The 60064-nt window shown below is 42.8% G+C and overlaps 1 protein-coding gene, 1 long non-coding RNA gene and 1 pseudogene across 3 annotated transcripts; 2 read left to right on the forward strand and 1 right to left on the reverse strand.

Annotated features, from left to right (window-relative positions):
- On the forward strand, positions 22250 to 23201 carry Gm5896 (predicted gene 5896; annotated as a pseudogene).
- On the reverse strand, positions 34330 to 41140 carry Gm34811. Of its 2 annotated transcripts, none has more exons than XR_391399.3 (4): positions 40753 to 41140; positions 40446 to 40551; positions 39131 to 39168; positions 34330 to 35184 (listed from the first exon to the last, which is right to left on the reverse strand). It is a non-coding gene; the product is annotated as a predicted gene, 34811 (long non-coding RNA). The 2 variants fall into 2 exon arrangements; XR_882047.2 differs by having other exon boundaries at positions 40510 to 40551; positions 40753 to 41138.
- Positions 41141 to 41163: 23 nt separating this feature from the next.
- Positions 41164 to 50584, forward strand: Gm6866 (predicted gene 6866). Its single transcript, XM_001002281.3, has 3 exons — positions 41164 to 41314; positions 46647 to 47402; positions 48598 to 50584. The coding sequence occupies exons 1-3, from the start codon at positions 41308 to 41310 to the stop codon at positions 50400 to 50402; spliced, it is 2568 nt and encodes an 855-aa protein (XP_001002281.1). The 5' UTR covers positions 41164 to 41307; the 3' UTR covers positions 50403 to 50584.
- Positions 50585 to 60064: the final 9480 nt, after the last annotated feature.

Raw genomic sequence — 60064 nt, forward strand, 5'->3', positions numbered from 1 at the left:
ATCTTCTTTGAAGGTCTGATAGAACTCTGCACTAAACCCATCTGGTCCTGGGATTTTTTTGGTTGGGAGACTATTAATAACTGCTTCTATTTCTTTAGGTGATATGGGACTGTTTAGATGGTCAACTTGATCCTGATTCAACTTTGGTACCTGGTATCTGCCCAGAAATTTGTCCATTTCGTCCAGGTTTTCCAGTTTTGTTGAGTATAGCCTTTTGTAGAAGGATCTGATGGTGTTTTGGATTTCTTCAGGATCTGTTGTTATGTCTCCCTTTTCATTTCTGATTTTGTTAATTAGGATTTTGTCCCTGTGCCCTTTAGTGAGTCTAGCTAAGGGTTTATCTATCTTGTTGATTTTCTCAAAGAACCAACTCCTCGTTTGGTTAATTCTTTGAATAGTTCTTCTTGTTTCCACTTGGTTGATTTCACCCCTGAGTTTGATTATTTCCTGCCGTCTACTCCTCTTGGGTGAATTTGCTTCCTTTTTTTCTAGGGCTTTTAGATGTGTTGTCAAGCTGCTAGTATGTGCTGTCTCCCGTTTCTTCTTGGAGGCACTCAGCGCTATGAGTTTCCCTCTTAGAAATGCTTTCATTGTGTCCCATAGGTTTGGGTACGTTGTGGCTTCATTTTCATTAAACTCTAAAAAGTCTTTAATTTCTTTCTTTATTCCTTCCTTGACCAAGGTATCATTGAGAAGAGTGTTATTCAGTTTCCACGTGAATGTTGGCTTTCCATTATTTATGTTGTTATTGAAGATCAGTCTTAGGCCATGGTGGTCTGATAGGATACATGGGACAATTTCAATATTTTTGTATCTATTGAGGCCTGTTTTGTGACCAATTATATGGTCAATTTTGGAGAAGGTCCCGTGAGGTGCTGAGAAGAAGGTATATCCTTTTGTTTTAGGATAAAATGTTCTGTAGATATCTGTCAGGTCCATTTGTTTCATAACTTCTGTTAGTTTCACTGTGTCCCTGTTTAGTTTCTGTTTCCACGATCTGTCCTTTGAAGAAAGTGGTGTGTTGAAGTCTCCCACTATTATTGTGTGAGGTGCAATGTATGCTTTGAGCTTTACTAAAGTGTCTCTAATGAATGTGGCTGCCCTTGCATTTGGTGCGTAGATATTCAGAATTGAGAGTTCCTCTTGGAGGATTTTACCTTTGATGAGTATGAAGTGTCCCTCCTTGTCTTTTTTGATAACTTTGGGTTGGAAGTCGATTTTATCCGATATTAAAATGGCTACTCCAGCTTGTTTCTTCAGTCCATTTGCTTGGAAAATTGTTTTCCAGCCTTTCACTCTGAGGTAGTGTCTGTCTTTTTCCCTGAGATGGGTTTCCTGTAAGCAGCAGAATGTTGGGTCCTGTTTGTGTAGCCAGTCTGTTAGTCTATGTCTTTTTATTGGGGAATTGAGTCCATTGATATTAAGAGATATTAAGGAAAAGTAATTGTTGCTCCCTTTTATTTTTGTTGTTAGAGTTGGCATTCTGTTCTTGTGGCTGTCTTCTTTTTGGTTTGTTGAATGATTACTTTCTTGGTTGTTCTAGGGCGTGATTTCCGTCCTTGTATTGCTTCTTTTCTGTTATTATCCTTTGAAGGGCTGGATTCGTGGAAAGATATTGTGTGAACTTGGTTTTGTCGTGGAATACTTTGGTTTCTCCATCTATGGTAATTGAGAGTTTGGCCGGGTATAGTAGCCTGGGCTGGCATTTGTGTTCTCTTAGTGTCTGTATAACATCTGTCCAGGCTCTTCTGGCTTTCATAGTCTCTGGTGAAAAGTCTGGTGTAATTCTGATAGGCCTTCCTTTATATGTTACTTGACCTTTCTCCCTTACTGCTTTTAATATTCTATCTTTATTTAGTGCATTTGTTGTTCTGATTATTATGTGTCGGGAGGAATTTCTTTTCTGGTCCAGTCTATTTGGAGTTCTGTAGGCTTCTTGTATGATCATGGGCATCTCTTTTTTTATGTTTGGGAAGTTTTCTTCTATTATTTTGTTGAAGATATTAGCTGGCCCTTTAAGTTGAAAATCTTCATTCTCATCAATTCCTATTATCCGTAGGTTTGGTCTTCTCATTGTGTCCTGGATTACCTGGATGTTTTGAGTTAGGATCTTTTTGCATTTTGTATTTTCTTTGACTGTTGTGTCGATGTTCTCTATGGAATCTTCTGCACCTGAGATTCTCTCTTCCATTTCTTGTATTCTGTTGATGATGCTCGCATCTATGGTTCCAGATCTCTTTCCTAGGGTTTCTATCTCCACCGTTGCCTCGCTTTGGGTTTTCTTTATTGTGTCTACTTCCCCTTTTAGTTCTAGTATGGTTTTGTTCATTTCCATCACCTGTTTGGCTGTGTTTTCCTGCTTTTCTTTGAGAGCCTGTAACTCTTTAGCAGTGCTCTCCTGTAAATCTTTAAGTGACTTATGAAAGTCCTTCTTGATGTCCTCTATCATCATCATGAGAAATGTTTTTAAATCTGGGTCTAGATTTTCGGTTGTGTTGGGGTGCCCAGGACTAGGTGGGGTGGGAGTGCTGCGTTCTGATGATGGTGAGTGGTCTTGATTTCTGTTAGTAGGATTCTTACGTTTGCCTTTCGCCATCTGGTAATCTCTGAAGCTAGCTGTTTTAGTTGTCACTGTTAAGAGCTTGTTCTTCAGGTGACTCTGTTAGCCTCTATGAGCAGACCTGGAGGGTAGCACTCTCCTTAGTTTCAGTGGGCAGAGTATTCTCTGCAGGCAAGCTCTCTTCTTGCAAGGCAGGTACCCAGATATCTGGTGTTCGAACCAGACTCCTGGCAGAAGTTGTGTTCCACTCACTAGAGGTCTTAGGATCACGTGTGGAATCCTGTGTGGGCCCTTGCGGGTGTCAGGCGACTCAGCTGGCAAGGTAGCCCGGGGCTCGAGTCACGAGTCGAGCGGAAGGGACTTGTGCCCCAGATCAGGCCCGGGTAGCCTGCTTCCCTATGTACCGCAGTCTCAAGTTCCGCGCGATTGGATTGGGGCAGGCACTGTGATCCACTCACCAGAGGTCTTAGGGTCCCGTGGGGAGTCCCGTGTGGACCCTTGCGGGTGTTGGGCAAGACTCTGTTGGCAAGGTAGCCCGGGGCTCGAGTCTCGAGTCGAGCAGAAGGGACTTGTGCCCCAGATCAGGCCCGGGTAGCCTGCTTCCCTATGTACCGCAGTCTCAAGTTCCGCGCGATTGGATTGGGGCAGGCACTGTGATCCACTCACCAGAGGTCTTAGGGTCCCGTGGGGAGTCCCGTGTGGACCCTTGCGGGTGTTGGGCAAGACTCTGCTGGCAAGGTAGCCCGGGGCTCGAGTCTCGAGTCGAGCGGAAGGGACTTGTGCCCCAGATCAGGCCCGGGTAGCCTGCTTCCCTATGTACCGCAGTCTCAAGTTCCGCGCGATTGGATTGGGGCAGGCACTGTGATCCACTCACCAGAGGTCTTAGGGTCCCGTGGGGAGTCCCGTGTGGACCCTTGCGGGTGTTGGGCAAGACTCTGCTGGCAAGGTAGCCCGGGGCTCGAGTCACGAGTGGAGCGGAAGGGACTTGTGCCCCAGATCAGGCCCGGGTAGCCTGCTTCCCTATGTACCGCAGTCTCAAGTTCCGCGCGATTGGATTGGGGCAGGCACTGTGATCCACTCACCAGAGGTCTTAGGGTCCCGTGGGGAGTCCCGTGTGGACCCTTGCGGGTGTTGGGCAAGACTCTGCTGGCAAGGTAGCCCGGGGCTCGAGTCACGAGTGGAGCGGAAGGGACTTGTGCCCCAGATCAGGCCCGGGTAGCCTGCTTCCCTATGTACCGCAGTCTCAAGTTCCGCGCGATTGGATTGGGGCAGGCACTGTGGTCCACTCACCAGAGGTCTTAGGGTCCCGTGGGGAGTCCCGTGTGGACCCTTGCGGGTGTTGGGCAAGACTCTGCTGGCAAGGTAGCCCGGGGCTCGAGTCACGAGTGGAGCGGAAGGGACTTGTGCCCCAGATCAGGCCCGGGTAGCCTGCTTCCCTATGTACCGCAGTCTCAAGTTCCGCGCGATTGGATTGGGGCAGGCACTGTGATCCACTCACCAGAGGTCTTAGGGTCCCGTGGGGAGTCCCGTGTGGACCCTTGCGGGTGTTGGGCAAGACTCTGCTGGCAAGGTAGCCCGGGGCTCGAGTCACGAGTGGAGCGGAAGGGACTTGTGCCCCAGATCAGGCCCGGGTAGCCTGCTTCCCTATGTACCGCAGTCTCAAGTTCCGCGCGATTGGATTGGGGCAGGCACTGTGATCCACTCACCAGAGGTCTTAGGGTCCCGTGGGGAGTCCCGTGTGGACCCTTGCGGGTGTTGGGCAAGACTCTGCTGTCAAGGTAGCCCGGGGCTCGAGTCTCGAGTCGAGCGGAAGGGACTTGTGCCCCAGATCAGGCCCGGGTAGCCTGCTTCCCTATGTACCGCAGTCTCGAGTTCCGCGCGATTGGATTGGGGCAGGCACTGTGATCCACTCACCAGAGGTCTTAGGGTCCCGTGGGGAGTCCTGTGTGGACCCTTGCGGGTGTTGGGCAAGACTCTGCTGGCAAGGTAGCCCGGGGCTCGAGTCACGAGTGGAGCGGAAGGGACTTGTGCCCCAGATCAGGCCCGGGTAGCCTGCTTCCCTATGTACCGCAGTCTCAAGTTCCGCGCGATTGGATTGGGGCAGGCACTGTGATCCACTCACCAGAGGTCTTAGGGTCCCGTGGGGAGTCCCGTGTGGACCCTTGCGGGTGTTGGGCAAGACTCTGTTGGCAAGGTAGCCCGGGGCTCGAGTCTCGAGTCGAGCAGAAGGGACTTGTGCCCCAGATCAGGCCCGGGTAGCCTGCTTCCCTATGTACCGCAGTCTCAAGTTCCGCGCGATTGGATTGGGGCAGGCACTGTGATCCACTCACCAGAGGTCTTAGGGTCCCGTGGGGAGTCCCGTGTGGACCCTTGCGGGTGTTGGGCAAGACTCTGCTGGCAAGGTAGCCCGGGGCTCGAGTCTCGAGTCGAGTGGAAGGGACTTGTGCCCCAGATCAGGCCCGGGTAGCCTGCTTCCCTATGTACCGCAGTCTCAAGTTCCGCGCAATTGGATTGGGGCAGGCACTGTGGTCCACTCACCAGAGGTCTTAGGGTCCCGTGGGGAGTCCCGTGTGGGCCCTTGTGGGTGTTGGGCAAGACTCTGCTGGCAAGGTAGCCCGGGGCTCGAGTCACGAGTGGAGCGGAAGGGACTTGTGCCCCAGATCAGGCCCGGGTAGCCTGCTTCCCTATGTACCGCAGTCTCAAGTTCCGCGCGATTGGATTGGGGCAGGCACTGTGGTCCACTCACCAGAGGTCTTAGGGTCCCGTGGGGAGTCCCGTGTGGACCCTTGCGGGTGTTGGGCAAGACTCTGCTGGCAAGGTAGCCCGGGGCTCGAGTCACGAGTGGAGCGGAAGGGACTTGTGCCCCAGATCAGGCCCGGGTAGCCTGCTTCCCTATGTACCGCAGTCTCAAGTTCCGCGCGATTGGATTGGGGCAGGCACTGTGATCCACTCACCAGAGGTCTTAGGGTCCCGTGGGGAGTCCCGTGTGGACCTTTGCGGGTGTTGGGCAAGACTCTGCTGGCAAGGTAGCCCGGGGCTCGAGTCACGAGTGGAGCGGAAGGGACTTGTGCCCCAGATCAGGCCCGGGTAGCCTGCTTCCCTATGTACCGCAGTCTCGAGTTCCGCGCGATTGGATTGGGGCAGGCACTGTGATCCACTCACCAGAGGTCTTAGGGTCCCGTGGGGAGTCCTGTGTGGACCCTTGCGGGTGTTGGGCAAGACTCTGCTGGCAAGGTAGCCCGGGGCTCGAGTCACGAGTCGAGCGGAAGGGACTTGTGCCCCAGATCAGGCCCGGGTAGCCTGCTTCCCTATGTACCGCAGTCTCAAGTTCCGCGCGATTGGATTGGGGCAGGCACTGTGATCCACTCACCAGAGGTCTTAGGGTCCCGTGGGGAGTCCCGTGTGGACCCTTGCGGGTGTTGGGCAAGACTCTGTTGGCAAGGTAGCCCGGGGCTCGAGTCTCGAGTCGAGCAGAAGGGACTTGTGCCCCAGATCAGGCCCGGGTAGCCTGCTTCCCTATGTACCGCAGTCTCAAGTTCCGCGCGATTGGATTGGGGCAGGCACTGTGATCCACTCACCAGAGGTCTTAGGGTCCCGTGGGGAGTCCCGTGTGGACCCTTGCGGGTGTTGGGCAAGACTCTGCTGGCAAGGTAGCCCGGGGCTCGAGTCTCGAGTCGAGCGGAAGGGACTTGTGCCCCAGATCAGGCCCGGGTAGCCTGCTTCCCTATGTACCGCAGTCTCGAGTTCCGCGCGATTGGATTGGGGCAGGCACTGTGATCCACTCACCAGAGGTCTTAGGGTCCCGTGGGGAGTCCTGTGTGGACCCTTGCGGGTGTTGGGCAAGACTCTGCTGGCAAGGTAGCCCGGGGCTCGAGTCACGAGTCGAGCGGAAGGGACTTGTGCCCCAGATCAGGCCCGGGTAGCCTGCTTCCCTATGTACCGCAGTCTCAAGTTCCGCGCGATTGGATTGGGGCAGGCACTGTGATCCACTCACCAGAGGTCTTAGGGTCCCGTGGGGAGTCCCGTGTGGACCCTTGCGGGTGTTGGGCAAGACTCTGTTGGCAAGGTAGCCCGGGGCTCGAGTCTCGAGTCGAGCAGAAGGGACTTGTGTCTTAACCTCTTTTTAACAGAGAGTTTAACAATGAAGCTCGGGCTCTAATCTTAAAAGATGTAGATATGTAAATGTGTGTATGTATAAACTTTTATCATTTACAAAATTTTGGCATTAAAACTTTAAGAGAGATAAAGAATAAAAAATAGAAACTCAAAAAAAATACAGGTTCTGGGTTTAGGGAGATGTTTCAGGGATCAAGAGCACTGGTTGCTTTTCCAGAGGTTCCAGCTCCCACACTGGGTGGCTCCAAACCTGTAACTTCAGATCCAATGGAGTTCTCTTCCGCCCTCTATGGATACACACACACACACACACACACACACACACACACACACACACACAAACACATACACTTACACACTTTTAAAATCTTTTTTAAAAAACATGTAGATTCCTAGAGCTGGAGATATGATTCAGTGAATAAAGACCTCTGGCTCCTCTTTCAGAGAACAAAAGTTAATTTCCCAGCACCCACATGACAATTCACATCTATCTGTTAATCAAGGTCTAGGGCTTGTGACATCTTACACATGCATCACACATGAAGCCAGAACATCAATGAACATGAAAATAAATTAATATGTAGATTCTGGGGAACCTTCTCCAAGATAACTCTCTTAACAGATGCCAAAAATCAAAAAATTTGAACCTTTTCTTTGTCAGCTTTTCCAGATAGGGTCTTGATGTGTATGCTAAGAGGGCCTCAGGCTTTCTATCCTCCTGAGTGCTGAGGTTATACTATGCATTCTATTGTCCATGTGATAAACTTAATTTACCAAATGCAACAACATATACTTCATTTGCTAAGTCCCTCTGTGCCAAATATTGTTCTCAGTACTTTTCTAGCAAACAAGAATCACAATTCATACACTGCTTTCTGAAGCTGACAAACTGAGTGTATCCTCCATAAAAAGCAAGATTTCAGTTATCAGGCAACTGTCGTATCACTGTTGCTCTGAGGAACCCACCATCATACTGTAATCTGAGAATCACAGGAAACACTGGCAGATAACCAAGGTCATGCTACATATTTGAAGAGAGACAATTAAGAGACTCCTAATAAGTGAAATAGACTTAACTTCTGACTGGGCTGGGCCTTTCTCTCCCAGACCTTCAGGCACAGAAATCATTTTTATTTCTTTTATCACAGTGATAGAACCCAATGTTCCAAATCCCTAGAGTGCTTTCTCGATTGGATGCAATAAGAGAGACTATAAACTCCAATGCTCCAGAAGCTCAGACAGGAATGTTACATTTTCAAGCTCACCCTAGACTTCATAGCAAGTATCTGGGAGACATAGGGAGACTGTCTTCAGAGTGAAAAAATAAATAAAAAATCAAAAAAAACAAAAAGCAAAACAAAACAAACAAACAAAAAACCCCAAAGACTCCAAGACCATCAGAGTCAGCTGTAATGAACATAGTTTTAAAAAATTTTAAAAAACGTAGAACAGTTTAGTCAAGGAAATCCACAACACCCAAGGCTACATCTGATAACCAGAACTCAGAAACATCACTGGAGATAACCAGATACATCCTAGACCTCCAGGATGCCCACTGGACAGTTTATAACTAAAGACCAAAATGTGCTCTTCCCTGCAAAGCTGGAAAGATATGCCACCTTGATCTGCACTGCATCTGGAGTGTCTTCCCCCAAGATTAAAATCCTTCTATTAGAGACTGGACCTGACCTTCAGCTAAGCTAAATCACATGGGTTAGTATCCTTCAGGAGGTACAACTAGTACTGCAGTTAGGAATTTAGGGTAGGAACCTTGTGTAATGATCTTCAGCATAATAAAATAAAATTTTTAAAAGTTACTATACTAATTACCCATACCTAGATTTTTGCTTCAATGCCAGCTAAACCTATATATATATGTTTTACTTATAAGAAAGAAAGCCTTAAATGAGGTCATAAAAGTACTTAGTAGCAGAAATAGAAGTAAATCCTGGTCCATCATAAAGGATTTGACTAATAAACTGGGGAAGGAATTCTAGGCCACACAAGGCCACCCAGTGAGCCCCTTATGCAAAAACAAAAACAACACAAAATAAATAAACAAACCCAGAATGCAAAAGGAATCCTACAGCCATTACTGCCAATATCACTGGCCCACTTGTACCCTCCCTAGTCCCCAAATTCCCTGTTGTCCTCTCTATGCCACCTTGCCTCCTCCCTATACTTCATTAATCCTGACCTGCAAAGTAAAGGGGCCTCAGAAAAAAGTTGCCACTCGACAGAGTACAGGCCTGCATAGCCTGCTCTCCTTCAGGTCTGAAGCTAACCCTAAGGTGCATGTGCTGTCAGAAACACACACAATGACGGTGTCTGGATAGCATGACTCCCAGGTACCATATTTGAAATTTGGTTGTGTTCCATTGAGGCTGGCAAGTGTAAATCTATGTACTATGTTTATGTTGTTTCTTGAGCATAAGAGATTTTCCCCGAGTGGAAATTTAAATAAGAAAAAGTTCTTGTGGGTGAAAGCTGCCAAACAAGGCTAAGAAAGGGAAAAGAATGAGTGAGTCCTGGAGGAAACATCATCAGATTTCTCCAGAAGCTGGCCGACAATGAAGGGTAACTGGGATGAGAGACGCCAGAATTTAGCCAAAATGAAAGTACAGAGGAAACGGGCCTGGAAGCTGGTTTGTGAAATGAATCAGGGATCCCAAGACAACTTTCAGGGAACTGACTCAGTACACAAAAGAAATCAAGGCCCAGAGTCTGAATTGGCCGACTCAGTGTCTTAGTCAGTCAAAATGGCTAAGATAAAAACCTCAGGTGACAGCAGATGCTGGAGAGGATGTGGAGAAAGAAGAACACTCCTCTATTGCTGGTGGGATTCCAAGCTGGTAAAACCAGTCTGGAAATTAGTCTGGTGGTTTCTCAGAAAATTGGACATAGTACTACCTGAGGACCCAACTATATCACTCCTAGGCATACACCCAGAAGATGCTGCAATGTGTAATAAGGAAACATGCTCCACTATGTTCATAGAAGCCTTATTTATAATAGCCAGAAGCTGGAAAGAACCCAGATGTCTCTCAACAGAGGAATGGATACAAAAAATATGGTACATTTACACAATGGAGTTCTACTCAGCTATTAAAAACGACCAATTGGTGAAGTTCTCAGGCAAGTGAATGGAACTAGAAAACACCATCCTGAGTGAGGTAACCCAATCACAAAAGAACACAAATAGTGTGTACTTACTGATAAATGGTATTAGCCCAGAAGCTCAGAATACCCAAGATACAATTCAAAGACCACATGAAGCTCAAGAAGAAAAAAGACCAAAATCTGGATGCTTCAGTCCTTCTTAGAAGAGGTGAACAAAATACCCATGGGAAGAGATAAACAGACAAAGTGTAGAGCAGAAACTGAAGGAAAGACCATCCATGGACTGCCCCCCACCTGGGGATCCATCCCATAGAGTGTCACCAAACTCAGACACTATTGTGGATGCCAACAAGTGCTTGCAGAAAGGAGCTTAAAATCACACCAGCATACATTAATATGAGGGACTTCAACACCCCACTCTTAACAATTAACAGGTTATTATGAAAACAAAGTCAACAAAGAATAATGAAGGTAAGAGGTTATGATCATGTGAACCTAACAGATATTTATAGAACATTTTACCTGAGTACAAAACAATATACCTTATTCTCAGCACCTCATGGATCCTTCTCCAAGACTGACAACATAGTTATTCATAAAGCAAGCCTTTGTCAACAGATAAAGAAGATTGAAATAATCCCTTATATCATATTAGATCACCATGGATTAAAGTTGGACTTCAACAAGAAAAGAAACAGCAGAAAGCCTACAAACTCATGGAAACTGAACAACTTTCTACTCGGTGACCACTGGGACAGGAAGAAGTAAAGAAAACATTAAAGAGTTCCTAAAATTCAATGAGTATGAAGGCACAACATAACCAAGAGGAAAGCTATAGCACCAAGTGCTCTCAAAGTGAAAAAGACTTGTAGCAGGGAGGACTACCTGTGAAAGGACAATCATACCAACCCACTGACAAAACATCTGACCCAAAATTTTTCCTGCATACAGAAAGTATAGGGACAAAAATGGAGCAGAGAGTGCAGTAATGGCCAGTCTATGATTGGCCCAACTTGCAATCCATGTTATGAGGAACAACCAGTCCCCAATGCAGAGAGAAAGAGAGAAGGGACTGAAGGAGTTGAAGACTTTTGAAACCCCACAGGAAAAACAACAACATCAACCAACCAGACCCCCTGAAATCCCAGGGACTAAGCCATCAACAAAGGAGGATGCCGGGGCCTAGCATACACAGAAGTGGATGATCACAGTCAGCTATTGGATGGGTCACACGGCCCCCAATGAGGAGCTAGAGAAATTACTCAAGGAGCTAAAGGGAACTGCAACCCTATAGGTGGAACAACATTATGAACTAAGCAATACCCCAGAGCTCTTGACTCTAGCTACATATGTATCAAAAGATGGCCTAGTCGGCCATCACTGCAAAGAGAGACCCGTTGGACTTGCAAACTGTATATGCCCTAGTACAGGGGAACCCCAGGGCTAAAACGGGGGAGTGGGTGGGTAGTGGATTGGGGGGAGGGTATGGTGGACTTTTGAGATAGCATTGAAAATGTAAAGGAGGAAAATACCTAATAAAAATAAAATTAAAAAATAAAATAAAAAGACCAACAAAGTCAATTACTTGGACCCTTTGGGGCTCCCAGGGACTGACCTAGTGGTTCAAAAGGCATACAAGAGCTGGAGCTGGAAAAAAATAAACTGCAGAGATCTCATAATAGCAAATCTGAATGCCATAGAACAAAAGGAATCAAGCACAGGCAAGAGGAGTAGATAGCACAAAATAATCAAACTCAGGGCTTAAATCAATATATTAGAAACAAAAACAACAATTCAAAGAAGCAACAAAACCAACAGCTGGATCCTTGAGAAAAACAGCAAATGAACAAACCATTAGCCAAACTAGCTAAAAGGCAGAGAGACAATAACCAAATTAACAAAATCCAAAAGGCAAAACATATCAACAGAGACTTAGGAAATTCAAAGTATCACTATGTCTTTCTCAAAACCTGTACTCCACAAAACTGGAAAATCTAAATGAAATGGACAATTTTCTGGAATGATTCTACTTACCAAAGTTAAATTAAGACCAGGTAAATAATCTGAACAGTTTTATAAACCCTACAATAATAGAAGCAGTCAATAAAAGTCTCCTAATCAAAAAAAGTCAAGACCCTGATGGTTTTGGTGCAGAATTACCCCAGACTTTCAAGAAAGACCTAACATTAATACTCATCACCTATTTCAGAAAATAGAACCAGAAGAAACATTGCAAAACCCTTTCTATGGGGCCACGGTCAGCCTGATACTAAATCACACAAGGATTCAACAAAGAAAAATAATTTCAGGTCAATTTCTCTTATGAACATTGATGCAAATATACTTAATAAAATATGAGCAAACCAAATCCGAGCACACACAAAAACATCATCCAACATGTTCAAGTTGGCTTCAACTCAGGAATATAGGGATTGTTCAATATACATAAGACCATCAATATAACCTACTATATAAACAAAAAGAAAGAAATACAAGTGTTTGCGCACCTTAGTGATGCTGACACAACCTTTGATTTATGACTCCTTTCCTGTCATCAGTTAAGCATGTTCAACTTGGAAATATCAGATTTGCTTCATCTCAGTATATATTTTTTGAAGCCAAGGAGCATTTACAGTAAATTCCAGAACAACTTGAGCTACAGAGGCAAATGAAAGAAGTGGCAAATGAAAAAAAGAAAGAAAGAAAAAAGAAAGAAAAAAAGAAAAAAGAAAAAAGAAAGAAAGAGGCAAATGAAAGAAGAGGGTAAAATTCCAGAGGTAATAGAATATTGACAGGAGAACAGCAACAAATGCTGAAAGAGGGGATGCATGCAGACCTTCTGTTGTTTACTTGTAAGGGCAGAACACACTTTACACACATGTGCTTAATGAAATGAAGACTACACTTTGTGGATGTTCACAGTGATATCACCCACTAGTGTAAGTGTGCAGGGTCAAGTTGGTTCAAGGATCAAAGACTAGAAAAAGTGGATAAAAATAAGAGAGATGGACGGTCCAATATGATCCAGAACAGTGGAAAAAAGGACCTCTGGAGAAGAAACCAGAAAAGAAGAGATGGCATTCATAATTTCTCACAAGGGGCATTTAATGCCCTCAGTCCTATATTTCAACACAGTCACAATGTTGGTCCTTTATTCCTTCCTATGGGCGTCGTTTGTATTCACAGCAGTAAAACTGTAAGACAGTGAGCACTGATGCGGTGCAATCTGTTGGAATGTGATACATGATACACACATCATAAATAGCCTCATCAATGACCCTTATAAAAGTCACTGTCATGATCTCCTGGGCTAAAGTTCCTGGAAAGGGGGTCAGATATGCCAAGATTACTTTTCTTCATTAGCACATACACGGGCTTTCATGGCTGCTGTTGGTCTTCTGGTATCTTGTTCATCCACTATTATCAGATTCTTATGTAGCTCATAATCTGACCTTAAAATTGGCTATTGCTTGATTGATTACATTACTCTTCCAATCACCCTATCACCACCTGAGAATCCTGGGGTTTCCATGGTTCTGCCAAAAAAAAAATTCATATCATTCGTTACCAGTGACCAGTGAGCATTGTCTGATATTGAACACACTGCATGGTTTGGTCAGCAGATCAGACAAAGGTGACCATCTACCTGCTCCATTCTCCTGTGGATTATTGTTACTCCCACAACCACCAACTGTGCCAGGTAGGAACCAAACTTTAAAACATTTGTTTTGATCACATCTTTCCTTAGTTTTAGTATGTTTAAATCTTGGCTATCTGTGGAACACAGCTATGTGCTCTCAAAAAACACTTCCCAGAAGATTTTACCTCAGTGATGCTGGTCTCTTCTTAATCACTGCTAATTTCTTAGCTCCAGCTAACCAGCATCAATTGTCCCAGTACTCTCCTTTCTCCCAAAAGCTGCCAGAAATGACCAAAGCTGCTGAATTCTGCTGCTTCCTGGGGCTGTAGCTTGCCCCCTCTTGGGATATTACATTATCACCAGCTTTCTATTTTCAGACTCTTTCTGTCCTGGAACTTTCTCTGTAGACTTTCTTTGAACTCAGAGATCTGCATGCCTGTCTCATGGGATTAAAGGTGTGTGCCACCACACCTGGATATAAACTTAGCTGAGCATACTGCAAAGTCCCACTCTCTTAATCTGCTATCTCCTAGAACACAGGATAAGGCTCCATCTCACTTCCTTGTGCCCGTTTAATACTTGAACCATAAATTTTGTATTTTTCCTTCCTCAGCTTGCTACACTTGTTTAAAATGCACTCCACAGGACTTAATCCAAAAACAAAGTCTATGATGGGCATTTCTGAGACTTGCTTTGTCAATGAAATTAATCTGAGTCTTTTCTCCTTAGCCTCAGGTACACTTTTCAGACAAGTTACAAAAAGTAGCCACATTCTTTACCAAAATATTATAGAGCAGTCTCTAGGCTGAAACCTCTTGGGCCAGGTCTGCAAAATTCAAGTTATTCTCTGTAACAAAGTATTCCATATTCCTACTAGGATAGCCCACTAAACCCCATAAAAACATTCTACTGCTTCCCAAATCCAGGTACCAAAATCCACAGTCTTCCAAACAAAAGCATGGTCAAGCCTATAAAAGCAATATCCCACTCCTGATACCAACTTCTGGCTTAGTTAGGGTTCTACTGCTGTGAATAGACACCATGACTAGTGCAACTCTTCTAAAGACAACATTTAATTGGGGCTGGTTTATAGGTTCAGAGGTTCAGTCTATTATTATCAAGGTGGGAGCAGGACAGCATCTAGGCAGGCATGATGCAGGTAGAGCCGAGAGTTCTACATCGTCACCTGAAGGCTCCTAGTGGAATACAGCCTTCCAAGCAGCTAGGGTGAGGGTCTTAAGCCCAAACCCACAGTGACACACCTACTCCAACAAGGTCATACCTCCTAATAATGCCAGTCCCTGGGCCAATCATATACAAACCATCATGAGTGGCTAGAAAACTGAAAAACAGTCTTAGACAATCCCAGACAGTACAAACTGGAGATAGCACTACTCCCCACAGGAAGCTAGAAAGCATCAATCTCACCATTTCCTACTGCCCTCTTCCTGCCTATAGAGAATTTCCAAAGCACAGCTTTCTTTGGAATAGCAAGTGCCATGCAATCCCCCATGCCTGTGCTGAGCAACTCCATGCACACAGCAGGAAAGTGTGAATCTTCACCAGGGTCTCCATCCCAGTTTTGATTTCAGCATGGCTCCTGCCATCAGCCACAAGCACTCTTCTCCCACTGCTCACTGACAGTGCCTACCTCATTCTACATGTTGGCACAACCATTAAACAATGCTGACTGACTATGGACAGAACTCCATCTTAGCACTCTCCTATCTAGGCACTCCCAAGTGGGATCTTACAAGAAGCACAGACATGAGAAAATACACTTCTGGAATTCAATGTGACAATCATTGACCAGGACACTGTACTCTCCTCCCTGTCTGTGACATCCCAGTGTGATAAAATGTTAGGTCACTATATCATATCCCCTTTCTATCAAATGCTGTGAGCCAGCTTCATCCAGGCCACACCATGACAGGTGCAAAGTACACTGACTGGCACCTTCCTAACAGGAGGGAAGCCAGGTTTATTACTATGAGCACAATGGGCCCTCTGAGAGCTGCAGAACTCAGACAGTGCCAGTGCCTGCTGGTCTGTGGCTCTGTCCCCTACCCTGTGAGTCAGACCTCTGCTCCCCAACCAGAGATGGTGATGGTGCTAAAGGTGATTAACCCAAGGAATATCCAAATGCCACTCCTCACATCTGTCTTCTCCTATTCTGCATCTGCTTAAGCTATGTCAGACACCAGTCTTCCCAGTAAGTACAGAGCCAGGAAGAAAGGAGTGGGATAAGCATTTTAACGAGACTGAAGACTTTCAATAGTAGACACAAGGGTAGAATGAGAGTCTTGACTGGTTAGGTCCAGCTCTGGCTTTACATCACTACCTTCAGACTCTGTCATGAGAAAGTTTAATGTGAGTGGTATCCATCCTGAATTAAATGATATCCATGGAGGACACAACAGACATGCATGTAATTAATTACCCAAGATAATCAGTTATGTGCACCAACACACTGGATTAATTGCTCTTGGGTATAGAAGACAATAATGACTTTTTGTTTTAGTTAACACTGGATTTTCCAAGAGGTAAAATCTTTCTCCAGAGCAATGCAACTCTTAATCTGTCCTGGAAGAAGTACTTTTCCCAGATCCCCAGTGCCTATTCTAGAATCTTCTTAATCTTAAAACTTTACAAGGGGAGTCTGGTGCAGTCCAGGTACCATTGTTATGTTGGCTAAAGCTGCTCATCTTTTTTTATTCTTTCATTTGTTTTGGTACTTCAGAGATAACCAAGGACATAAGATCATATAGACATGGTTTTTACTACTGATTCACACCTGAGTCAAAATATTTTGATTTCTTAAATCAGTTTTCATATCACTTATAAGGAATCTGTGAAACATGGGCTAGAGAAAAGCCTCAGTTGTTGAAAAGCCTGCCTTGCAGGAGAACCAAACTGTGGATGCCTAAACCCACATAAAACGCCAGGCATCCAGACCTTGTGAGTAATGCCTTAAACTGAAAGAAGTTGGCAGTGGCAGGTAAGCTCCTGGAAATTATGGACCAGACAACCTGCCTAAGAGAAAACTTTCTTGGAAATGAGAGGTACTGTATCAAAGACAAACAGTAAGGCAATGAAGAGAAGACATAGAGAAAATTCTGTAACTTAACCATGGAGGCTATGCCCCCACGCACCACACAAACCCAAAGAACACAAAAGTATCTGAGAAAACATCACATAGCATGGCCAGCAGAAATAGGGCAGTCACCATCTGTCTGCCAACAGAGGTGCTTCCGTGTTGCTCAAGCAGGGTTCATACGAATGCCCTCCAACTGATGCAGGAGCTGACTGCTGTGGTGCTATAAGAATTGTGGTAGGGGAGCATCTCACAGTGCAGGTGCTGACTGCCTTAACTGTCCTTGACTCTGAGATGTGGAAATGGAGAAGTCCCTGGGATTGCCACCTTCAAGCCAGACACAGTTGTCTGCTGCAGAGTTTAGAACAGTCCAACATCCTTTTCCAGGTTTACCAGATGAAGACTTAACCTGTCGATGGGGACTGATTATTAACAGCCCCTACCCACTGTCCTTCAGAAATCTTGACCTTGCCTTAAGCTCCAGGACTGGAACAAAGAGAGAATGAAAACATGCTTGTGATGAAAGCTGAGCTGTCAATGCCTTGGGATGCCTATGAGGGCACTTAAAAAAAAAACAAGACCCATCACTTCTCCCTTTAGCACACTGTGCCATGCTGAAGGTTCTTCACCTCACTGATACTGGGAGCCTAAGGTAGAAGTCAGCTTCTCGAAATGCCAGTTTGGGAACCATCGGGCTGCATCTAGAAGAGGTAGGGAAGATAGAGAACAAGATGGGATTCAGCATCGTTTTGAGGACATCACTACAGTGGAGGCAGATATTCACATTTCCCAACTTGTCAATACCCTCACAGTCATAGAACAGAATCAGTGCCATGATAACTGGAGACTCATTAGTGGTCACTCTGGCAAAGTGAGGAAGAATGACCTTAAAGCCTCTAAGCTGCTTGATGGAGTCCCTCAGCTCAAAATCCATTACGAGGATTGGGGAATGGAGAAGGAGCTGTGGGATTTAGGGCAGGTGATATGGCTATCAACAACATCACAATGCACCTGAAAGGTAAAGTTCCCAAAGAAACACCCAGAAGACACAGTAGACTTAGAGGAAAGGGGCAAGAAAGACCAAGTGGACCAGAGAACAACTCCAAGAAAACAAATAAATGTAAGCAGTCAAGGAACAGAGTCAAAACAGAAGAGAAGCCCACTATCCCCAAGACCAACATCGACCTGAGCTCAGCCACAACAACTGTAAAAAGCCTCAAATCCCCCTTGGCAAGCATATGCTGGATTCCATGAAGGGCTTTCACTCACTGGGAAAGAAGAGTGAGAAGAAAACGGGTATTTCCTCTTTCAGGGGTCTCTGAACGTTCATTAGTCACAAAGATCCTAGGCCAGGCCCAGCCACTCCAGCCTTAATGGCTGCACACTACAGAACATCATCTCATACTTCATTCCAGAGGGAGCTTGTTTCTGCTACCAAAATCAAGGTGTCATCACCTTCCAGTCCTCAAACCTAATAATCTGCTCTAAGACTTTAGATGTCAACCCATTCCATGGAGGAAAGTTGACATTCTGAGACCAGTCACCACATAGCTCATCACAGGAGAGCAGAAGCCAGAGAGGGAGGTCATGAAGAGGCAGGCTCAATAGGAGCGAGAGAATGCCACCATGTGTACCTCTCCTAGAAAACTGCAGCTTTCCCTTCAGGAGGAGAAGGATATGGAAATCTCTCAATATTATGGCTATGTAAGGTAAGAGCTGGCTACATCTTTGCAAGAAAGTGCTGTCAGTGTGAACAAGGAAAGAAATAATCACTGATGTATGCAAATCTATATAAAAATATGCATATACATAAGTACAAGTGTAGGAATATAGAAGATTAAAGTATTTATAGAATGATAGACAAAATATATCCACATATAGTTGAATAGTTAGTAAACTACCTAAAAACTGTTAAGTTGGTTATTTTATTTGTGGCTAATATAATTGTATTCTGATGTTTCTGTTAACATTGATAATCTAATTTTATCCTATTATATATGATATAGAACTTGAGAAATATACTTAATAGTAAATCAATTGAAAATATGCTACACTTGTATTGAAATAATTGTTAAGTTTTTCATTCACTGGACAGGATATATCTTGAAGTACATACTGAATATTGGGCACACTTTCCCTCCATTTTCATAGATCTGCATATTTCTTATCACTCATCACAGCCCTTATCAATCATTTTTCTGCTACAAAGATTTCTGTTCAAGTTCACAAAACACATACAACCAGGATTCCATTTTTCAAGTATAATCTAGGACCCACTTAATAAGGAAAATGTACTTAACTTGAGCCAACTTAATTCATATGCTAATCTCCACTGTTTTGTTTTCCTGCAAACAGCATAGTTTTATTTTTATGAATAAATAATTTCCCATTATGTTTACACATCCCATTTTCTTTCTCCCCTTCTATGTTGTTGACACACATGCTATTTCCCTAATGTAGCTGCAGTGAACTGTTGCAATGACTATTTTTGGTGTCAACCAGGCTACACCTGGAATTAACTAAAATCTAATTTATTGGGTACACCAGTGAGGGATTTTTTAAAATTAAAATATATTAAATTATTTGAAGTAGAAATAGCCAACATTAATCTGGGTCTTTTCAGGTAGGAAGGTCTGCTTTTAATTTGGGCTAACCCATCTGGTGGTAGCCTATATAAAGAATGTGGAAGAAGAGAGCACTATGCTCTTTGGTTGCTTGCCCTTGCTCTTGCTGGCAAGTCCATGCCTTCACTGATATTAGAGACCATTTCTTTTGGAATCTAGACAGACTACATCAGAGAACAGCTGACACAGCCTGATGGATTAAACAATTACTGGACTCTTGGAATGCCTGGTGCTAGACAGCCATTTTTGGACAAGCTAAGCCATAGCCTGGTAGTACAATCTAATCATCCTCCTTTATATAGACAGAGAGACACACAGTCAGATTCATTCTATCAGTTCTATTCCTCTAGAAAACCCTGAATAGATTCTGGTTATGCAATATGAGAGTCAAGTACAGGTGTGCTACAATCAACACTGACAGGCAAATAAGTCTCTAATATAGTGAATTAAAATACTTTTTGTAAATAAATACCCAGGAATGGTATTACCTAGGTCAAATGGTAGATTCAATTTTAGTTGTTTGAAGGACCACGATTATGATTCTACCGTGTGGTAATTCTAGCAATGAAAACACATGGTCTCTCTTAAAGGTGAATAAAAACTATACTACTAACCAGCTGCTGCATGGGGAACTTGTGCAAATGGTGCAGCCCTGAATCTCACCGTCTTTAGACTTTCAAGTACAACAGCTATATCATGAATGACACTGCAGTTAGCTAGAATAGTTATCAAGAAGCAGACCTATAGAAGCCGAAAGGCAAGGCTGGCACATTCAGGTACTTTCCTGGATCCTGGAACTGTGGACTGGGTGTTTAATAGGTTAGGTCTTTGCTGCCATTTTGCAGGTGTTGGGGCGGGGTGGCTACCTGCTGGGTTCTAAGGTTCGCATGGGGTCCAGCATGGTATCAGGTATGTAAATGTCTGAGGTTTGTTTGAACTTCTATACATGATGAAAAAGCTTATATCCTCAGCAGTGATGCAGGAGGTTTTTCTTCAGTTTATTTTTTTGACAGAGTTTGTCATGTCTTAATTTAAGTAGTGCCATTCTGACTTGGGAAAAATGAATCTCCATTTAGCCTTTATTTGTACTTCTTTGATGAAAAGTGAGGTTGAACATGCTTTTCATTTTATTTTGGTCAGGTGATTTTCATCTTTCTTGAACAAGCTTTTAATTGATGATGCCAGTTACTAATTAGGTTCTTGTTGGTTATTTTTTAGTTCCCTCCACTCTAGATATTAATCCTCTCTATCAGATGTAACAGTATATAGACTTTCTTCGATTCTGTGGCCAGCCACTTCACTGATATTTCTCTTGCTTGGCAGAAGCTTTTTGAGTTCATGAGATTGCATTTGTTAATGGCTGGCATCATCTCCTGAATGCAGGAGGTCCTTTCAGTCTTTGCTTTGCTCTGTGTTTGAAGAGCTTCCTTTGATTTTTTCTTCAACAGTTTCAAGTATTATATTAAAATCTTAGGTGCATTTGTATTTGAGTATTATACTCGGTGAGGGACAGAAATCTACTTTATAATATTTAGACATTCATTTTCTAGCTTAATATTCTGAAGGTTCTATTTCCAGGTGACATGGCCCTGCACTTTGAGTTTATGATAGGTGTGCCGAGTGGCAGAGACAGAAGGCACTGCTTACCTCATAGGTCATTTCCCCCAGCAGTGCCCTCCCAACAAGCCTTTAACATGGGGCTTAGAGGGCCATTTAAGACCAGGTCATTGCACCTGAACATTCAGCATTCCCACCCACTTCCCAACCAGCTGTCAAAACATTGCTCGTATCCCTTCAACCTATAAGGATTTCTCATGAAAGTGACAATTCCTCCAGCCTCTCTTAGACAAGAGAGAGAGAGAGAGAGAGAGAGAGAGAGAGAGAGAGAGAGAGAGAGAGAGAGAGAGAACCACAATTGGTCAGCACTCAGACTAAAACCCTGTTGCTACCTTTAATGTTGAAATTTTTCTGACTTTGCATACTTGATACTTCAATTGTCACCTCTCAACTTTTTTTTCCTCACAATGAGGACAAAATGTAGGGCTTGAGAAAGAAAAGGCACACTGGGTGTTGGGAGGGGTGGCTTCCTTCTGAAACAGAAGGGGCAGTGGCTGCTGTCAGCTTTGCTGTCATTTTCTTGTCACTACAGCCCAAAGAACATAAATGGGCATTCATGTGTCATCGGGGAATGTCAGGTATGGCACGGTTGCAAATGCGACTGCTTGGCACAGTGTTAGCTGCTGGAGCACCGTCAACCTGAATAATGCATCTCTGTCTTTCTGGTGAAAGACGGTGTTGCTCTGTCTTGTATGCTTGCTTCTTTTGCCTTTTTCTTTACCACATTTCTCCTCAAATACAACTCTGGCAAAAATGTCTGGGAAAGGGATTGAGGGTGTTCCGAGAAAGGAAATGGCTCTGACATCTATAAAGAACAGACTTATTTGGTGCTGGCCATTCAAGCAGTCAACCCAGGCATATCGGGACAAGCAGCCCTGGATGCTGAGGCTGAGTGTGTTAACTGTTCTCTGTGAATCTTCAGCCAACTCATGATGATTGCATAGTTTCCAGGAAATATCTGAAGCAGGAAATGTTTTTTTAAGAAATCTGAAGCTTTAGTAGTTTAGAAAACTGAACATCCAAAATGAAAGAAAATGAACATTGGGCCTTGTCACTAAGGACAGGGATGTCCATAGAAATTGCAAGGCATAAGATAAAAGAAGGAATATCTGGGTCTCCTGAATTAGTGAGCAATGGTGAGAACCCTGACAAGGAGTGATCTCTAATAACAGAAAGTTTGATGCTGAAATATTGGGGAAAATGGGAAGATATATGTATGATAGATGGACACAAGGGTTTAGACCCTGCATGGGAGCTGTTGGATTAGGGAACTGACCTTCCTGGAAAGACCAGAACACACTGATTTGAATCCCTGGCATCCCCTGCCTAAGGAAATTAGGGTACAAGTTCTAAGAGATTGAATTCAGTTTTGTGAGGAACCCTGGGGGAAGCTGCCAGAGGAATTAACATTGAACATGGAAAAGAGTTTGAAAAGCTGGGCTCCATATTGAACTCGAGTTGGAAGAGGCGAGTCTGGTCTCAAAATGGAGGGCCATGATCCAATGGAAGCAGAGCAGCTGAGGAAGCTGTTTATTGGTGGTCTGAGCTTTGAAAAAACAGATGATAGCTTAAGAGAACATTTTGAGAAATAGGGCACACTTACAGACTGTGTGGTAATGAGAGATCCCCAAACAAAACATTCCAGAGGCTTTGGTTTTGTGACCTACTCTTGTGTTGAAGAGGTGGCTGCTGCAATGTGTGCTTGGCCACACAAGGTTGATGGGCGTGTGGTGGAACAGAAGAGAGCTGTTTCTAGAGGATTCTGTAAAGTCTGGTGCCCATTTAACGGTGAAGAAAATTTTCGTTGGTGGTATTAAAGAGGATACGGAAGAATATAACCTGAGAGACTACTTTGAAAAATATGGCAAGATTGAAACCATAGAGGTTATGGAAGACAGGCAGAGTGGGAAAAAGAGAGGATTTGCTTTTGTAACTTTTGATGATCATGACACAGCTGATAAAATTGTTGTTCAGAAATACCACACTATTAATGGGCATAATTGTGAAGTGAAAAAGGCCCTTTCTAAACAAGAGATGCAGCCTGCTGGATCACAGAGAGGTCACGGAGGAGGATCTGGTAACTTTATAGGTCATGGAGGAAACTTTGGTGGAAGAGGTGGCTATGGTGGTGGAGGTGGTGGCAGCAGAGGTAGTTATGGAGGTGGTGATGGTGGATATAATGGATTTGGAGGTGATATTGGCAACTATGGTGGTGGTCCTGGTTACAGTAGTAGAGGAGGTTATGGAGGTGGTGGACCAGGATATGGAAACCAGGGTGGTGGATATGGTGGTGGAGGAGGAGGCTATGATGGTTACAATGAAGGAGGATATTTTGGTGGAGGTAACTATAGTGGTGGTGGAAACTATAATGACTTTGGAAACTATACTGGACAGCAACAATCAAATTATGGACCCATGAAGGGGCACAGTTTTGGTGGAAGAAGCTCAGACAGTCCCCATGGTGGATCTGGAAGTGGAAATGGTGGATATGGTAGCAGAAGGTTTTAAAATAAAACAGAAACGGCTACAGTTCTTAGCAGGAGAGCCAGGAGTTGTCAGGAAAGCTGCAGGTTACATTGAGACAGTCGTCCCAAATGCATTAGAGGAACTGTAAAAATCTGCCACAGACAACATTATGAACTAACCAGTACCCCAGAGCTCTTGACTCTAGCTGCATATGTATCAAAAGACGGCATAGTCAGCCATCACTGGAAAGAGAGGCCCATTGGACTTGCAAACTTTATATGCCCCAGTACAGGGGAACGCCAGGGCCAAAAAGTGGGAGTGGGTGGGTAGGGGAGTTGGGGGGGGGAGTGTATTGGGGACTTTTTGGATAGCATTGGAAATGTAAATGAGGAAAATACCTAATAAAAAATTAATTCAAAAAAAAAAATCTACCACAGAAGGAACGATGATCCATAGTCAGAAAAGTTACTGCAGCTTAAACAGGAAACCCTTCTTGTTCAGGACTGTCATAGCCACAGTTTGTAAAAAGTGCAGCTACTGATTAATGCAATGTAGTGTCAATTAGATGTTCATTCTTGAGGTCTTTTATCTGTTGTAGCTTTGTCTTTTTCTTTTTCTTTTCATTACATCAGGTATTGTACCTGTAAATTGTGGTAGTGGTACCAGGAATAAAAAATTAAGGAATTAAAAAAAAAGACTTTGAAAAGCACTATAGAAATAGATATTTTGATGAGCTTAACAAACTGGCAGAAGAGATTTAGCAAATTTAGACATGCTAAAAATATGAATATTTCTCTGATCTGTTTAGCACCTTTCTGTTTTCATGCCAGTGCTAAAAATGGCAAGTTTATGCCCAGATAATCTATGATTTGCAGGCTTTTCTGAGAGTTAAAGTTAATGTACAAATTGCTTTTGCAGACACTGAACTGTGAATTTATGTATGCACTGTGCTTTCTGGTGACATATTTACATAGGGCTTCTTGGGGAAAATTATTTAAAAGGCCTTTTGATTTTGTATTATTTTATAAGAAGGAAGTGTGTCATCAATAAAAGACTGAGGTGAACTCAGAGAGAAAACCTGAAAGCTGTCTCCAAGCACAGCTTCAGAACAATGAGTCCCCTGTCAACATACACCTGGATCATTGCCTGCAACTACGATGTCATACTGATCCAACTAGATTCCCCCAAAATGACTGAGGCTGGTCCTCAGCAGGGGAGCAATTTTTAAACATCAGTGTTCAGGAACAAGCTACCAGGGATGAATGCCCACTTCAGTGTCTGTTAACTAGATAGGTAAAAGAAAAATCTCCTGGACACCTGTTAACGATGTGTCTGCCTTAGATTTCACACTGTGATCCATCACACAGCTTTATCCCTTCCTAATAGTGCCCAGCAGAGAGCTAAAATACTAAAAATCTAATGTCACCCATTGAAATCCAGGAATATGGTCAACAAGGCATAACTTTTTCTACTCAATGGTACTCATCAGTTATCTAATTAAAGACAACAGCCACTCTGACCATCAGAATGAATTTTTGTGCAGCACTCATACCCCTTGAGGATGGTTCTCTGCTTGACATTCAGCAATAACAGTGGATCACCTTGAGAGAACAGTGAGAATTTCGTGTGTACTATGTGACTCCAGAAGAGAGTGTGTGCATCTACAGGGAAGGGAGGGAAACACGGTGAAAAGTACAGTGCTTGGAACAGAGAACTCAGCCAAGGGCAGACAGACCTCAGCAGGCCTGCCTCAGGCTGGCAAGTGAAAGAGGCCATTTCAGGGAGGTGGTATGCAGGGGTGAGCTCCTCGCACTGTGTCTCCTCACACACTGCCTTCCTAGAGCCCTTTAAGGACACCCGTGGTGGGCAGAGTCCAGGCCACTTGCACCATTGCCAAAATGAAAGGAAACAAACAAGTTGACCCTAGTTAGATCCAGCTGAGATAATTCAAGCCCCCATGCACTGACCTAGTCAGAGGGGATTGTAGCTTATGTATAGTTAGGAGGAGGAAAGTAGAACCAGTGTATGGAGTTAGTGTGATTAATTCCACCAATATTTGATCTATACAGACTCCCTTGTTTGCCTTGACATCCCAACCCTTCAGTGACACAGGCTACAGATTTGTCTAGCGACATGGCAGGGTTAAATTACCTCTCCAGATACATTTGCTTTTCAGAATATGACCCTGAAGAAAGCCTGGCAACACTGACTGATGGAAAGACTCTCCTCTACCATGTCTGGATGTTGTGTCCTGCAGTTCCTTGGAACGGTAGCTTATTTTTCACAACACTGAGAACTACAGGGAATCTGGTATTGTATGGTGTTCCCTGGAAGTACACCACTTAGGAAGCCACCAGAGCATGGGTCAGCTGCTCAGTCATTGCTGTATGAACACAGCCCCCTGCATTAGCACTGTGGGGCTCAGACATCGCTCCTGCCTTAATCTCCTGTCACAAGAACTTGTCTCCCATGGTGATGAGGCAAAATTGTAATCCCAGCCTAAATGGCACCAAGAAATGTCATCATACAGACATTAAGTGCCAAAAGAGATAAATCATTTCAGTTTGGTATCAATATCCCTAAATGACTTCAGCTCCCTCTGTCTGATCTGTCTGCCTGTGACAGGAAAACGACACTTGCACCTTAAATTCATTAGCTCATGGTCATACACAGTGTTCAATGGTGAACACACATGGTGTTCAAGGCAGACACGCTGCAGATATGAGTGTCTCTCCTTGGTAATAGTAAAGTCACTGCATAGAAAATTCTTTCGTAGAAAAGGGACAAAGTTTACATTAAAAAGAAAAAAGAAAACAGGAAAGCCAGAATGACAAGTCAACCCCCTTGCATTCATCAGTGCAACCCTGTGTTGGATTCACTACAATCTACCTGTGCATCTTAGTCTCTGGAATGGATGGTCTCCTGTCTTTCCATGCCTAGAGCATCCACCAATTCATTAATGCCATCTGAAACTGTGCCTCTTCTCCTTCTGTCTCCTTGAAGCCACCTGTCTCTATTGAGATGTTAAATCACAATGCTAACAGAAAAATAACTCTGATCCTGAATGTTCCCAGGATCACAAGAACCAGCTGTGATCCTCAGAAGTACTGGGCAAACCTGATTTTTAACAGGCAGGAAGGGAAATCACTCCCTGACTCTGGAAGGCACTAGCCCTGTTTCATTCATGACACTCCACTGTCATCAGGTGGGCAACTAAAGTGTCACTCTGAAGACCCCCTGCTGCTGTGGTTGTATTTTTCCAAGTTGGCAACATCCATGTCCAAGATATCCAGGGAGAGACTTCAGAGCAGGCACAAGATAATTGTTGATATACCTGGTGGTGCAAACCTGTTATCTCATATCCTTGAGAAGTTGAGGTAGGCAGATGACAACTGCAAGGGTAGCCTGGGCAAAGTACCCTGGGCTAAAAATAAAATACAAAAAGAAGGTACGTATTTAGCTCAGTTGCAGAACACGTGCCTAGCACGTGTAAGCTGCTAGTGTGTCAGTGATCTTGGGGTGGATTTATTCTTGCTAATTATTACTGTGTTACCTTTACACACTCAGCCACCATTGAGAATGAGAAGCAGTCCTTAGCATTTTTGTGTATCAATTGTTCATTTATTCAGTCCAAATTTTTTCCTCTAATCTATGTTATACATTTGTCATAATATCTTATGGCTCTTTCTTCCAGTTCAGGCATCTGGAACATCCACAGCTCTGCCCTCTCCTGGTCTCACATGCAGTTTCCTGTGTCTGATGGGGCTATTTTCTCCCGGTCTCACCTGCAATTTCTTGCTTCTGCATATTTTCCTTCTACATTTCTTTTGCACATATTCCTCTATACTGTGTTTAAAATTTTATACTGCATGTTGCACATTAAAGGACAGATGAGGCAGGAGAAGCTAAAAGTATTTCCACCTCTCACAAAGCACACGCCTTTTACACTGTTGAAAGCAGCTATGCTGGAGGGGGCTCTCTTCTTCACAGGACTAGGCTTAAGTAGCCCCAGGTCCATGGCGGCTGGAAAGGAAGCCTCTTCTCTTCCTCTAACCAGGGCTTAGGACACCATCAACACAGCCAAACTCTACGTTTTGCTTTCACTTCTTTCTCACTTCCCAGAATTATTTTTTTTCTTTTTTTTATTAGGTATTTTCCTCGTTTACATTTTCAATGCTATCCCAAAGATCCCCCATACCCACCCCCCCAATCCCCTACCCACCCACTCCCCCTTTTTGGCCCTGGCGTTCCCCTGTACTGGGGCATATAAAGTTTGCAAGTCCAATGTGCCTCTCTTTCCAGTGATGGCCAACTAGGCCATCTTTTGATACATATGCAGCTAGAGTCAAGAGCTCCCGGGTACTGGTTAGTTCATATTGTTGTTCCACCTATAGGGTTGCAGATCCCTTTAGCTCCTTGGGTACTTTCTCTAGCTCCTCCATTGGGAGCCCTGTGATCCATCCATTAGCTGACTGTGAGCATCCACTTCTGTGTTTGCTAGGCCCCGGCATAATCTCACAAGAGACAGCTACATCTGGGTCCTTTCGATAAAATCTTGCTAGTGTATGCAATGGTGTCAGCGTTTGGAAGCTGATTATGGGGTGGATCCCTGGATATGGCAGTCTCTACATGGTCCATCCTTTCATCTCAACACCAAACTTTGTCTCTGTAACTCCTTCCATGGGTGTTTTGTTCCCACTTCTAAGGAGGGGCATAGTGTCCACACTTCAGTCTTCATTTTTCTTGAGTTTCATGTGTTTAACAAATTGTATCTTATATCTTGGGTATCCTAGGTTTTGGGCTAATATCCAGTTATCAGTGAGTACATATTGTGTGAGTTCCTTTGTGAATGTGTTACCTCACTCACGATGAGGATGCCCTCCAGGTCCATCCATTTGGCTAGGAATTTCATAAATTCATTCTTTTTAATAGCTGAGTAGTACTCCATTGTGTAGACGTACCACATTTTCTGTATCCATTCCTCTGTTGAGGGGCATCTGGGTTCTTTCCAGCTTCTGGCTATTATAAATAAGGCTGCTATGAACATAGTGGAGCATGTGTCCTTCTTACCAGTTGGGGCATCTTCTGGATATATGCCCAGGAGAGGTATTGCGGGATCCTCCGGTAGTACTATGTCCAATTTTCAGAGGAACCACCAAACTGATTTCCAGAGTGGTTGTACAAGCCTGCAATCCCACCAACAATGGAGGAGTGTTCCTCTTTCTCCACATCCACGCCAGCATCTGCTGTCACCTGAATTTTTGATCTTAGCCATTCTGACTGGAGTGAAGTGGAATCTCAATGTTGTTTTGATTTGCATTTCCCTGATGATTAAGGATGTTGAACATTTTTTCAGGTGCTTCTCTGCCATCCGGTATTCCTCGGTTGAGAATTGTTTGTTCAGCTCTGAGCCCCATTTTTTAATGGGGTTATTTGATTTTCTGGAGTCCCCCTTCTTGAGTTCTTTATATATATTGGATAGTAGTCCCCTATCCGATTTGGGATAGGTAAAGATGCTTTCCCAATCTGTTAGTGGCCTTTTTGTCTTATTGACGGTGTCTTTTGCTTTGCAGAAGCTTTGCAATTTTATGAGGTCCCATTTATCGATTCTTGATCTTACAGCACAAGCCATTGCTCTTCTATTCAGGAATTTTTCCCCTGTACCCATATCTTCGAGGCTTTTCCCTACTTTCTCCTCTATAAGTTTCAGTGTCTCTGGTTTTATGTGGAGTTCCTTAATCCACTTAGATTTGACCTTAGTACAAGGAGATAGAAATGGATCAATTCGCATTCTTCTACATGATAACCGCCAGTTGTGCCAGCACCATTTGTTGAAAATGCTGTCTGTTTTCCAATGGATGGTTTTAGCTCCCTTGTCGAAGATCAAGTGACCATAGGTGTGTGGATTCATCTCTGGGTCTTCAATTCTGTTCCATTGGTCTACTTGTCTGTCACTATACCAGTACCATGCAGTTTTGATCACAATTGCTCTGTAGTACAGTTTTAGGTCCGGCATGGTGATTCCACCAGAGGTTCTTTTATCCTTGAGAAGAGTTTTTGCTATCCTCGGTTTTTTGTTATTCCAGATGAATCTGCCGATTGCCCTTTCGAATTCGTTGAAGAATTGAGTTGGAATGGAAGCTGCACAGGGAAATCTGAGACCCACAGTCAGCAGCTGCTTCTCTGAGACTGGATTTCTCAGAAAGGGGAGTGCAAGTGTGAACTGAGTGAGTGCCCATGCAGCCTACAGAGAGGGCCCTGGAAACCCCTCCAGGGTCTAGAATCCCTCACAATCCAAACAAGCTCAAATTGCTGTGAACCTATAATAGGTAGGTAGGTAGATAGATAGATAGATAGATAGATAGATAGATAGATAGATAGGTAGGTAGATAGGTAGATAAGTAGGTAGGTAGATAGATAGAGATAGATAGATAGATAGATAGATAGATAGATAGATAGATAGATAGATAGATAGATAGATAGATAGATAGATAACTTTACTCTGTTGTGGATTGTCCTGGTGCTGTTTGTATTTTGATGCTAATTCTGCATCCCCAAGAGAGGCTGCCTCAAAAGAGAAGTAAATCTCACACTCAGTGACTTCATGTGAAACTTCTCCCCATTTTAACTCGTAAGATAATGGCTAAAGCCAGTGATTGGGTAGTGGAAGGGAAAGGTGAAGCAAAAAGTTTTAGAGAGAGAGAGGGAGAGAAAGGAGGAGAGGGAGACAAAGAGAGGAAAACTAAAGAAGAGAAGATGGAAGGGAAATGGAGCAGAAGCACGTGGTCTGGGAAACATCAAGTTATAAGGGATCTCATAGCTGGGGAATAGTGCAGTGGTAAATCTGCCCAATCTAGGTGCCCAGCTTATATTCATATTAATTGAGTTGTGTTTTCATTGCATGGGTTTATTGGACTTAGAGCTTTACTGCAACAAATTGGTGCCCATCCTGTATTGATTAGAACTCAACTAATGTGAGATAAAAGTTCACTGCCCCCCACTCCACCCCTGAATACACAGCTGGAGCATCGATCTAGGATGCAGCTCTGTGTGGATTGAAAGGTGACTGGGTCTGTCTCAGGGGCCTACAGAGAACTGCAGAGAGGCTCTTTCCCTTAACCCCCAGGCCGAGAGCTAGGGCCAGGGGCAGCACCACAGGCTGGAGCTAGACTTAGGCACTGCCCTGTAAGAATCACAGGGAGGGACAGGAGACCCTTGAGCTTAACTGCCTGGGAGGTAATTTTGGGAACTGATTGAGGCATCTATGCTCGGGACAGACTTTCTGTGTTCAATTACACTACCCACCCACCTACCTGAGTCTACACAGGAAACGGACAGCCAGACTGGATCTCCCTACTGCTTGTTTGAGCTGCAGGCTTCCTGAGATCCACACACAAGCACACATTGCCAGCTGCAACCCAAACAGAAGCACAGAAGCCTCAGTCTTTCTACAGTCAGCCCCTCCCGGTGAATAAAGAATTAGACAGAACTGCACTGTTCCAAATTGAACAGCAGAGGGAGACACTGGTACAAAGTGCTAAAGATCAGGTAATATATTGATAATAAAGAGAGAAATATAACTTTTTTGATACTTAAAGATGAGAAACACAATAAATAACTTTTATGGGATGATATTTTGAATGATTTAACATGGACCAATTTAAAGGAAATAGCTAACTTGTCATTTACTGGTATTTCAATATATATTCTCTTGATTTACTATGTCTTCTCAAAAGACAGAGCCCTAGATAAGAAATTGTTTGCCTTGGAAAAGAGATTACAGGTAACACTAGAACTAAAGGTTCAGGATTTTATAGGTCAAAGTAAGCAAAGTCTAGAGGATAATTTACTAAACCTAGCAAATCAAACTAAGGCAGATGCTGCAATATCAGAATGACAACATAAAGAGGAGTAACATTATGGAATCAGGGCCTAGAACAGAAAATACAGGAAATTATAGAGAAGCATGAACAACAGAAAAAGAAATTTAAGACTTGGCAACATGGCCTAGAGGAAACACTAGAGTTGAAGACATAGGAAATTATGGATCAGAATAAGAGACAGAAAGATGAAGATGAAGATGGGAGACAGGAGCTGGAAGAGATGCTAGAACAAAAGATACAACAGCTCAAAGATCAGACTGAGAAGCAAAGGGAAGATAATGAGGTTTGGAGGCAAGACTTGGAGATCAACCTTTTAAAATTAATCAATCAAAATAAAATGGACAGCAGAGTATCAGAATTGCAATATAAAGACAAAATAAAACTATGGAGGCAGAACCTTGAACAGAGAATACAGGAGCTCAAGGAACAGGAGTAGACAAAAGGAGAGCTATGGAGCATGGGCATAGACCTTGAGGGAGGAATTTAAATTTTCAATTAAGGAAAATACTCAGGTAGAAACAGAAGATAAAATTAGAGAAAGCCAACCAAAGGCTGTTAGAAAGCAAGCTTTAGTCTATCCAGTTAATGTACAACAATGACCTCCAGACGATGATCAGCCACAGGGTTATCAGGAATTTGAATGGCAACTTGTGGGTCTGTTAGATCTGAGGACATTTAAGGAAAGTGTCATTAATTTTGGAATGCATTTTCCATCTGTAAAACAAATCCTGACTTCTTGGACTATTAAAAATAGACTAATCCCCCAAGACTGGAAAGATATGGCAAGGACAATACTACAACCTGCCACACATTTTCAATGGTTCTCATGGTGGAGAGAAGAAGTGATGAAGATAGCATGACAAAATAGAGAGATTTCCACAGACCAGCTACTCGGTGAAGGTTGCTTTGCTGAGGTAGAGGTGCAGGCTGTATATGATGAAGAAACCCTGGCATTGTGTGTGTTGTCAGCCTTAAAGGCCTGGGACAAAGTCAAAGAATCTGGGAAAAGACTTGATTCATTTACTCAAGTCATGCAAGGTCCAAAAGAAACCTTCCCTGACTTTTTATAAGGACTAGCCTCAGCTGTGGAAAGGAATGTATCAGATTCAGCAGCAAGAAAGGCAATAACCGTGTCTATAGTCTCTGAGGATGCAAATGCTGAATGCAAGGAAGTAATCAGACCACTGAGGGCAAGGTCAGCATCAATAGATGAGTGGGCTAGACATACAGCTGATACTGGATCTTTCTCTCCTGATATTACTGTAATAGGAGAAGCTGCCACTAGACACCTAAAGATGACCCAAGGTTTCAAATGTGTTACTTGTGGTGAGCAGGGTCATCTCAGAAATAACTGCAGGAAAAACCAAAGTAATCCCAAAAGGGGGCCATGCCTTCTGGAATGTGTCAAACATATGGTAAAGGCCAATGTCTGACTAGGGAATGTAGAGAAACAACAGGCAAATGGGGACAACAAAAACCCCCAAAGGTAGATTACATAGTGCTTTCATAACCTTAAAATTTTTAAATCCTAATGAACAAAACCACAGCTACTGACATTGGATTGTGGAAAAAACCACTGAACTCAAACAGCCTGTTTAAATTAAGGATATTATGTTATCAGAATGGAAAATGGGAAATTGTTACACTAGGGGGTGGTTTATTCCTATGTTTCCACAGGAAAAGAAAAGCTATGAGTTCCTTCCAAGTTAATAAAAACCAGACATGACAAAGAGAGACCTCCTGAAGACCTCAGTGATGGAGAAGAAAAGGGAGACTAAGACAACCAACAATCAACAAAATCACAACAATATGTGTGGTGATATTTATGTCTCTGTATACAGAGACAGCTCTGGAACTGGCTAAGACTAAAATGTCTATACACAGACATTAACGCTTATTGGGTACAAATTTCTCATCACTTGTTATTACATACCATCCTTTGAGATAGCATATATACAAAGTTATATTGCAATTTATATTATGTGATCAAACTAACCTGAAGAAAGGCAGTCATCTTTATTGATCATCATTAACCAATCTGTGCACCCTGCACACTCCATGTGAATGTTTTTACAGAACTATATGTTGCTTGTAAGTTTTGTGTACTGCAGGAAGAAAGAAGAGAAAGACAGCCCTGTAAAGATTCACTCTCTGGGATGCTGAGATTCTGGGAACTTCCATTCCAACTTTGTGTTTGATTCTGTCTCAACTACATCGAAGCTGCTTCCAGAACTTTTCTAAAACAGCTAGCTTGCCTATCCAGCCTTTCAAAATGTCATAGTCAGGATGCCCCCTAAACAATGAACTTTCTCTGCACAGAGCAACTAGAAGACAAACGATGCCAGCTAGCTGTTTTTGGAGAAAGCCAACTTTCCTATTTCTCTTTGAGCCCCCAGAAAAACATTCTTCTTCCCAATTCAGCTGGAAGAAGACAAAAGAAGATTGAAGTCCCAGTTACTTATGTTGGGGTGCATGGTTCTGCTTATTTTATAAATTATAGATATGTTGTCCATTAAAGGGGTACTTTATAAATGTAGATTTGGACAGGGAGGGAACTATAGAGCTTAAAGTCAGGGATTTCTACCTTTCCTTTCCTCTTCTCTATCTTTCCTTCTCAGGTAATAGGGAAGAGGATAGAAGAGAAAAGGGGAATAGAGTAATGTCATAGAAGTTACGTAAATAGACAAATAGGGATATGTTATCAAATTTACTCTTAAAACATTACATACCTATATCTTACATTGGTAGAAATCTTTATAATTGATAAAAAGTTGAAGTTTATAATCTCTTTCCATTGGTACAGAATTCATTTAACAGAAATGTAAGGTTTTCAATGGTATGAATTTATTGACATAAAAACTGGGATTAATATTGTTACTCTCATATAGGCATTGTGCTGTTCAACGCATAGCTGGGTAATATAGTAGTAGAGTGATAGATCTGCCCAATCTAGGTGTACAGCTTGGACTCATAGTAATTGAGTAGTGTTTTATTGCACTGGCTTATTGGGGTTGAAGCTTTACCAAAACATTCCTCAATGAGGTCAGCCCACAGCAAGACCCTTCAGTTATCCTAAAGAACCCACTGAAAACCTGGATTGTGGTTCACATCTTTAATACCAGCACTCAAAAGTTAGAGGCAGATGTAACTCTAGGAGGTCAAGACCAGCCTGGTCTACATAATGAGTTCCAGGACAGCCAGAGGTACAGAGTCCCTGTCCTGGAAAAGAAAATTTACTAAAGTGTTACTGTATAGAGCACAAGGTGAAGATAGCCTTCAAGGGTAATTTTCATAGGTTGAAAGGTTCAGGTTGCAATTGAAAAACTGATGTTGGGGCTATACATGTATGTGTCAAGGTCTTTACTGTTGACAAGTCCAAGTATTAACCTATGGTGCCACCTCTGGAGCATGGGTGTGCATGTGACTGGGCCTGCAATTTCCAATGCCAATATATCTGCTTATTTGATATGGGAAAGGGTTTACCTATGAGTAAAAGCCCAGTTCTGAGCTGAGGCAAGTTCCACGGTGGAACTGTTGAATAGTAAGTGGGAAACCTGGGATCTATCCCCACCACTGTGGAACATAACACCAGAAAGGGAGGGACTTAAGGTCGCGTGATAGTCTCTTGATTTTCTTGTGGCTTCGGGAGACACTGTTCAGTCGAAGAATGGGGCCAGCAAAATGGATCAGTGAGTCAAGGAGCTGGCTAACAAGCCTGACAGCCTGAGCTCAGTGTTCTAAACTCACATAATGGAAGGAACGACATAACTATTGTTGTCTTCTGACCTCCACATACACGGTATGGTGAACACACACACAGTGCATACACACAAACACAACAAATAACCAACCAACCTGAGGAATGGTGGCACCACCGAGTCCATGTTCTCCTCTATTTGAGACCTCCAGCTCCACTTGCCAGACGTCTCTTATGAGGCCAGGATTGCATCAAGTGCAAAGCAGCTCCAGGAAGTTCACACTCTTGAGCCTTTTACTTTTGAGGGCATTAGGAAAGCAGGGTATCTTCTGTCAAGCAGTGTAGCCTCCAAGTACTCCAAGCCAACCTATGGAGCAAGCACAGAATACCCAGGCCAACATACAAAGTAGCCCAGAATCTAAAACATCTTGAAAATCCTTTGTATTTCAGATCAATTTCCAGCTTTAAGTTTTCAGATTAGGATTGTCCAATCAGCAAATCTATGCTGATATTCGAAGCATCTAGAAAACTGCAAAGTGTGAGACACTTCTTGTTCCATACATTTTGAATGAGAAATACATGCTGTTGTTCTCAATCTGATACACACAAGGCTTTCTTGAATGAAGACAAAAAAGGCCTCTCTCTCTCTCTCTCTCTCTCTCTCTCTCTCTCTCTCTCTCACTCACACACACACACACACACACACACACACAGAAGCACATGCACACTCACACACAAACAAACACACATACATACATACAACCTTTCAAAACAAACAGAATGGGGTATGGTGGTGATGATCTATTGCCTGTCAATGGGCAGGCTGAGGCACGAGTATGCACGTGTGTATATCCATATTTCATACAACAAATGAAATAAAAGAGGAGTAAAACTTAGTAGATTACAATTCTCATGATAACAAGGCATTCTGATTATTATTGCATGCCTGAAGATAATTTCTTTTAAATCCTGAATTTTTTAAATGTCTTTACTAGGAATCCAGTAGAAATGGATTTTTCTTGTCCAAAAGTGAAAAGTGGGCTACTGAAAGTAACGCACACTGACAATAGTGGCATTAGGTGTCATTAGATAAATGGACCTCATTCATTTATGGAACCCATGCTTGGAATCTGCAAAGTCTCCCAGAGGCTGCTGTTTTGAACAATTGTTCCCTAGATAGTGGTGCTATTTGAGAATACTATGGACACTTTAGGAAGTGTCCTCCCTGACAGAAGTGGATAATTAGGAGTGGCCTTTTAGGTTATAGTCCAGACATGGTTCTCCCCATTCTGTTTTTCCTGGTCAGCCATGTTATGAGTGCCCATTGCCACACACCAAGCTACCACCAACTCAACTCAGTGGTGCCTGCCTGCTGCTATACACTGCAGATCTTTGAGCACCAACCAAAATATTCCTTTCCTCACTTGTCTCTGCCAGGTATGGTGTCTTAGCAGCAAGAGAAAAACTAAGGGGCTGGCAAAATGGTTCAGTGGCTGTGCGTGCTAGTTTTATATCAACTTGAAACAAGCTGAAGTTATCTGAGAGCAGGGAGTCTCAATTGAGTAAATGCCTCCAGAAGATCCAACTGAAGGAAAACCTGCAGGGCATTTTCTTAATTAATGATTGATATGGGAGGGCCTAGTCCATTTTAGATGGTCCAGTCCCTTGGCAGGTAGACCTAGGGTCTATAAGAAAACAGGCTGAACTTGTCTGGAGAGATGGCTCAGCAGTTAAGAGCACTGGCTGCTCTTCCAGAGGTCCTGAGCTAAGATCTCAGCCATATGGTGGGTCACAACAATCTGTAATGAGATCTGATGCCCTCTTCTCGTGTGTCTGAAGAGACTGACAGTGTACCTCATATATATAAAATAAACAAATCTTTTTTTAAAGCTCTCAAATATAAAAAATATATAAATAAACCTTTATAAGAATAGAAAGTAGGCTAAAAAAGCAGTGGTCTCTGCATCAGCTCTTGCCTCCAGATTCCTTCCCAGTTTGAGTCCTTGCATTGGCTTCCTTGCATAAAGTGTGACTCAGGATACTTAAGAGTAATAAATTCCTTTCTCCCTATGTCATGTTTGGTCATGGTGTTTCATCACAGCACAGAAACCTTAACTAAAACAGTGGGTATATGGGCTTGCCCCCAGGCCTGATGACAAAGGTTCAGTATCAAGGACACACATGGTAAAGGGAGAGAACTTACACAAATGTAGCAACATGTTAGAACTACAATCATACCAGTACTGACTGCAGTAGGTATGCGTGTGTGAATGCTGGCACACACATGCTACAGCATGAGTCTGGAGGTCTGAGGTCAACTCTCGGAAGTCAGTCCTTCTCTGTCACGGTGGAACTTGGTGATGAAATTCAGGTGGTCAGATTTGGGTGGCAAACACCATTACCTGCTGAGCCATCTCACCAAATGCTATTTCAAGTTTTCCATAGAGAAGTTGCTAGACATAGGTGGAGTCACCACTGTGTCACTGTTCTTCAAATTATCAAAGAACTTTCAGATTCACTCGGAAAAATACATTTATTTCATGATGTGAAATTTACTGTTGATTGCTATAAAAAATTAAGGTGACTTTGTCCTCAAAAAGTTTTTTTTTACATAAGCAAAACAAAATTATTTCCCCACCCATTTGTAAAAGCTTTCAATGTATTTGCATATTTTTCTATTCAAATTTGAGTTCCCTTACTAATATTTTTATAATCATCCTATAAAATGTGACTACCTAACCAGTAAGGAGACCCCACACTTACATAAAAACACCTCACCTGAGAATATTCTTTAAAACATTGTTACCTTATTTGCCTGATTTTATAATTGGTTTGCTTGGTTTGTAGTGTCTAATTTCTTGAGTTCTTTACATACTTTAGATATATATAAAGGATATATATATATATATATATATATATATATATATATATATATATTCCTCTCTAGTATATTGGGTTGGTAAAGATCTTTTCCCATTCTGTAGGCTTCTCAACAAAGAAATCTCTAATGGCCAAGAAGCACTTAAAGAAACTTTCAATGTCCTTAGTCATCAGCTGCAAAGCAAAACCACTCTGACTCAAGTGACAACACATGCTGTCGAGGGTGTAGAACAAGGGGAACACTCATTCTTTGCTGGTGAGAGTGGATACTAGTACAAACACTTGGGAAAACAATTTGGTGGTTTCTCAGTAAATTGGGAATAGTTCTAACCTCAAGACCCAGCTATACTACTCCTGGGCACATACCCAAAAGATGCTCTACTGTATAACACAGACACTTGCTCACCTATGCTCATAGCAACTTTACTTATACTATCTAGACACTGGGAATGACCTAGATGTCCCTCAAGTGAAGAATGAATAGAGAAAATGTGGTACAATTACACAATGAAATACTACTTAGCTATTAAAAACAAAGACATCATGAAAGTTGCAGGTAAATGGATAGAACTAGGAACTACCATCCTGAATGAGGTAACCCAGAGCCACAAAGATACACATGGTATCTACTCACTTCTAAGTAAATATTAGCCACAAAGTACAGGATAATCATGCTAAAATCCACAGAACCAGAGAAGCTTAGAAATAAGAAGGACCCAAGGGAGGATGTGGAATCTCACTCAAAAGTGGAATTAAAATAGAATTCAGATGTGGATGGAGGGAGGATATTGGGTAGGAGGGGAGTGTGGAGGGGAATAGGGATGGGGATAAGATATGGGAATGGGGCAGGAGAGGGACAGGAGAGAGAACAGATATACATGGGGGACATCTGTGGGACTATCTGGAGACATGTGAAAAGGGAGACTCCAGGGAGTCTATGAGGTTGACTTTAGCTGAGACTCCTACAAGTGAGGTATATAGAGACTGAAGTGGCCACTTCCTGTAGACAGGCATGACTTCCAGTGGAGAGAGGGGGACTCCATTACAATCACAAAACTTTGAACCCAAAATTTGTACTACCTACAAGATGTGCAGGGATAAAGATGGAGCAGAGTATGAGGGAATGGCCAAGTACGTTCTTTTCTAATGAAAGACAGACAGGGAATGGGTACTGATGACAGAGGGACTGGGGATGGGCAAGACAGAATAGAGGGAGGGGAAAACAACATCATGATATATTATATGAGAACATAATCTATTTTCAATAAAAAAGTAAATAAATTAATTGAAAAATACTAAAACAATATAAAGAAATTATGGGATTACAAAAGAAAATACATATAACAGTCAATTTCTTCTCCCCCCTCTCTTCCCCCCCCTCTCTCCCCCACACAGAGTGAGCCTCCTCTCAGTCCTGATGACTGTCTACTCACCTTGGGTCTATAGTGCCACAGTAGGAGAGTGTTGGTTTCTGAAACATCCACAAGTAGGAGTTTACTTTCAGGCATAGCCTTGGCAAATGTATGCCAGTATCTGACAAGTGATATGTCAGGAGGGCTCCCATTTTGGTTGCTATGTGAAAAAGGACATTCTTCCAGCAGACATTTGCCCAGAACTACACAACACTGTACTGTCTGCGTGGAGGGACATTTCTATGGAGCCAGACATATGGCTGCAAGCTACAGCACTAGTTCAGTGTGAAAGCTCCGCAGTGATTGTTGTAATACCCCCTAGGGTTGCTGGAGGACAGCTTAAGTGGCTCTAGTATCATTTTTAGTGAAGACTTCTTGATACAGTCAGAATGAGTTAGTGCTTTAAGGAATACTTAGACTACAGATGGCATATGAACATGTACAAACCCATGCCATGATCCATATATAGTCTATGAATCTACCAGGGAGACACAGAAATTGGAGATACAATATAAAAAAAAGAGAAGAAAGAAGCAAAGGAAGAAAGAAAGAGAGAGAGAGAGAGAGAGAGAGAGAGAGAGAGAGAGAGAGGAAGGAAGGAAGGAAGGAAGAAGGAAGGAAGGAAGGAAGGAAGAAAGAAAGAAAGAAAGAAAGAAAGAAAGAAAGAAAGAAAGAAAGAAAGAAAGAAAGAAAGACAGACAGACACGAGACTTGCATATATGTCTAAAAAAGGTCAAAAAAAAAATTCAGGTTTGTGAGGATACACCAAAAAGGGGAAAAGATTAGCCCTTTAATCACAAATGAACAAAAATACCTGTGGAATCTCACTCAAAAGTGGAATTAAAATTGGTGTTTTTTTTTTTCATGTAACCCAACAACCTGTACCAATTAAGGACTTCTTTCTTTTTCCACCTCTTTCTTTCTCCTCTCCCCCTCTATTTATGTGGGTTTCAGACTCAAGCTTGGCAGAAACCCAGAATTCTACAGAGGAATTCTACAAGAAGGAAGAAGGTACAGGAACTGTCACACTCCTTTCAGGTGGGGACAAAGAGAGAAGGCAGCCAGCCTGGGTAGCTCACAACCTTGATACTAAAAACAGGGAGACAAACACAACAAGAATGTCCATTGAGTCTGAGGGCAGACAGTGATGTACAGTGAGATCCAGAACATGAGCTAGATAGGAAATCCTAACACGGGAAAACAAAAGAAGAGGAGAGAAAAATACTCAGAAATAGCAGAATATGGGCAGAAGAGCACGAAAGTCTGAATAAGGGAACACATGCAGCCAGCCTTTCCTTTGGCTCCTCTGTTCTTTACTTATAAGGGCAGAACCCACTTTACAAGCATTTGCCAGATGAAATGAAGACCACTGCTTCTGGAAGTTCAGTGCTATCACTCACTAATGTAAGAATGCAGGATCAAGCTGGTCCAAGGATCAAAGCCTACAGAGGAGAGAAGAGAGGTTTGAGGTTAACCAGGGTCAGAACAACTGAAGAAAGGACTCCTGGAGAAGAAACTGAAGCATTCATAATCTCCAAAACCGTGCCCTTCAACACAGTTAAAATGGTGCTCTTGATCTCTTCCTTTGGTCATAGACAGATGCTAACAGCTCACAACTCAGATCAACTGAAAAGGTTTCTCACCTAAGTTGCCCCAACCTATATGCTCCTCTCCTTGCTGCTGTAGGGTTCTGTCTGAGTATACAATGGGCACTGAAGGGATATAATCTTTTGGAATATTTTACATCATATGTCCATTAGAAAGATCTTCATCAATGAACCTTATCAAAAGCACTGCCATAAACTCAGAGGCTAAAAGTCATGTCAAGAGGGGCTGCCATGCCAAGATTAACTCTTTGATCAGCACACAACTCAGGCTTCATGGATGAAGCTGGTCTTCTGGCATGCATCTTCTCGACCCAATCCTGTCTTGGAGCTCAGAATATGACCTTCCAATTGGCTACTGCTTGATTTATGACATCATTCTCCCTCCCAGCCTACCAGCACCTAGTAGAATCCTGGGGTTTCCATGGAGCTGCCTGTAAACAAATTTGGATCATCACAGGTAACCTATGACCAGTGACCAGTGAGCTGTCTGGTACTGAACACACTCTCTGGTTTGGTCAGCAGATCAGACAAAGAGAACCATTTTTTCAGATTGTTTCGTGTGTGGATTACTGTTATTCTCCCTCATACATCATGTCAGGTAAGTAACAAAATTTTAAAATTTGTTTTGATCCAACTTTCGTGATTTTTTAAATATATGTTTAAAATCCATACAGGACTAGTGAGGGATACCATAGGTATTGATATTCATTCAAATTGAATGTCAATTTTTATGAATATCTCGAATGTTTAGCTTTGGTTTTTACTAAGAATGTGACTCTGGATACAACAGTTTACTTTCAAGTGCTTCTTCATCCATCTCAGGGGGATTAGAGTGTCACTATGCTCTGGGCTCTGAACTGTTGAGTCTTAAGAGGAAAGTGAATGTGGTAGAGACTAAGAGGGGACTTGACTCTGAGGAAGCAGTTACTGTAGAAATATTGAGGCTGTTACATGAAAGACAGAACCATGGGAACTGGGAAGAGGAAAAAAATCCAAAGTATAAAGATGAGGGGCTAGAAAATAAAGAAATAAAAGAAGTCAAAAGTGTACAGTTGATCCTAAATGAACACACAGTTTAGGACCGAATGCTGCAGAGAGGCACAGGTTTCAAACCAAAGGGCCTAAGGATTTGTCCTTTCCTGAGCCTTATTTTGGCAACTGCACTGTTGATATTTGTCTGGGCACAGGTTCCCTGTCATAAACAGGGGGCACTACCACAGTCTGAACCCTGATTCTTACCATCTGTCACATCCGTCTTGTGCAGAGTTCTTTGATTCTTTATTTTTTTTAACAATAGCTTTCAAATATCTTTTTATTCCTAATTATAAAGTCACATGAATTAAAAATAGCTTTTGCTATTTTTATACATTTTAATATTTATACCAAGTCACTAGATATGTTGAGAGCATCTTGAGGCCAAGTCTTTGAAGTAGCACTTTAATGTCTCTTTTCAGTTTAGAGTGGCTTGGCTGAGACTGCCCGGTCAGAGCTGTGAGTCATAGATGGTTATCCATGTGTATAGACATTGCTGGACCTCTCCAGTCAATGTAATGCATGAGAAAGAAATCTCAGATGCATACTGGTAGCTGGCAGTTCATAATCCAGAAACAAAAATCACTACTAACTTAAACGATTACAAGAGACATTTTGCCCTTGAAAACCTAGCTCTAAAGCACTCATGAGCACATCTAGCACACATATGTTACTACCTTGCCTGTTTTGTGCGGAGGGCGGTGTTCATCCAGGTCCTCAAGAAGATCAAACCAAGGGCTTATTCATTGATCAGCACTTGAACGTCTTGCATATCATTTTGTTGTTTCTGTTGGTATTTAAGACCAGCCTTAGTACACGGTGATCTGATAGGGTGCATGGGATTATTTCAATCTTCTTGTATTTGTTGAGGCCTGTATTGTGACCCATTATATGGTCAATTTTGGAGAAGGTAACATGAGGTCCTGAGAAGAAGGTATATCCTTTTGTTTTAGGATGAAATGTTCTATGGATATCTGTTAAATCCATCTTGTTTCATAACTTCTGTTAGTTTCACTGTGTCTTTTTAGTTTCTGTTTTCAGGATCTGTCCATTGATGAGAGTGGGCTGTTGAAGTATCCCACTATTATTTTGTGAGGTACAATGTGTGCTTTGAACTTTAGTAAAGTTTCTTTTATGAATGTGGTTTGCCTTGTACTTGGAGCATTGATGTTGATAGTTGAGAGTTCATCTTAGTAGATTTTTCCTATGACCAATATAAAGTGTCCTTCCTTATCTTTTTTTTTTTTGAGAACTTTAGGTTAAAACTTAATTTTATTGGATATTAGAATGACTACTCCAGCTTTTTTCTTGGGACCATTTGATTGGAAAATTGTTGTCCAACCTTTCACTCTGAGGTAGTGTCTGTCTTTGTCACTGAGGTGCATTTCCTATATGGAGCAAAATGCTGGGTCCATTCTGTTAGTCTATGACTTTTGGGAATTGAATCCACTAATGTTAAGGGGTATTAAGGAAAAGTGATTGTTTTCTGTTATTTTGGTTGTTAGAGGAGGAATTGGGTTTGTGTGGCTATCTTCTTTTTCGTTTGTTGACAGATTACTTTATTTTTCTGAAGTATAGTTTCCCTCCTTGTGATGGTCTTTTCCATCTATTACCCTTTGTAGGGCTGGATTTTATGGAAATATATTGTGTAAACTTGGCTTTGTCATGTAATATCTTGCTTTCTCCATCTATGCTAATTGAGAGTTTTGCTAGGTATAATAGCCTAGACTGGCATTTGTTTTCTCTTAAGGTCTGTATGACATCTGGCTAGGATCTTCTAACTTTCATAGGCTCTGGTGACAAGTCTGGTGTAATTCTGATAGGTCTGCTTTTATTTGTTACTTGACCTTTTTCCCTTCCTGCTTTTAATATTCTTTCTTCGTTTAGTGCATTTTTTGTTTTGATTATTAAGTGAAAGGAGTAATTCCGGTTCTGGTCCAGCCTATTTGGAGTTCTGTAGGCTTCTTGTATGCTCATGGGCATCTCTTTCTTTAGGTTAGGAGAGTTTTCTTCTATAATTTTGTTGAAGATATTTACTGGCCCTTTAAGTTGAAAATCTTCATTCTCATATATACCTATTTCCCTTAGGTTTGTTTTTCTCATTGTGACCTAGATTTCCTGGATGTTTTGAGTTAGGATCTTTTTGCATTTTGCTTTACTTTGACTGTTGTGTCAGTTTACTATGGTATCTTCTGCACCTGAGATTCTCTCTTCTATCTCTTGTATTCTGTTGGTGATGCTTGACTCCTGATCTCTTTCCTAGGTTTTCTAACTCCAGGGCTGTCTCCCTTTGTGATTTCTTTACTGTTTCTATTTCCATTTTTTGATCTTGGATGGCTTTGCTCATTTCCTTCTCCTGTTTGACTGTGTTTTCCTGTAATTCTTCAAGGGAGTTTTGTGTTTCCTTCTTAAGGGCTTCTAGATGTTTACTTGTGTTCTCCTGTATTTTCTTAAGGGAGTTATTTATGTCCTTCTCAAAGTCCTCTATCACCATTATGAGAAGTGATTTTAGATCCAAATCTTGCTTTTTTTTCCAATGTGATGGTATATTCAGGACTTGCTATATGAATATGTAATTTGTTTGTTTTTAGAGACAGGGTTTCTCTGTGTCTTCCAGGCTGTCCTGGAACTCACTTTGTAGACCAGGCTGGCCTCAAACTCAGAAATCCCCCTGTCTCTGCCTCCAAAGTGCTGGGATTAAAGGCATGAGCCACCACCTCCCAGCTTGTTGCTTATATTCTTTTTGTTTGTCTTTGTTTTTGTTTTTGTTTTTTGAGACAGGGTTTCTCTCTATAGCCCTGGCTGTCCTGGAACTCACTTTGTAGACCAAGCTGGCCTTGAACTCAGAAATCCACCTGCCCCTGCCTCCCCAGGGCTGGGATTGCCTCCCACTATCTGGTTATCTCTATTCCTACCTGCCCTTGCTATATCTGACTGGAACCTGTCCTTCCTGTGTTCCTGGTTGTGTCACAACTCCTCAGGTTTCAGCTGTCTCTGTGGTCCTGACATTCTGTGATCCTGTGATCCTAAGATCCTGTGTGTGTCAGAGCTCCTGGGAGTCAAGCTGCCTCTGGGACACTGAGATCCTGTTGTGACCAAGCTCCTAGGATCCTGGGATCTTGTGGCCCTGGGTGTGTTAGAGCACCTGGGAGTTGAGCTTATTTTGGGCGTTGTGGAACTGGCTGTCGAGTTCATACCCAAGGTCTGTTCAGGGCTCTAGCCCAGACAGGAAAGAGTTCCTTGGCTCTTGTATACACTGGCTATGTTGGATATTATCAAGACTCCCACTCTAAAAGAGTTACAATTAAAAAAGGGAACAAGGGAAGAAACAATCTTATTCATGGATAAAAAAGGCTCCCATTCTGTAAGAATTACAATTAACAAAGGTAACAAAGATAGAAACAATCTTATTCATGAAAATGTCTTCTAATAAGTTTGCAAATCCTAATAAGTCAGGCCTACATATGTACAAGCTAAACGAAAATTTATCACCAGGTAGTATTTATAGTGATATACACATAGTATTTAAGACTTATACTTAAATCATAAGAAGTCTTCAATTTCAAAAGAAATGGGAGGGACACAGGAGGATCTAGAAGGGGAAAGAATTAGATAAATACAGTATTCATACACAAAATCCTGTATGCATCATTTTTATTTGGTATTTTATTTATTTATATTTCAAATGTTATCTCCTTTCCCAATTTCCCGCCAAACACTCCCTATCACACCCCCTCTCCTCCTGCATCTATAATGGTGCACTCCCAGCCAGCCACACATTCCTGCCTCCGTGCCCTTGCATTCTCCTTTACTGGGGTACTGAGCTTTCATGGGACCAAGGACCTCTTCTCCCATTGATGCCTGACAAGGCCATCCTCTGCTAAATGTGAGGCTGGAGCCATAGATCTCTCCATGTGTACTTCTTGGTTGGTAATTTAGACCCTGGGAGACCTGGTTGTTTGACATTGTTGTTCTTCCTACGGGGCTGCAAAGCCCTTCAGCTACTTCAGTCCTCTCTCTAACTCCTCCATTGGGGACCCCGTGATCAGTTCAACGGTTGGCTGTGAGCATCTATATCTTTCTTTCTTTCTTTCTTTCTTTCTTTCATTCTTTCTTTCTTTCTTTCTTTCTTTCTCTTTCTTTCTTTCTTTCTTTCTTTCTTTCTTTTTCTTTCTTTCTTTCTTTCTTTCTTTCTTTCTTTCATTCATTTTTTCAAGACAGGGTTTCTCTGAATAGACCTAGCTGTTCTGGAACTCACTCTGTAGGACAGGCTGACCTCAAACTTAGAAATTCTCCTGCTTCTGCCTCTCTTATGCTGGGATTAAAGGCATGTGCCAACACTGCCCAGCCATTATTTTTTTTAATCATAGAATATAGACAATCCTGGTGGAGCTGGGACTCACTTAAGACAGCAGCACTCCAGAGGCAGGGGCAGGTCCATTGTTATATAGTAGAGAGACCCTGTCTCTCTACAGAGAGTGAGATGTGCATAAGACAAGGCAAAGCAAGAGGCCTAAGCTGTCTATGGCTCTCTTGCCTCTAAACATTTCTGCTCTGGGACACAGTAATGAGATAGTATCACAGGTATAGGAGCAAGACAAACCAGGACAAAGAAGGACTGTGCCTAGATTGGAGCAAAAGTTGAATGAGATCAATTAGGAATTCTCTGCCCACAGAGAAAGAACAGGCAGAGAATTCATCAAATGAGTGTCATCCTGAAGAGTACCAAGAGTACCAATCAATCAAGTACTATTGATTCATTTGCAATTTGGGATGTTGGAGAGAACTTCAGTCTTAGACAATCCCAGCCAGTACAAACTGGAGATAGCACTGCTCCCCACAGGAACCTGGAAAGCATCAACCTCATTATTTTCCTGCTGTCCTCTTCCTCCCTACAGGAAACTTCCAAAGTCCACCTTTCTTTGGGACAGAAAGTGGTCTTCAGCCCTCTCTGCCTATGATGAGCAACTCTACAAACTCAGGAAGGGTGTGCAACACCTCCAGTGTTTCCACCCCAGCTGTGAGTTTAGCATGGCTCCTGCCACCAAGCACCAACACTTCCCTCCAGATGATCACAGGCAGAGCCTACCTTAACCCACATGCTGACATGACCATGCTGGTGGAGCTGAATGATCAGAGCCAGATCTCAACCTCTGCACTCTTCTATCCAGGTGTTCTCAAGTGGGAACTCACGGAAAGCAAAGATAGGGGAGATGCTCTCCAGGAATTCAATAGGACCATCACTGACCAAGACAATGCACTCTCCTCCCTGTCTGTGACATCCCAGTGTGATAAAATTTTAGATCCCAATACCATAGCCCCTTTCCATCCATCACTTTTAACCAGTTTTGTCCAAGTTACACCACCACAGGTACCAGATCAAGGATATAGCCTGGCACCTTCCTACCAGGATGGCAGCCAGGTGTACTACTACAACCACAACCTCATGGACCATCTGATACCGGGAGAACTGGGGCAGTGTCTGCAGCCCTACAGCTCTGTGTCCTGCCTTGTGAGCAAGGATTCTGCCCCTCAACCAGAGATGCTGATGGTGGGAAAGGTGATTCAGCCAAGGGATGCCCTAATACCACTCTCCACCTCTGGCTTCTCCTATTCCACATCTGGTCAAAATATGCCAGACATCAGTCTTCCTGGTAAGTACAAACTCAGAAGGGAAAGGCACATGATCAAGAGACCAAGGATGCTCAAGTCTACTTTTCATAGTGGATATTCCACACAGCCAGAGATTATGAGTCCTTACAAGTTAAATAGAGCTCTGCTTTTCATCCCCATCTTCAGACTGAATAATGATAGAGAATGCAAGGCCACAGTGAGTGGTATCCATTCTGCATTCAGTGGTGTCAGGAACATGTCACATTCACACATGTGACAGCACAAGTTAATCACTATCACATCCCTGCACACTGTTACTGAATCCTTACACTACTGCTCTGGGGTATAGATGACAATGAGGACTTACTGTTTTGGTATCATTGGATTTTTCTCTCAGTTGAAATCTCTCTCCAGAGCAATGCAACTCAGAATCTGTCCTGGAGGAAGAATTCCTCCCAGATCCTAGCACCTGTCCTAGCATTTTCTTACATTTAAAATTATAGAGTAGGGTGAAGACCATGTACCATTGGTAAGGTAGCCAAGGCTACTTTCCTTCTTTTTCCATCTGATGTAGTACTTCAGAGGTGACCCATTGACAACAATATAAGATTTTGTAGATGTTTTCTCTAATGCAGAATCATAACCAAGCCCAAATATTTCATTTCCTTACGTCAATTTGCATATCATTTACAGGAGGTCTGTGAGATACAGTGCTGGAAGAAAGCTCCTTTGTTCAAATGATTGTCTCAAAGGAGGGCCCAGCTAGGTCTGGATACCTAAACCCACATAAAGAGCCAGGCTTCTGGGGTTTTGAGTAATGCCTTAAACTGAAAGTAGTTGTCAGAGTCAGTTAGCTTCTTAAAAATTATGGTCCAGACAACTTACCTAATAACAAAGCCCCAAGGATGGGAATCACTGTATCACTGGAAAAGGGAAGGCAAGTGAGGAGCATATATCAAGAAAATTTTGTAGCCTAACCATAGACGCTAAGCCTCAAGAACCACACAAACCCAAAGGAAAACAAAAGTATCTGAGAAAAGATGACATGGCATGGGCAGCAAAAACAGAGCAGTCACCATCTGTCTTTCAAAAGAGCTACTGTCTGGGATGCTCAAGCACAGCTCATAGGAATAGCCTGCCCTCCTGCAGAGGCTGCGTGCTGTAGTGCTATGAAATGGAGGAGGGTGGGGAGCATCTCACTCATCAGCACTGACTTCTTCCTTGACTCTTTTCCAGTGGTGGACATGGAGACATCCCAAGGATTGCTACCCTCGGGCCAGACAGTCAGTCTGTTGCAGAGTCCAGAACTCTGCAATATTTCCACCGAGGTTTTCAAGATGAGGACACCACCTGTTAATGGGAACAGTTTATTAACAGCCCCCGTGTACAGTTCTTCAGAATTCCTGACCTTGCCTCTAGCTCCAAGCCTGGAAGAAAAAGAGAATGAAAACATGCTTGAGATGAAAGCTGAGCTGTCAATGCCTGGGGATGCCTATGAGGGCACTAAAGAAAACCAAGGCCCATCACACCTGCCTTTAGTGCACCCTGACTGCACTGATACAAGAAGTCTAAGACCAAAGTCTGCTTTTGACAATGCCAGCATGAAAGGCATCAGTGTGGGTCTGGAAGAGCAAGAGAAGCTGGAGAATGAGACTGGATTCAGAAACAACTTTGACGACATCACTACACTGGGAGCAGGTGATCACCTTCCCCAGTTCTTCAAAACCCTCAAAGACATAGACTGGGGCCCTCCCCTTCAGAGCTGGAGAGTCATGAGCAGCTCCTCTGAAAAGGTGACAAAGAATGACCTAAAAGCCTCTGACCTGCTCGATGGAGCTCCTCAGGCTAAAATCCAGCACCAGGACCTGGTCAGGGGAGAGGGGAGTGGACGCTGTGCAAAGGAAAAGGAAAGAGCTATTGAAAACATCTCAAAGCATCTGGATGGCAAAGCTCCCAAAGAGGCACCCAGCAAGCACAGCAGAGCTAGAAAACAGGGGCAAGAAAGACCAAGTGGGCCAGAGAACAACTCCAAGAAAACACAGGAGCTTAAGCAGTCAAGGAACAGAGTCAAAGCAGAAGAGAAGCCCACCATCCCCAAGACCAAGAGGAAGAGGAACCCACCTAAGCTCTGTCAAAACAGCTTCAAGAAGCCTCGAACCCACCTTGCAATGCACATGCTGGAGTCCGTGCAGGTCTTCCACCCACTCGGGAAGAAGATTGAGAAGAAAACTGGCATCTCTTCCTTCGGGGGTCTGCGAACCTCCACCAACAACAAAGATCAAGGCCCAGGCCCAGCCACCTCTGCACTGCTAGATATGCCACCTGAGGGCCGGGGTCCTGACAGAATCCCAGGCAAAGCTCAGAGAGCAAAGATCAGTGCTCACAAGGAGTGTACATCTACATCCCAGTATGAGCTGCCCTTGCCTGGGAAGGTCAAGTTAGTACCTTTGCCTTTCCCAACACTGGACCAACCTCAAGCCAGACCTGCTTCTAGAAAGCCTCTCCCCCTGGCTTCACACAGGCCCACTGCAGCTTACCCTGTGAGGCTTCATCCCCACTCAGCTCATCCATCCAAACCAGCTCCTGTAAGCACATCTCTGATGGCCTCTGCCAATTCAGCTCCTCCAATTTCCTTCAGTGCTACACAACCTAATATAGCCAACACCAGTCAGTCTAGTGCTATGCCTCAGTTGGCCTACATGAGGCTTGTACCCTACAGAGCATCCTCTCACACTTCATTCCAGAGAGAGCTTATTTCTTCTGCCAGGAATAAGGCACCATCACCACCCAAACCTCAAACCCAACATCGACTGCAAGACTTCAGCTGCCAATCAATTCCATGGAGGAAAGTCAACATTCTGGGACCACTCATCTCACAGCCCATCACAAAAGAGCAGAGGCCAGAGAGGGAAGCCATGAAGAGGCGTGCTCAACAGGAGCGTGAGAATGCTGCCAAGTGTAGCTCTCCTGGGAAACTACAGCTTTTCCTTCACAGGGAAACTGATATGGAAATTTCTCAATATTATGGCTATGCAATGTAGGAGCTGGCCAGAACTTGTAACATAGTACTTGTGATGTGTATAATGACAGGTACACAGATACAGATATATACATAGAACTCCAAGGTTCATATAAGAGTGTAGATGCATAATTAAATATGTAGCTATGTAGATGAATATGTAGATGTTTGTGTTTATATAAATGAACAGACAAATTTTCTATAATAATTTTAAATATTTGAAGTCAGCAAAATTAACTGGAGTAATTTTAGTCAGTTCTTTAATCCATAGCATATACAGGGCTTTGTTATTTAAGTCAGTTCTTTAATCCATAGCATATACAGGGCCTTTGTTGTTTATGTCAGTTCTTTAATCCATAGTATATATAGGAGAGGTCTTTGTTATTGTTCTCATAACTTTAATATTGCTAATTTTGATTGACAAAGTAGTATATGTTACATAACTACATCATATTACATAAACTCTAGTAATATGTATTTACTATTAAAGCAATTCATCATAGCTCTGGTGGTAATAAAATTATTCTCCTTGGCTTTTATTTTCACTGTACTGGTCACTGATTATGGGCTGTTTCCTAAAGGTTTTCCTGTCAACTTAACACACTCCTGCTCTTACCATGGTTCTTCCCATTTCAAACCTCTCACCTCAACCCTTAATTATAATTTGCATGGCACAGAGCACTTCCTAAAGCTTCATGAATTGAAAAACAGGCTTTCATGTACACATGTATACATACATGATCTAGAACCCAGATATGAGAGAAAACATATCAGGATGACTCACTTTCTGAGATGGGTTTAATTGGATTAGTATGCCTATCTCCCTTTGGATACATTTCAGAAAACATCCATGTAATATTTATTTTGCATGTATGTCTCCCCTGTATACATTCTGGAACAACACGTGTGTGCAGTGCCCACAGAGGCCAGAGGATGACATCAGATGTGTAGGTCTAGAGTTGAGGAAGGTTGACAGGCTGCTAGGAACTCAGCCTGAGGACTCTGTAAGAACAAGTGTTCTCTATAGAGCTATCTCACCTGGCCCAGGTTGAGTGCAGGTCCTGTAACAGCATAGCTTCACTTTCTTTATGACTTAATGTTTTCCTCCCTATGTCTATCACGTTTTTCTCACCCATGACAATGATGTTGGATACCACCTTGGTTCCCTAATGTGCTGGAGACACTGCTATCATCAACACTGATGGCAAGGGTCTTTCTAATATGTCCAGTTTTGGAATGGTTTGCTTGAGCCATGTGGTAGGCCAGGTTTTGGCTTTAGGAGGTCCCATTATTGGCATACCCAAACAGGCAGAAACATGTCAAACCCCACCAGAAGAGCACAGCATTCCTTCTTGTGCAATCCCACAGAGGTGTTTGTCATTCCTTCTCTGATTGACCTTGCTGGCATCTCCTGAAGTTTCACTACGCATTGCTCTAACTCCTGGATCCACATGCTTTTTTTATGCATTCATGCTCTGTATTAAAATTTTGAGGACTGCCATTTTATTTATCATTTACAAACTGGGTTGTCTTGTTTCACATGACTTAGATATTTTGTTTAGTTGCAAATAATCTACATATTAATCCATCTGCAGTACTAATAGCAAAGACTGCCTCTTGTTCTCTAAGCCATACCCTCAAGTAACTGCTTCCATTGCTGGGAAGAACCACTTTGCTTACCTGAGGAACCATTTGTCAACTTCTGCCAGGATGCCTTGGGTGGCTCTATATCCTTGCCTATCCCTGTATCTTGAAGTGTGTGTTGATCTGTTCTGACAGTTTCTAGTTTGTCACACCTAGGTCCCTAAGTGGATATATGGCATAGGTAAACTAAAATATGCATTGATTTGTTTGCTTGATTGTGTGTGTGTGTGTGTGTGTGTGTGTACCCTTTAGTGTCTTGACACAGGGTCTCACTACATAGCCCTGGTTGTCCTAGATCTAACACCATAGACTGAGATATCCTTGAACTCACAGGGATCTGCCTCCATCTGCCCCTGCCTCTCCCTCTGTGCCTCTCTTCATCTCTATCTCTACCTTTCTGCCTCTCTGCCCCTCTGAGCCTCTGTCCCACTGCTCTTCTTTCTCTGCTCTCTGTTTCTGCCTGTGATCATGCTTCTGTCCCCACCCCGCCCCCCCACCCCCCAGCCACCACCACCACCTCTGCCTCCAGCAGCCCGGCCCTCATCCTACCCCCTGTATTAGTCTGGGTTTTACTGCCTTGAACTGACACCCTGACCAATCCAAGTCTTATGAAAACAACATTTAATTGGGACCGGCTTACAGGTTAAGAGGTTCAGTCCTCTATCATCAATGTGGGATCATGGCAGCATCCAGGCAGGCATGGGGTAGGAGTAGCTGAGAGTTCTATGTCTTCATCCAAAGGCTGATAGTGGAAGATTAACTCATAGTCAACTAGGGTGAGGATCTTAAGCCCACACCCACAGAGGCACACCTACTCCAACTTGGTCACACCTCCAAATATTGCCACTCCCTGGCCAAAGAATATACAAACCATCACATTCCACTCCCTGGCCCCAATAGACTTGTTCAAGCACATGAGTCTATGGGGGACATACTTAAACATAGCAAAATGAAAAATGCATTTAGTCAAACTTTTAAAGTCCTCATAGTCTATAGCAGTCTCAACAATGTTAAAAATCCAAAGTTTAAGGTCTCTTCTGAGATTCATCCAACTAATTAACTGTAATCCCCAAAGCAAGGCAGGAAACCAACTGGGCAAATTCCAAACTCTATATCCCCATGGCCGATGCCAAAGTGCTCCCCATTCATTTTCATCTTTGTTGACTGCAACAAACTGCTTTCTCCTGGGCTAGTTCCACTTTCTGTTAGAAGCTTTCCTCAGCATGCCATGGCTCTAGCATCTTTAACGTCTTTGAGTCTCCAAGGCAATTTCAATGTTACAACTTCTTGTTTCAGTGTCTGGGATTCCACTTGATCTTTTGGACACTTCCAAAGGCTGGCATCACTTCTCCATCTCTGGCCTCTGTAGAACTCCATGCTCTGTAGAATTCCACTATGGCTGCTGTTCTTGTGATCATCCCATGGTACTGACATCTCCAATACACTGATGTATTCCACTCAAACTAGGCTTCACCAATAGCCTCTCATACCCGCTCTTCATGGTGCCAAACTGCAAATCCTTTGCATGACCCCTTCAGTCCTGGGACATCAACTACAGCTGAGGCTATACCTTCTCCAATGGACTTCCATGGCCCCTCACAGTGCCAAGCTCAGCTGTTCTTCATGACAACTTCATGCGTTCAAAACCAGTACCACCTGGGTGATTTTTACACATTACCAAGTCCAGCTGCAGCAGGAGGTACAACCTTGGCTATCTCTGGAACACAGTTTGTTTGTGCTCCCAGAAAACACTTCCCAGAAGATTTCACCTCAGTGATGCTGGTCTCTTCATAATCACTGCTAATTTCTTAGCTCCAGCTAACCAGCACCAATTGTCCCAGTAGTTCTCTCCATTCTTAACTCTAGAGCCAGAGCCCCATGGCTGAAGCTACCGAGGAGTTCTGCTGTTGGCAGGAATTAGAACATGATCCCTTTCTACTATTACATTGTCACTGGCTTTCCGTTTTCCAAATCCTTCTCTGCCTAAGCATGGCTATCCTGGGTCTTGCACTGTAGATTGGCCTTGAATGTAGAGATCAGCATGCCTGTCTCCTGGGACTAAAGGTGTGTAACACCATGCCTGGATCTAAATTTAGCTGGGTAGGATCTTGCCCCAAGTTCCCACTCCCTTAATCCTTTACCTCTTAGAACACAGGATTTTGCTCCATTTCACTTCCTGGTACCCCTTTAATATTCAAACAATATATTTTATATTTTTCCTTTCTAAGCTTGCTATGCTTGTTCAAACATCTCCTGCCTGAATTTTGGGAGTACAAGCATACTCTGCTACCCCAGGTGGAATCAAGTTTCTTTCTTTACATAAAGATATCCAGGTTTCCCCACATCATCTGATGAATAGGCCATGTTTTAGTGAGGGTACATTCTTAATCTTTCTAAAACCCAGTGGGACTTAGCTGCATATATTTTTTAACTGGAACTCAATTCAGATTCAATTATCTAAAAGTCTGATTAGTGACAGAAGAAGGCTATACTAGACTATAGTAGGTAATATGGCTGTGAATCGCTAACCTCATATGAGGTGTGTTTAAGCTTTCCAGAATATTTTGTGCTTCCTTAGTAATGTTAAGATGCATTTCTACTTTTGAAAGGAATGAAAACCCATTTTCATGGGTTTTGTTGGAGGATTGACTCCAGCCTGCAGATAGATATTCATGGTATAGACCAACATCTAGCAAGAGTCAATAATTTCCACCCTCATACGGGCTATTTGCTGCCCAGGGTCACCCATCTAGACAAAGCTAACAAGGCCAACATGAAACATCCCTACCTCTGTATCAAATAAACCACACAAGGACGAGCTAGTACGAGGAAATGCCATGAAGGAGTAGCTGATGGAGCTCTCTGGTCCTAGCACTTCCCATGGGCTGCATTAACTCCAGAGAGAAGCATGGGGATGGGACCATTGCCGACACTTTCTATCCTAGGAGTGACATGAAAGAGTTAGATGCATATCTCTTAATTTTGATATTCTTAATTGAATTTTTATGTTTCCCAATTAAGAACCACGGACTAATGTAACATAAAATGTTTAGGAAAAGAATTTTAAGTACTAAAGCAATTAACAAAACTTAATTCTTGTATTACAATTATTTTCATTGATTTTAATTCTCATTGAACTATATTGGATACTGAGCACACTAACTCTGTTACCAAGACCTGTCCATTTCTCAAATCTCACCACAACCCTGAGTCATCTTTCTTCTACAAAATGTTGCCTACAATTCATAAACTGCTCTATATGTATTATCGAGGATCAACATATGGCAGAAAACATAAGATTTTTTTCCTGGGCCTAGATAAATTTGACCACAATATTATTGTCTGCAGTAACACACAATCTCCTGCAAACAATGTGACTTTACTCACCCTTTTAGCTGAAAATAGTTCCCATGTTATAGATACCACATATTTCTCATCCCCTCTTTCTTCTCTTGTTGGACATCAACATCTAGCCCTAACACAGATATTGCTGAGAGTGCTACAGTCTACACTGATGTGCAAATCACTAATTCATTCATTCACGGGATATGTAATAGTCATGGTTTTCTTATTTAAAGAAACTCCATATGAGGGCTGGAGAGATTGCTCAGTGGTTAAGAGCACTGACTGCTCTTCCAGAGGTTCTGCGTTCAATTCCCACCCTCTATATGGTGGCTTACAATCATCTATAATGGGATCTGATTCCCTCTTCTGGTGTGTCTGAAGACAGCTACAGTATACTCATATAAATAAAATAAATCAATCTTTAAAAAAACAAACTCCACAGGAGTCAGGGAAGAGTACTTCACCACTTTTTAAAAGTTGTACATGGGAGTCCCCTACTTTCAGTTAAAGCTCCACTTCTTATATTCTCTAGCATCTAGAAACATCATGTGCTACGAGGGTCTGAAGTGAGAAAAGACTGGGATGTAAAGTCAAAGTTTCAGGCCTCTTCATGGCTCCTTTGACTCTGGACTGTTATGTCCACTGCCATAGACCTAGCCATTACTGCACAGACCTGTTCAATCAATTCTTACAGTCTCCATTAATCCAAGGTATCTGCTGCTAAAATATGTCAGAGATATGTCCATTGTATTATGGAGTAGATACGCTAAGCTATAGTACTGTATGCCTATGCTCCCATTCTCACCATCTTTGGCACTCTGGATTGCCTGACCATCCCTGAGTCTTGCAAGGACTGATTTGTGCATAGTTCATTTCTGGGTAATAGGCTGCCCTCTCACCACAACAACAGCCACTGAGTCTTAGCAGCCTGAACAATTGCAACTCTCTCCATCAGCAAAGAACACCACTGGAAGGATGTGTCCACCCAATAGGCAGATGAAGCAGTTACAGCACCACTAACATCTGCACTAATATGGGCATAAACACAAGTGTTTAGAAGGGAATGGAGAGGCCCATTCCTTTTGTTCCATGCAGTTTGTTCTATGACATCCATGTCTGAGGTATCCATTCCCCAACAGGACTGCCTTTTCTGGCCACAGTGGGAGAGGATGCACCTAATTTGCCAGAGACAAGACACGGTTTCTCTGTGTATCCCTGGCTGTCCTGGAACTCACTCTGTAAACCAGACTAGCCTCAATCTCTTTAAGCTGCCTGCCTCTGCCTCCCCAGTACTGGTATTAAAGGCATGCAAAACCACTGCCCAGCGCATAGCTTAAGCATGAACATCAGGATAATATACAATAATCTATTAAACATACAAAGACAACAAGAGCAAACCTAGATGTGTTTAAAGAGATCAAATAACTTCTGTGGTTGAAGAAAGGAGAAGCACTTTCCTTTTAGACACAAACTACAGAAATCAATACTCTGCGTCAGTAATTAGGAAGATGACATGACAATAACCTCTAGGCTGAGGAGAGAGATGAATACCCATATGAGGACATACAAAGGATTTAACAAAACTACAAAAGTAAAGAACCAGGGGCTGAAGAGTAGGCTCAGAGGTTAAGAGCATTGACTGCTCTTCCGAAGGTCCTGAGTTCAAATCCCATCAACCACATGGTGGCTCACAACCATCTGTAATCAGATCTGATGCCCTCTTCTGGAGTTCTGAAGACAGCTACAGTGTACTTACATATAACAATTTTAAAAAGTAAAGAACCAAATAACTGCTAGGTACCTGACAAACACTACAACATTGACAATAATTGATGCCCACCCATCAGTCTGCCCAGAATATTAATCAAACACTGCAACATTGACAACAATTGATACCCAGGCATCAGAATACCAATGACCTCCGCTTTCTATGAAAATCCATAAGGACATGCCTACCAGAAAACCATGTAGGCTGCCTGATCCCACAGATCCTATGCCATGGGCTCATCCACAGCTGTACAGCAAAACATCATTGGTTACCTTCCCTACCCACACTGCTCCCATCCACTGTAGAGCACACTGATTTTCTAACCTACACCCCAAGGTGTTACTTTGTCCCAGACCCCAACACCAGTAGGCACCCCATGCTAACTCAAAAGCTGTTCCTTACCTCTTCAGGAGTATGCTGAAGGCAAACCCTCACCTCTCCTACTGCTCCTAGGATCCCCTTCATCTCCATCTAAATAGAAGAAAACCTGATAAAAGTGATCTCCCATTTTTCTCTGACCTATCCATGAGGGACACATAGACTTCCTCCAACCTTCTTTCCCGGATTATCTCAGTATCACAGTGTCCAAAGATAGCATGCATTCCCTATGCACACACAGGCTGAGCAGGCCTGAAAAACAGTCAACACACGCTCCAAAACTTCAGATAGAAGACAGAAACCAATAAAGAAAAGCACATACCCAACAAAGGAAAACCCAGGAATTAGTGCCGAGACCTATTATCATCCCAGACACAGATACATACCAATAAGAGTAAACTCAGGGTCAATAAGAGCCAGGGTGATATGTCCACTAGAGCTGAAAGATCATACCACAGCAGGCACGGAACATTCTAGCATACCTAAAACACACAAGCAACCTTAAAACCAAATATATAAAGATGACAGAGGTACTCAAATAATTCCCTTAATAAAACCCAGGGAAAGTAATATCCAATATATACAAAGAACTCAAGAAGCTGGACTCCATAAAATCAAACAACCCCATTAATAAATAGGGTACAGAGCTAAACAAAGAATTCTCAACTGAGGAATACCGAATGGCTGAGAAGCACCTGAAAAAATGTTCAGCATGCTTAATCATCAGAGAAATGCAAATCAAAACAACCCTGAGATTCGACCTCACACCAGTCAGAATGGCTAAGATCAAAAATTCAGGTGATAGCAGATGCTGGAGAGAATGTGGTGAAAGAGGACCACTCCTCCATTGCTGGTGGGATTGCAAGCTGGTACAACCACTCTGGACATCAGATTGGTGGTAAAAGATCCATAAGTTTCAGCGGTAACCTTTTGAAGATGTAACCTTTTTCTACTCCCTTACCAAAAAATCAGTTTTCACTGACTCTTTTCCAATTATCAACCACCTATGTCCCATGGTAAATAATTAAATAAAAATGACAGAAACTTCAGGCAAAGTCTGAGGATATAAGCTCAAGTTGTGAATATATAAAAAATTTATTTGAGAGTCTAGAAAGATGTTTTGAGATCGGTAATCATATGATATAAAGCTTGGAGGGCATACACATTTGGATGATGATAAAAAATAATTTAAGATAAAAATGCTTCAGATTTCTTCCCCCTCAATATGCTACTGTTATATTAAAACTTCAAGAGTTCAGATTATTAACAGTAATTCTGACAAATTAGCCTAACTCTAATAAAACATACCAATATACAATCCACTTTCCTAATCACAAGTTCAAAATTTGAGTTTCCTTTGGTTTTCTTTAGCTATAGACTTAAGGTATTCTCATGCTAAATCTATATGATCAACTATCATATTCACAAATTCAAATATTTGAGTTTCCTTTAATTGTCCTTTAAATATAAACATAAAAATGTTTCTCATTATACTGTTATTATGTACATTATATGATTCAGTCTTCTTGATAGAAAAAAAAAAGCCCCTCCTGCCCCTTCTGCTCTACAAAAGGGTTTGTGTCTTTCATAAACTCACCTTAAAGACTTCATGCTGTTAAAAAAATTATCTGTTTTGTAAACTTAAAAAGATTCTTATGAGCTCCAGAAAACCCACTCAAATCTACCTCATGGACCAAATAGATTCCAAGAGAATAACTATCCCTGCCACCCATTTGCTGCCTATTCCAGAGGGTGGGATTCCTCTCCCGTTCCCTGGTTTGAAGACTCCCCTCCCCCCAACCACAAAGACCTAAGGGTTTCAAATGTACACCAGACAAAATTTTTGCCTCTAATGTGTGTGTGTGTGTGTGTGTGTGTGTGTGTGTGTGTTAAGCATCTTGCTAAGTCTTGGTGTTTACTCAAACTTATAGCCAGAACAGCTCTGGTCTACTCTCACAGATGCTTCTACTGGACCAGCGCTTTCCTACCAGCAGATGGTTCCACAGACCCAGGACAGCAATGAAAGAGCCAGGTCTCCCAGAACTTGACCAGCATCCCCATCCCAATCTTCTTAGGTTCCTCAAAAATAAAACCATCTCCCCAAGTCAGCAGGAAGGAGCTTAAAGAAGAGAAGACTTCATTCCTGCCTCACCAGCACCTCTTCATAGTCTCTCCCTCCCTCCCCCCTCTCTCTCCCTTTCTCACCCTCTCCCTCCCCTCTCTCCTCTCCCTCTCTCTGTTCTCTGTCTTTGAATTTTTTAAAACATACTTTTAATAAGAGTTCTCAAACATGTCAAACCCCCTGTTAACCCACTGTGGAAACGTAGGGGAGACATGATAGCAGATAGGATGAGGGATATGCAACTGTTAGAAGTAGTTCTTCCAATATATATATATTGGATACGTGTGTGTGTGTGTGTGTGTGTGTGTTTGTGTGTGTGTGTGTGTGTATAGCCGGGCTTGGTGGCACATGAATTTAATTCCAGCACTCGGGAGGGAGAGGCAGGGTGATTTCTGAGTTCGAGGCCAGCCTAGTCTACAAAATGAGT

This window comes from Mus musculus, chromosome 7 (genome assembly GCF_000001635.26).
Source record: "Mus musculus strain C57BL/6J chromosome 7, GRCm38.p6 C57BL/6J".
Taxonomy (NCBI): Eukaryota; Metazoa; Chordata; class Mammalia; order Rodentia; family Muridae; genus Mus; species Mus musculus.

Coding starts and splice junctions, on each gene's coding strand:
- Gm6866 (XM_001002281.3), top strand. Junction 47,403..48,597: donor GCCAGACATCAGTCTTCCTG/GTAAGTACAAAC, acceptor ACTCTTTTCCAG/TGGTGGACATGGAGACATCC.